The 71,905-nt window shown below is 42.7% G+C and overlaps 1 protein-coding gene across 5 annotated transcripts; it reads left to right on the forward strand.

Annotated features, from left to right (window-relative positions):
* Positions 1–999: 999 nt before the first annotated feature.
* Positions 1,000–37,870, forward strand: PDGFA (platelet derived growth factor subunit A). 5 transcript variants are annotated; one of them, XR_006165860.1, is made up of 8 exons: positions 1,000–2,110; positions 3,245–3,341; positions 10,677–10,781; positions 12,886–13,073; positions 20,823–20,949; positions 22,567–22,649; positions 23,634–23,747; positions 23,853–27,056. XR_006165860.1 is itself a non-coding variant. In XM_032983657.2 (7 exons), the coding sequence occupies exons 1-6, from the start codon at positions 2,048–2,050 to the stop codon at positions 28,951–28,953; spliced, it is 714 nt and encodes a 237-aa protein (XP_032839548.2). In that variant the 5' UTR covers positions 1,000–2,047; the 3' UTR covers positions 28,954–28,993; positions 35,129–37,870. The 5 variants fall into 5 exon arrangements, 3 of the variants coding, with proteins under 3 accessions (XP_032839548.2, XP_042654595.1, XP_042654596.1); XR_006165861.1 differs by lacking the exon at positions 22,567–22,649; XM_032983657.2 differs by lacking the exons at positions 22,567–22,649; positions 23,634–23,747; positions 23,853–27,056 and adding exons at positions 28,820–28,993; positions 35,129–37,870.
* The last annotated feature ends 34,035 nt before the right edge of the window (positions 37,871–71,905 follow it).

The raw sequence follows: 71,905 nt of genomic DNA on the forward strand, positions 1-71,905 counted from the left end.
GAAAGCATTCGCTTTTGAAATGCTGAAGGAAATTCAGAGATGAAAGGATAAGTCTCCCTGGCTGTGCATTTACAGTCTATTGTCTTCCATGAAGGATAGTATCACTCCTCAGTTGTGTTATTGCAGTTAATCCACTTAAATGCTATTGGATTTTCAGATGAGCTGAATTCTTTGCATCTGCTATTAAGATGCTTTGTTTAGATGAGAAAAGGGCTGTTATTTAAATCACAATGAGTTCAGGGAGATGTCAGGGTGCAGCAGGCACCTTGTGCCAATCTGCGCCGGGGAAAAGGGGCATTTTCTCGCCGGGGCGCCGGGGCGGGAGGATGCGAAATGCGAGCGAGCTGCCCCCGCCCGGGCCCGGCCCCGCCGCTCCGCTGCCGCGGAGGGGGGGTCGCGGCCGGCTGCGGAGGAGCCGCGGAGGAGCCCCGGGGAGCCGCGGGTCCGCGGCCGCGGTGGGGAGCCCCGCGCCCGCGTATGCCGCAGCCAGGTGCCGCAGGGCGGAGGGCGCCCCCACCCCCTCCAAACTGCTTTTTATTTTGGGGGGTTGCTTTAGTATTTCTTAAGGGGAGGGGGGGTGTTCTGCTTTGCAGTGAATGCTGCGCTGCAAGAGCAGCGAAGCTACGTTAAGGAAAAATAAACCACCGCCACAACACAACCCACCGCCGCTCTGCCCCTCCCCTTCTGTAAAAAGCACCCCCCCCCCCCAAAAAAAAAAAAAAAAAAAAAAACAACGATAAAAAACCCACCCAAACCCTCCGTGGTCATGGCGATCTGATCCGCCTTACATAAAAGGCAGGGGCACAAGGTGGATCCCGTAAGGTTACGCGGCGGCTGTTGCGCAGCAGCTCCCAGCCCTCCCCCGCCCCAGTGCCGCAGAGGGCCGGGGTGGCGGCCCCGCTCCCCCCGGCTCCTCCGGCCCCTCCTCCGACTCCTTTTTGCCTTTTTTTTTTTTTTTTTTTTTCTTTTCTTTTTCTTCCTTCCATGTGGGCAGAGCCCCTCTCGCAGGAGCAGGGGCTGCAGCTGGCGGCTCCCCCACTACTTGTTGTTTGGGGGTTTGGTGCCGGGAGTGCCGGGAGGAGGGACGGGGGCGGCGCACGGCGGGCGGGGAGCGGTATATGCTGCTCCTCGCCCCGGCCACGCTCCAGACAGGCCACCGCTTCGGAGCGAGCCCGGAGTCTTCCCTCCCTCCAGCCAGGAGTTTCAGTCCGTCTCCGATCCCCTTGGGATTTAAACCTTCTTGCATACATATATATATATTTTTTTTTCCCCTTCCTCCTCCTACTGCTCTCTTTTTTTCCTCCCGTGCAAAGTGGAGAAGGAACTGCACCAAGGCAGCCCGCGAGATCTTGCAATATTGCTCCGATTTATCACTGCTATTAATTATTATTTTTAGCCTCACCCCAGCCGGGGAGGCAAGCGGGACCATTCTCAGCAAGAGAAACATTTCGATCCATATCAATAAAGATTTTTTTTTTTAAACACCCCTCCCGCTCCCCCCTACCCCCCCCCCCCGCCTCTTTTTGCGAAAGGGGGAGAGGGTGGAGGGCAAGCACAGCGGGGTGGCGGAGAAGCCGGCAAATAGCGAAATCCCCGAGTCCCGGCGCGGAGCGGGAGGCCGCGGCGGCGGGGGGAGGCGGCCCCAGCGCCGCCCGCTGCGAGGGGGGCCCGCCGCCCCAGACAGGTGATGGGCGTTTCGGCTGCGCTCCGGATCGACTCCTTGGGTTTCACTTTGGTCTGATCTAAGCAAATATGCAGAACTACCGGCTGGTCTAGTCCTAAGAGCCAAGAGGAGCGAGCGAGAGCAGCAGAAAGGAGAACAGCCGCGCTCCCGTAGCGAGGGGAACGTACAAACAGCGGCAGCGCCGGAATTCAAGCGCCGCCGCCCCGGGCGGCCCCGACCCACCCTGGATGCGGAGGACCCCCGAGCCACCCCGCTGCCTTTCCCCTGAGGGATGGTACTGAATTTCTGCGCGGCAGGAGCCGGCCTGCAGCTCCTCTCCATCAGCGTTGCCTTCCCTCGGTGTCTAAAGTGCACTAGCCCGCGATGAGGACCTGGGCTTGCGTTTTGCTGATAGGTTTTGGCTACCTGTCCTTTACCTTCTCCGAGGTAGGTGCGAGCGGGTTCCCGCGCCCTCGGGCCCCGGGGGTCGGGGCGAGCCGGTGGCGGAGGGCACGGGGGAGCGGGCTGCCCACCTGGGCTCCGCGGGCATCTCCGCGCCCTGGAGCGCTCGCCCTGCCCCAGCCCCTGCGCGGCCGAGGCACAGAGCAAGTTGCCATTTCGTGCACGCCAGAAACGAAGGGGAATGACCATGCATTCCGCTCTGGGGCTGCGGGCTGCCTTTCAAAATTATATATGTACTCTATATAGTATATATTATATATATATTCAGGCCCCGCGGGTGCAAACGGGCTGTGGCTGTTTGCAGTCAGAGCGGTGTGCGGAGCCGCCGGGCAGCGGCCGCCCCCGCGGTGCACGGCGCTGCACACACCGCGGGCCCCGTTAGTGCCGCGGGCAGAAGTTGGTTGAATACCCTCCCCACCCCCCACCCCTCCCCCCCCCCCAAAAAAAAAAAAAGCCAACCAAACCCAACCCAACACCGCCCGGCGGTTTTTGACGATCACCCGGCTCGGAGCGGGCGGGGAGCCCCCCCCCGCATCCCCCCACCCGCACACGGTCGCTCGGGGACGGAGCGGGGCGCGGACCCGCGTCGTGGGGTTGCTACAGGTGGCCCTGGTCGGGGCGAGCGCGGTGCTCGGCGCTGCACGGCCACGGTAACTTTTTCCCGGGACCGGGTCTGCTCGGCACTGGGAGCCGCGCCGTGGGCGCTGGGAGGGTGGCGGGGAGGGAGCTGGGGAGCCGCGGACTTCCCGCCCGCTCGGGCGAAGTTCGTGGTGGGTTTCCAGCCACCGAGGGGGTTTCGGAGCCCCGCGGCGCTGCCCGACCGCCCGAGCCGTGGCGCAGTTCGGCGCGCAACCTCCGCGGGCGCGCAGGCGGGGGCGGCGGGGAGGGCTCCAGCGCCCGGTGGAGCTGGGGGCGGTGGGGTTGCGTGTGGATTTTCCCCCTGCTTAGTCCAAACACATCCACCTGCCCCCTCCCTAAAAGCCCCCGACCCCCTCCGCGCCCCCAGCCCCGAAGAGCTAAATCCCCGCTGCCGGGGGTGGGGGTGTGAGGAGGGGTGGGGGGAGCGCTGCGCGGGGCTGCGCGGTGACCCGCGGTGTGGTGTGTGTGTCTCTTTGAAAGGAGGCCGAGATCCCGCAGGAGCTGATCGAGCGGCTGGCGCACAGCGAGATCCACAGCATCCGCGACTTGCAGCGCCTCCTGGAGATTGACTCCGTAGGTAAATTAGTCCCGTCCTCCTTCCTTCCGCGCCGCCGCTCCGGGGGGAGGCACCGCGGGGGCCCCCCCGCTCCGCCCCGCTCGCCCCTCGCCGCTCCGGCCCCCGGTTGCCTCGCCCCGAGGGACGAGAGCCCTGCAGGCACCCGGCTTCAAGAGCCTGGGCGGGGGAGCTTCATTTCAAAGGGAGGCGACAGCCGAGGGGCCGATGGGGAGTTAAAACTTCGGGGTTGGGGGGGGGGGGCGGTTCAGGGCGGAGAGGGACCCGGTGACCCTCTGTGTTTTGAGACTTCTCCGTCTCTCAGCGGAGAAGAATTTCCATCAGGTTGGTTGTTGGTCTTGCATTGCTCTGTTATCTTTAAACTACTGTCCTAGAGGTATTTAAAATATTTGAAACAATATTTATGAATGAAGTCATGTCTCTTCAAGCGCTGGGCTTTATTAAAAGGAAAATAAACCATCCGCGCTGATTTTAAACAGGAACCTGCATACGAAGCTTACCCTTAAAATTACACTTTTTTTCCGAAAGAAAATAGTGCAGGGTTATTTTCTGCATCATTAGGCATGCAAATGGGTGTAGTGAGAACGTGCAGTTCAAACAGATCATTGCAGCAGTAAATCAGACCTGGAAGCACTGCATTACTGGGTTTCTTATCATTTGGTTTCACTTGATGCACTTTGTTCCTGGTGATTTCTTCCCTTAGCTGAGAGAGAATAAACCCGGCACCTTTGATGTGCCCAAGGGAAACGTGCATCTTTCTGAAGAGCAAACATGGAGAAAAATGAATGAGTTCTTGCTTGCATTGGTACTGGGCCATCTCCTTTTAAACCATATGCTGTGTATTTTTGTAAAGTCTGTGCCAGGTTCAATCACCTTCATTCAGTGTTGCAGGATCCTTCTAGGGTTTAACTCGCTGCTTTTTGTGTAGTGCTGTATTAATGAGCAGGAATGCACTAGGAACGTGGTTTACAGACATAGCTTTCAATTTTCATGTGATTAGGGAGCAAACGGTTTCCCATTACACTGAAAATGGGAATATTTCTCTCTTGCAAAACACTTTACCATAGGGGCTAATTACTAATTACCAGATTTGTTGGCATCGGTGTAATATTTTTGGAGAGCAGTGCTTCATCGTTACTGCTTATCACTGCAATTAAAGAAGCTTTCACAACAGGGAGGGGGTATGCAATACATATTTCCCCACTGAAGACTGTTTTGGATCAGACAAGTGCACTACTGCTAAAATCTTTTTCCCAGTGAACTCAGTGGAAGGCTTGGCTGCTGTTGCAGAAGGACTGGATCTGAGCGTTAGCATTTTAAAATGCTGCATGCTGCTTCTGCATTTGAGTCAGGATTCTGTAGCTACCAGTATACATTATTTTTTCCAGATACCCCAGCATAACAAGCATATGCTTCATTTTTAAATACCACTTACAAGGAGAGCAAAAGTTCACGTGGCTCCATTGCAGGAGAATCAAGCAGACAAGGGGAGCAATGGTGAGAGCTGAATAAATTAGTAGATGCAGGAGAGAAATTTATTTCAGAAAATAATTATTTACCTTGTGGCAAAAATTAACCAGAGGATGCATGACCGAAAATTGAAGAGGTCAGCCAGTAGTTTACCATGTCTTTGCATTTTTGTGCAGTTTGTCAGTTTAGAAACCATTAGAGAAACAAGACACATAAATATTTTACTATTTCAACATGAAGTAGTAATGCCTTAAGACATGAACTCAGCATTAAAAAATAAAAACAAAATATTCAGCCTTTCACTCTGTTCTTGCTTATGTGAGTGCTCCTTTTGCACGTGTGCTAAGCGTTATTCTGAGCTACACGGGCAGGACTGGATCTTCGCAGAGAGTAACTGGTCTTTACTACACACATTTATGTTTTCTGGGCAGTCCTGCAGTCTTTACTGTCGTGAGTAATTCTTATTACGGGTTTATTGAAATTACCATTGTTTTCTTCAATAAACAGGACCGGGCCTGTTTACTATATTTAGTATTAGTTTGGATTAGCAAATCAAATGTTTTCTCATTGTCACTGGTAGGATGAGATTTCTGAAATGTATTTCCTTAGGGCTGTAATTGCATTTAGGGAAAGGCTAGTTCAGTGAGGGCTTGTACAGTAGATATATTTCTGTTTTATAGCATAAACTGACTTAAAGTGAGACTCAGAATAAAAACACTCTAGTGATTATTTTCTCCCTCCTCTTAGTGCATGGTATTGCCAGTCCTTCTGCATGTGAGTAGCCCTGTTTAAACTCAGTGGGTGGACTCGAGAATTAAGAATGATCTTGTAGGGGAAGAGTTTGCAGGATCAGGCATGCAAGCAAAAAATATCTGATATTCCTGAGTAACAAGAACAGAATCTGTGGGAAACGAAGGAAGAACAGTCATTTTTCTCTTCTGCAATGAAAAGCATACATTTTTAATTGGAAAAGTAAGTTTTGTAAGTCAGAGTGGGCAGGTTTTTCTTCTATTCTGACAGATTTGGTCTCTATATTGTAGCGCAGAGATGACTGATAACCCCCTTCATAAAATTAGAAACCACACCCCCAGACCATCTGGCGTATTACTTAAAGAAAAACACTACCCAACATGGAGCTTATCATTGTATTCAAGAAAGAAAATCCAGGCCAATTTGTCAGAGCCCAGCGCTGCGTGTCCGATTCAAAGAGAAATCCCTGTAAAGGCAATATGAAAATTCTCTGTTTATATCAGAAAACAGGGTCTTACATTAATTTGCTGTGACTGGGATCCATCGTCAGCGATGGAGTTTCACTGCCGTGACGGAGAGAAGAGTCTGACCCTATTTAAAACAGAAAGCATGCACGATCCCAGGAAGTAGGCAGCTGTAGCATGCAGAGTACCGTTTTACTACTAACAGACTAAATCACTGAAACGGGGGCATTTCCTATATTCTGCCTGTGAAGTTCTCTTTGGCTTAGCAGTGTGGTTTTTCTCCTCGCGCTTCACCTCTCCCATCTGTCCTGTGGGAGGTAGAGTTCATTTCATCACCTATTATGTTTGCCTCCCGCTGGGAGCAGATTTTCCCCCAGTCATCTCTTGGCGTGGGGAAATGCAGGGCTGAGCGTGCTTCTTTGCCTGGTTTAAGGGCATCCACGACAGGGTCACCTTAGGCCATGTGAATTTAACGGCCTGTGATTAAGAACCAGCAGAGCAGCTTTTGTTAGGTGGAGAAGTGTTCTAAATTAACAGTATACTTTCATGGAAAAGTGTTGGATTGCTGCAGAGCTCAATGTATTAGAAAATCTTCTGTTGACTTTGTGGCTTTTGGTGTGGCACTCAAATGAAGGGTGTTGCAATGCATTAGCTTTTCTTGCACCTCTTAAACATCATGAGAGGTGGGCATCTGCCATGTGTGTCCTGTGTTTTTCCTGAGACAGAGGGAATACTCCTCTTCCTTTACAGTTGGTTGATCACATCTAGGTAAAGGGGGAAAAAAAAACTTAAACAAAACAGGATCTTGCAGGCTGCTACTTTTATTTCCTTTAATAGATCAAAGTTGAAAACTTAATGACATCTATCTCTGCAGTTGGATGTCAGAAGGGCATATTTTGCATCAGCCAGAAAGAAGATCAAACAGACAGATTGACATTGCCTTGGGCTTTCTGGCTCTAGGACCGATTTGTAAGACAGACCATTTCAGTTTATTGTACCTTACATTGAATTCCTGAAAAAAAGAGATAACAAGAATTTCCTAAACTGCTGCTGTTGGTACGAGAAGTCTTGGACCTACACTTTTTCATACACGTCAAAGCAACATCTAGAAGGGTTTGTGTTAAGACTGGATATAGTGGGGATTTTATCTCACATAAAATTGTTTAGGAAGGAGATGGCAATGCAAAACTTTAATTTGATACATATAAAATAACAGTAGTCTTAAGATGCTTTCCACATGCTTATTGAGTGAGAAGAGTAATCACATATTGGCAGAATGTCACAGGAACTCTGTGATTTATACTCTATGACCCAGTGGAAAAGTGCCAATCTGACAAAAAAGAACAATTTCAGCTACACTAATGGATCGACCAAGGCTAATTGCAAGAGTTTTTATACCCATCATTGATATGTTGTCAGTACATAAAAGATTACAGAGAAATTTCTTGATCAGCTGCCATGAAAACATTTTTTTATTATCAAAATGTTAAAAGAGAGCTGCATTAATCTGGCTCCATGCAGCATCCTCCATCTTCACTTAGTGACAAGCAGTGTTTAATTGGTAAACTAAGAACCACCTTACTAAGCTTTCTGATCTAAGCCTCATTTTGTGAGGCGCTAAGCACCCACAAACTCCCATTTCCTAAGAGATCCTTACCCTGCAACTTTATGCTCCTAAATCAGTACATTAGGGGGAAAAACTGATGCAAATTAGGTATCGGGCATCTTTAAAGTCAAACTAGAGACTGTTATTTGTAATTACTGTAGCATTGTTGTTTTAACAAAGTAAAGTCTTCTGGCCACACATCCAGAGTCAAGTGTGGGTTTCAAAGCTGACTTTCTGATTTTTCAGTCCTGCTTGGGCAAGAGTCCTGTTGACTTAAAGATTGCTTGAAATGCAGTGATTTTCCCATTGACTTTACTGGGAGATGGAATTCCTTCCAAATGCCTGTGGGGATCAGGCAGACACCAAGTACCTTTAGCATTATAGTGTCTTCTGGCTGCAGCCATGTGCTCCGTAATTCTGTTTATTAAAAAAAAAAAGTAAAATGGATGCTGCGTAAATAGAAATAATACAATTGGTGTTGCATAATGCATTGAGGTTTGACTGGAACTTGTTTTGCAGTCTGCTGTGCTAGATTTGTAGATCTCTTTTTTTAACCTCCACAACGAGACATGAACTTATGAAATGATATACATGCCTAAGATATGTAGTGAGACAGTGAGATACAGTATGAGCCAGAGGCCTTCTTCACCTTAGAAATCATCTTATAAGCAACACATGCTCCTCGACATGTCATTTTGCTTTATAAACATGATGATAGAATATGGCTAATTGCAGCTGAGTTGAGCAGTTATATATAAGCACATGGCTTAACATATTGGTTAGCTGATCATACTATTTCTTTAGTCTTACCAGTTTCTTTAAACAAGACAGCAAGAAATCAGTCATGTTAGAAGGGAGCTATGCCAGCGTGTTGAATGTGGGATTAGGGCCTGTGGCTCCGGCCTGCCGTACAGCTGGCATCATCGATGGTTTCTTTTTTCAGCAAGGTGTCTGTGCCCACCAAGCAGTTCGGATTAGAGGCATTAGTTCTGTGTTTAATCTTTTTTAAACACTGTTTGCATGCGGACAGAGATGCTTCTTGCTCTGAGCCTAGCTTGGATCTTACACTGAGAAAAATTCATGCTGCTTTCTTTTGAGTATCACTTCATTGCCTGAAATTGAGGGAGAGATTGTGACAACTCGAAGCTGCCAAAAAGGAGGTCAGTGCTAAGGTGTTGGGCGGCTGAGTGCTAGGAAGCAGAAGAGGGCTGGAGGAACATCAGAACGGATCCTCATTTTGCATAACGTCATTTGGGGTCAGGTGGATGGCCTGGTGCCATCACAATGGGATGCAGGAGACCTGGCTCTGCTCCCCAGCTCAGTTGCAAACTTCCTGTGGGGTCTCAGGCAAGCCATTTCAATTACCCCACTGATGAGTTTTCTGGAATGTGAGGTACAGTAAAAGCAGAAATAAAATCCATTAGTCATTGCTGTGTTACATTACAGGACTGGGACTGCAAATAAGGCCCACTGTCAGCTATTCAGTTAGGTTCCAAACTTTCCCATCCGAATCAATGGGAGGACACAAGCACTCTACATGGGAAGTAGGAGTCAACTTATTTGGGTAAATTGAGAGTGTGGGTTTCACACTGACTTATTTCAGACAAGGATCTGTTCAGATGCTAAGGAAAAGACAGGACCAGTGAGTGATCCTGGCACTACCACGATCCTGGACCTCCCATTTCATCTTCTCTTAGCTACCTATGATAGCATTTTCCAAGAAGTAAAGATAAAACTTGGGGCACAGAGCTCTTTCTGAGGTGCTGAAGATTCCTCTGTCTTCATGTCTTACCAAGCTCTGCAGGTGGTTGCACAAGCTGTGTGCTCTTTAGGGCAGGATTTCTTGGAGGGAGGAGAAAAGGAGTTGGTTTGTTTGTAGAGCAGACCCTTACAATGTGTATCACTAATAAAGCTGAGAATAAAACAAGTTCCAGAGTCGCAGTCAACTGTGCATACAAAACGAACCCAAAACAGGGAGGGTGACAGTGCAGAAGACAGGTGTGTAGGATGTTGGTAGCTTGCAGAGGGGGTAATTTAGTACTGTGTAATAGCCATTTACATTTTTTAGTGCACGTCACAGTTTTCTTTGGAGCCAGCAGTGAAACCTCAAAACTATCCAGTGATGTTACAAAGGGCACTCCAAGCAGCAGAGCGCTAAAATTCTTAGTTTTGGTGTATTGGAATCTGTATGCAGTCCTCAGTGTGCTTACATCTTCCTGATCTCCTGTTCGCAGATTGTGCTTGTTGTTTTCAGAACCCCACTGCATGGGACACGACCTGGACTGCTTCACTTAACAAAACCAAATAGTTGGAGCAGTTATTTTGTTATTTTTTATGATAAATGAAATGCCAAGTTTTCCATCTTTGCTTTTTCTCATGGCCCTTTAACCCATGTGGTAGGCTTATTTAGGGAACAAGACAGCCTGGATGCAGTCCCAGAGTTTGCAGTAGCTTCAGATGCCCCTCCAAAGGTTAGGATACTTCACAGGGGATTTGTTCTGCAACAGAGAGGCTAAAAGGAAACCCACGCTAGTTACTTTTTGCTTTTGATTCTGTCCCAATACTGCCCAAGCGAGAGAAAATTTACAGAGGCAGCATTGTTACTGTTGGGTGTGTAATACCATATTTTCTACTGTAGCCTCACACCAGAACTTCAAAAAACTTACAAGAAATGTTTCACGTGAAGTATTATTGTTCCTATTTCTACACCTTTCCAGTAAGAAACGTTGTATTATGCCTTTCACATAAAAATGCAACTGTTTTACTTTAGGTGTGGTTCTGTGTCACAGAGTGTGAACTGTTTCTGGGTCCTTTCATTAATATGGATATTAGAGTTAAATTATGTATGCTTATACATGACATTTATCATCCTTGTCTTCCTTGCCTTATGCCCCTCTGGTTGCACTGACAGGAGTTACATTAGACTAATTGCAGCAGGATTTGGTCTCGTGCATATGAACAGCACAGATTTATATGTGTGGAACAGCACTGTAGCAACCCTGCTGTAAATAACTTAGCTGAGATTTAATATTTTGTTTCTTGTTCTAGGATATGATGATGTTTCAGAAACAAACTTGAGATCTTACAGTGTACATTCTGCTAAACATGTGCAAGAGAATCGTCCTGTGCCCATTCGCAGAAAAAGAAGCATTGGTAAGAAACAAGCTATTTGTACTTAGGGAATAAAAACAGAGGGGGTGCTTTTGGTCAGCCAAGCAGGACATTTCACTGGAAAAATGTGACATGCACAGAGGAAAAAGGCCATTTCTAGTTTCTGCCTTTCTTTTTGCACAAAATGAGCCGTTGCCGGAGAAGCTGTCTTCTGGAGGGTGTCCATAGGAGACAGACAAGCACAAATTCTTTACATTCACTTTCTTGTTGCAGCATGTTAGAAAGCTAGACCTTGGTTAGAAAATGCTGTGATTTTCGATGTATAATTCATAGTGTGGGGAACAGCTACAGCAGTGTGCTTTAAAAAACATCAACAGTTGGTAGAGTTTTCAGTACAGAAGCTCCACAAAAGGAAACAGCTTGACTCTTTATTCACAAGAAAAAAACAGTTTATCCAAAAATTTAAAAGCCATTGATGGAAACGCTGGGGCATTGATTTCCATCATTATATGGGGTAGTAGGCATGTTTACAGGGGATTTTGTTCTTTATTAAACAATAATGATGGTGACCCAATAAAGCCCAAATATAAATTGAAAGAGATGCTAATGATTTTTTGAATAGGATTTCTACGCAGCGCTTGTTCATCTGATCAGATCTGACTGTTTTACCATTCCATTTGACTGTGGAAAACATCCATGATCTTATCTATTATAGGTTATTCAGAGTCAATATATTTGTACTTTAAGCTATGGTGGCACGCAGTAGATAGCACAGCATGCTGTCAGCATGGATTTGCAGTGTGAATTGGCAAGCGCACTCGGCACATTGAATGCCTCTAGAGAACAGCGGTTCTGAAACAGTCTGCTACACTTGGCACCTTACTCTGCAAGGTGTTGAATGCCTCCCCATAAAAGTCAGTGGGAACTGGATATGCTCAATAACTTGTAGGAGTTGTTAGCTATCTTGCAGTGTTGGATCCATTAATTTTCTGCATTGGGGATTGAGAAGAATTTTCACTCTAGCCAACCAAAATGCATCTTTTTCAAAACTAAGCCTAGATTTTCATGTTACAGGCACAGGTCAGGCCTGAACTTCTTGTACTTAAGAAGTAACTGAAGAAGTGCAGGCAGTATTCCAGTTCCCTGACACATCTAACCCAAAGCTATCACTGCTTCCACTGTGAGGCAAAAAAATCCAAGCTGCCTTTGGAGAACTTAGAATCAAACATGTTGCCCCTGCAATTGCTATTATCTTCTGGACTGTTTGAATTGCCAGCTTGACTTCTTAGGCAATCCCTAGGTTGAGAATGCTACATGGTTTGGATTTTTCACGGCGGCAGCAGCATGCAGCACTACAGAGCTACTTTTATGATCTTGTGGCTGAACCTGTTGCCTACAAGCTCACCTTACTTGAGCCCAGCAGGATATTGGTCATGCTACTCTTGTGGTTTTGCGTCCTTCAAGAAATAACAAATTAAATAAAACCTACCATGTACAAAGCTTTGATTAACTTCATTTGGAAAAAGTAGCAGTTGCCCTTTGGGATGGCAGATGGACCAGACTCCCTGATGTGGGGATGTTAAGGTTTTAGAAGTGGAAACCTAAGACTTGAAAGCGTCAAGCTGGTGCATGTTGTTTCCCAGCTTAGCCACTTTGGGTGTGATATTAGTATCCTCAATGCAACTTCTGTGGTGCTATTTGCCAGGTATTGCGTGTTTGCGTGATAATGTGTGTGTGCAATAATCTCCCCAGTGTTGTAAAATAACAGCTGCTGTTACGCAGTCACTAGGAGGCTGTATTACAGGATCATCTAATCTGGAGAAGCCCCTGGGTTGCTGTCACTTCTAAAGAGCCAGGATTGTCTTATCTAATGGTACGTGCTCCGAGCTATGTTGGGAGCCATTGTAAGCCCTCATTTTAGGGCTGGGCTTTTGGGAGTGAGTCAAGCTTCTCCCTAGGGTAGCACACACAGTTTAGTAGGCAAGAAGTACTCACCACCGACTAGTCAGTAAGCAGTGGGAACTGAGAACACCATCTCAACTCACCGGCTAAGGATGTCACTCGTGAATTGGTGCTGTAAAGTATCTGGGTGCTCTGAGCTGAGAGAAGCAGCTCACCTGGAAGTGTGAATTTCTTGTGCTTGCAGAGGAAGCCATCCCAGCTGTCTGCAAAACACGGACGGTTATATATGAGATACCTCGGAGTCAGATTGATCCCACCTCTGCCAACTTCCTGATATGGCCACCCTGCGTGGAGGTGAAACGTTGCACTGGCTGTTGCAACACCAGCAGCGTGAAATGCCAGCCGTCGCGGATACATCACAGAAGTGTCAAGGTGAGTGAATCGTGGCTGCAGAGCCCTGAGAGGCTCCTCTTAAGTCTGAAAACTCCAGGTATTCTTGTGGCTGTTCTGTATGACCTGGATCTTTATTATCCATCCTCACAGCCGCAGGACCAGATCCAATGCTCCTCTGCATTTTGAGTGAGCAGATGGCCTTCTCAAGTTACTCGGTCATTAGAAACTCTTGGGTTTGGATTTGATTTTCACAGGATTCCCTTTAGGTTTTTCTTCTTTTGTAATGAAAATAACGTTGATTGTGTCTTTCCCATGATCTTGCACAGCACAAATCTTGAAGTTAAGAAGATAAAATGACTCAAGGGGCATTGGACTTAAAAAAATAAATAAATCACAGTATGGAATGCTGTTTTCTTAATTAAATATTATGCCGGCTAAATTGGGCTTTTATATTTGACAACATAACACTTTTGATCTGAAAAAATGTGTTTCAAATTACCTTACCCCAGGGATAGAAGACTCAACGGCTTCATGCTGTATTTACTCATTAGACAAAATCCCTGTTGCAATTTTCCAGTAAATATTACGTGAAATATTTCTCATGTTCATTCGGCTTCACTGTGTTCTAATTTTTATCAGTATTTAAACAAGTAATGTTGATCTACATCTGCTTGTAGATTAGACTTACACTTAGCATTTATATTGTTAAGACTCTAAGTTCTTGTTGCCCTGAGTATTTTAAGAGCAGAATTTTTTAAAAAATAAACCACATTCTTGAACGTAAAATTGCCCAGCACAACACACTTATCACTGTATGTGCAATAGATTTCTTATTGAGAAGGGTGCTGTTAATGTAGCACTCTATGTCCTAAACACAAAATAAGGCACCTTAGCCATTTGATTGTTTTTCATATACACAGACATGCATCTGAGCAGGATTTATTTTTCTTTTCCGTTTCTGAACATCTGAAAAATGTTTTCACACCCAAATAAGCTGAAGAAACATCTGAACAGATTCCCTCAGTCTTTCCAAAAATAATTGTGCTTTACAATTGCTTGCTGCCCTTCCTTTGTGGGATATGCTTTGCAGAAACAATTAAAAATGAGGAAAGATTTGGGATCAATAATTATTTGAAGCCTGAGAACAAATGGGGGAGGTTGAAGCACTACAATTATAAGCCAGTCAGTATAAGAGCTAAACAGCAAAGTGCCTCAGGGTTATAATATCTAGTGCTGTTGCTTTTGTATTTGATACAGCTTCCAGTTAATTCTGTGTTGCAACTAATACATACAAAGCAGTTGGAGATGCCCAAGAAAGAGTTGAGCCGTGTATTGTGACTTGCTGTTGGTACTTGTGTGTGACATTGCAACCTTGTGCTTGTTTCCTACCCCTGCACTGATGGGGAAGATTACAGATAGAGAAAGATTTGGCTGTTGAGGTCCCCTGCTGCCGGGGACACCGAGGTTCCCTAGAAGCTGCAAACTCCGCAACTGGCAGCAGCTTTGCAGGATGTCATTGCTGGGGCTGCTTCCCCAGTGTATCGTCACATTAATAAAATCTTAGTTTCTCATCCAGTCCACTGATAAGTTTCAGTGCTTTTAGATTTGCATTCATTTTAGTAGGGTGCAAGCTAAAAGTAGGCTCAGCTGAGCAGCTGCTTTTTGTGGCTGTGTAAATATATTGCCACCAGCAATATCAATATATGTCAGCCAGCTTTGGAGGACTTTTTTTTTTTTTTTTTTTCCCCAAGCTCCAAGACTGCTCCAAACAGTCATTAAGTAGAAGGGAAAAAAAAAGGACAAGAGGTCAGGCAGGAACAGGATGTTCATTGTAAAGGTTGTAGACTGACCCCACTGTCACACCAGAAATCTCTGAACAGAATCCATATTTATGCCCTCCAGAGTCAGATCCTCTTGTAGCTTTGATATAATTGATGGTTTTATGAGCCTTTTGACAATCCTATGTTCAGTCGAGTGTCTGCTCATGCCATTAAGTAGCTGGCCCAGAGTGAGGGTCGCTGGAAAGGTAGGGGGAGTGGTTTTGGAGAGCCTTCTCAGCTGTTCCTGCAGTGCGGTTGGAAAGCAGTCTTGTATTTTCCCCTGATGTCAGACTGCATAAAAGCCCTCTTTTGATTGAACATTGAAAAGGCTTTCCCCACTTCCTCTTCATTGACAAGGTAGTGAGATCATAGCTGGCCCATTCACACTAGAAAAATGTTCATCCAGAAAGGTCAGCAAGTGGGTTTGCATCATCCAACACGCGAAAGCAAAGGGTGTTTTCTTTGTCTTACTGAGGGCTACTGTAGTCAAGGTTAAGAGACGGCTGTGGCAGTGTGGGAGGAGCAGCGGAGGTGCTTGTATTGGGGCATTCCGTTCTTGAGACGTGATTCAAAGGCTGTAGTGCTCGGGGATGTCCTTACTTCGCCTTCACTGACCTTTGGTCAGTGAAGTACCATTAATGGGCTTGTGGAATAGGAGCTGTAGAGGCTCCAAGTCAGGGGTCTTGGCGGAACAGCTTCCCCAAAAAGGGTCCTCTAAGGTTTTCCTTTCATGGGGTGGGTTAGTGAAAGGTAAGTTTGCCCTGCACCATGACAGAGAGCTCATGAGAGCATAGCCTAAATGTCCTAAAGACATCTCTGTTTAGCCAGCTGTACCTGTACAGCACTGTGGAAACTGGACTGAAATGAAGAGACTGGTTGGGAGTTAGTCTTTGATAGGAAGGAAAACATTGCATTTCTCCCCTGATAGAGTAATGGTGACAAAGATTGGTGAGTTAGGGGTGTTGGTGTCTGTTCCAGATATATTTCCTCCCCTGTCTGCAAAAGCATTTCAGTACCATCTGCAGATTCTGTTGCTTCTGCATAGAGAGACTGAGTATTTGCCAAGTACCAGACCGTAATTTATTTTGGGGGGGGGTTTCTGAACTGAGTATTCCCAGGAGGTTTTTTGTAATGTTGAGCATGTTGTTCTCAGTGCTTTTGGTCACAGCAGCAAAAACCGGTTAGTACTATATAGCAAATCCTGCCTATACTGCTGATTTTTAATAGCCAAGATGAACATCATGGTTGTTTGCAGCAAGGCTGATTTCTGAACTAAGAAAAAAAAGAGCTAAATCACTCCATCTACTTCAGCTTTGCCTTCTGCTTGGCCTTGAGATATAGCCATACCAGCTTTAGTCATTTCTGAATATTCAGTGTTGAGATCATTTGGGAGAACTGAACCTAGTGCATGACAGTAAATTAATATGAGCAGAAGATGCAGAGAAAAGGAGTGGGAGAGAATGCAGGAGCAGCTCCTCAGGTGTTGCCTGGGAGTTGTTCAGCGAGGTTTTGGAGATAGATGTTAAAAAACCACAGGAACTCAGAACGAGTTGTTCAGCTGAGCTACCCGGTCCCTGAAGAGGTTAAAAAGGCCTTGCAGCACAAATTGCACGTGTAGGTAAAATGACTATACGTAATGTTGGCAGGTTTAAGAACATTTTTCTTCAGTGACTGTTTCTAGGATAAACAGCACTTTGATTTTAGCTGTGGCTTCACTGGGACCTGCAGTCAGGACCAGCTGACAGGTATCAAAGGTCAATTTAAGAACAGGAGAAACTAGGGAACCCCGGCAGAGGTGAAGGCGGAAAACCAGAGAGGTGCCCTCAGGGCGCGAGAGGAGCCCTGCCATGGTCCGTCACCTGGCAGAGGGCGAGGTCTGGCAGCCGCCGCTCGGGGAGGGAGGGCAGAGACCCGGCACCAGCCGCTCCCCCCGCGCCCCCGAGGCGGGTAGCGAGTTGGCTGCAGCACCCCCCGGCTGTGCCCGCCGGCCGTTCCGCCGGCCGCGGCCCCGCCGCCGCGCCCGGGCGGGCTGCACCCCGCCGCCCCTCCCCGCCGCCTTCCCAGCGTGCCCCGCGGCCGCCTCGGCCTCCCGCGCCGCGGGGACTGCGTTTCCCAGCGTGCCCCGCTGCCGTGACAAGGCTCCCCGGCGCCCCCCGTCCCCACCCGGGACCGCGGCGGGGCTGTGGCGGCCGCACGTTGCCCTGGGGCCTGGTGGGGCCACAGCCCCCGCGCTCAGGGCATTGACGAGGCTTCTCCCTGCCCTGGGGGGCTGGTAGAGCCGCCGCCCATCCCCGGAGCTGATAAGACAGTGCACCCCAGGGCCTCGCTTCCCTCAGGGAAAACTCTCCCTACCCTAAATAACTGTGCGCGAGGAATTTCTGAGGTAGGGATTTTGCCAGAGGATCGCCCGGTGATGTCTTTAATGGGTATTTTCAGATGGGTGGCTGCCAGGCTCTTTCCATCCTGCCTGAATTGGGGAGGCACGAACAGCTGGCGTGGTGTGTCCCGGAGGGCACCGTGCCAGCCCGGCCATCCTGTCCCTGCCGCGGTGGCTCTGGTCCTGCAAAACGCTCGCTGACTTGCCAGGCCCCACGGGAGCCCTGATCCTACCTCAGTCCTTCTGGTGCCCTTATGCCCTGTTGACTTATGTCTTCCTCACCGACCTGGGGGCTGTAAGGATCACAGCTGCAAGGTGGAGATAGGCTTTCCCTCCATTGTGTCGCACAAATTTATTGTAATACGGAAGAAGTAGATGCTTCCAAAAAGCATCCTCATTCAGTTGCTTTTTGGTTTTATTTCTGTATTTAGCTATCAGCCACGTGAATTTTTCTGTTATGAGGAATTATCTGCGCTGAGCCTTCTTTTGTAAGTTCCTGCCTATGATAAATTTTGGCTTTGTGCTAGAGGTGTTTTGGACACTTCTGCTTACAGTCTTGTTTTTTTCCTACTATTACTCCCTGATTTAATCTCTCTTGGAGAAGCTCTGGAATAGGCGTTCCCATGATGTTTCCGTTAGGCCACAAACTTTTATCAGATTTTATTTTCATTTTTACTTAGCTTCCATACCATACCACAGGATAGTGCAGTGATAGTATACAGCGATGCAAGTATGGTGCCACTGATTATACACCATTTAATTAAGCTAGTAGTCAGTTATTTTACTGTTTTAGAGAATTTTTATATAGTGGTGTTTTGTGGTTTTGGAGGATTTGAGGATTTTTAGTTTTGTTGCATTAGAGACAAGTAAAAGAAGCTGGTGTGGGTTTGTTGAGGACTGACCATCTCAAAGCCTTTGGTGATACACTTGAGAGTAACTGTACATTATAAACACCAGGGAGAAAAATACAAAGCAGAAAAAAGATGCTAACACAAGGCCAAATCCCATGCTGTTAGCATAGCTATCCCTGTTTATACCCACTGAAAATCTGACCTGAACCTTCATCGTTTTAGATCAGCATCCTGTGTGGCAGCAGGTGTTAACAGATGACACAAGCACAGCAATTTATCTGGTTTGTGCTGCTTCAGTTCGAATATTTGCAACATCTTACAAAACAACATTCCTTTTAACTTGTGTAGCATGAAGTAGGGAAGTGGAATGTATGCTGGATTGTATTTTAACTACAATACAGTAAAAAACAGCTTTAAATTGCTGCATAAATTCATTATGTTCCTATTCTTCAGTGTTCTACTTTTTTTTTTTTTTTTTAACTGTTGTTTAATACCAGATAGTCACAGAAACTGCATATATCTTTCAGTTTGGAAAACCAAACAAAACATGGACAGACTTTAAAAAGCTTGATTACAGTTTATTTTTGTTGCGTGTAATTTTCAATAAGAGTGGTTTATTCTAACAGCTGTAATAAGCATGGCAGATCTGAAAGCTGTTTCATGATTGCTGGGTCTCTTTCTTTGTCTCTGATGATTGAGGTGTCTTAATTATTGTTTGTTTTTGTAAATTTTAAGGATTAGTCATACTTTGATGCCAGATGACTCAGTTGTACCATACATTTTCAAATCTTTGCATTCAAAGGCTTGGTGGAGTTGGGTTCTGATAGGCGATTTTGAGACATACTGCTTCGACCCATAGGTAATCTTTCAGCAAAAGTGTTCTTGTATGTCATGGCCAGATCTTGATCTATTTATATGGAAATCTGACAGTTTTGGAAGATACCATTTCATGTGGACACTTCAGTTATTGTGTCTGTCTTTCTGCAACTTTTGTTTGCCGGGTAAATGAAAATCATCTCCAGATCCTGTTGACACAAGAGGTGGTAACTAAAATATAGATCTGAACTTCTTGCTCCATTAAAGCAATGGTAGATCTCCCACTGACTTTAATAAGGCCAGGATTTTGCTCTAGCTTCTGTTACTGTCATTCAGAGGGCTTTGGTAGTTTGTGTCCACAGAGCCAGAAGTGTTTCTGGGAACTGGGAATGTGGTATTTTTTTTTCCAGCCACCACTCTCATTTTGTGACACTGTTGTTCCAGTTTTGGGAGGGACAGGGAATGGTTTTCATAGTGTGAATATTGATTTGGAGCATTAAATCCACACTAAACACACAAGTAAACCATTACCGGGAGAGTCTGGTGTAATTGTGGATGCTTTATTTGGTAGTGACGGGAGCTTTTGGAGGGATCAGACTTTATGGCTTTGTTATGTAACTTCTGTAGAGACAACTGGACCCTCTTGTCCTGCTCCCTCATTGATCTTATTTATAATGCATACCTGTACTATGTAGTCTTCTTTGTTGCTGGGACAGTCACATTGCAGTCTCCCTTCTGTCAAACGGTAGATAAATCATTAGTAGGACTGAAGAGCCATGATTTCTATTTCAAGCAAATGATTATCGCCTATTCATGCAGTGTTTAACACAAGTGTAAACTAAACATTGGACCCCTTACACACTGTCTAGCACTCTCTGGGCCCACATTATGCTGTTTTCCTTTGCACAGCTATGACCATCATGCCCATTACACTTGGCACAAGACAGTGCCTGGCATCTCACAACCCATTTCAGCACCCCAGCACAGCAGTGTGCCTGCCTCCTGCGCCGTTCCTCTTCTCCTGGCTGCTGGCACCAAGTTGGTTAGGATGTCCCCGTGTTCAGTATCCTCCCACCCCAACGTCCTTCTCTTCTGCATTGGTTTCCTTCAGATGAGAGACCTGCATGTAGCCAGAGCTTCTCCAGCACACTTCTTCCTCCAACCTTTCCTTGCCCTCTAGACTTTTTTTTTAAGGATGCCAGTGCTTTGGCCCAAAGTGGAATAGTGCAGTTGGAAGCAGTTGGATGGACTGGAGAGAAGTAGCATACCTGCCAGCTATCAACAGAAAAGCCAGAGGCTGGATCCAGTTTGCGAGTGGTAGTTCCCTCGGACCTAAAAACTGTGCATGGGAGCTCTTGTGAACAAGTCCCAGGTGATTGCAAGAAGTGAGTAGGATTGAGGTTGCTGCACTCTAAGCTGATACTCAGATTCTTGTTTTATAGAGTTGAGCACTTTACATTCAGAGGGCTCTGAAGACACCAATTTGTAAATTATAAAATGTATTACAAACCAACCTAATGCATTCACTGTTAACCTTCAGCTTGAGAACAGTGGTCAACATGTACAGAAGAGCATGCTAAAAGTGGCAGTCTACAAGAACAACCATTGATTTGAATCTGTATAGAAGTTTATTGTGATATATGTGAAAACTGAGTTGCTTAAAACTTCAAACCGAAATGAGTGGGAAATTGTTTTATCTCTCGGGGGAAAAGAAAGTTGTTTCAAACTACTGAACTTGAATAAACAAATAGTCTGTGCAATAAATAGTTACATGATGCACAATTAAGATAAAAGATGATTAGTATGCTAACATTTGATATGGGTTTGGCTACATTAAAAAGTAGAGGTATATAGTTATCTGTCTTCAGTTCCGAACAATAACTATGTTAATGTGTCTCAGTGCATACCTCATCGTATTTTATAGGTGGCAAAAGTGGAATATGTTAGAAAAAAGCCAAAATTAAAAGAAGTTCTGGTGAGATTAGAAGAGCATATGGAATGCACCTGTACATCATCAAATACTAATTCAGATTATAGAGAAGAAGAAACTGGTATGTTTTCCTTTTATTTTTGCATTAATTCTGATTTAATATGGACCTTACTTTCATATTAGTAAAGCAAACTTTGCTTCCAGTGAACTCATCAGAGAAGCTCCCAGCTACTTCTCTGTGTGTCAAAGATGCAAAATTAGGGACGGTTTGTGCTGCATAACGAGTTTGGATTTGAAGTTTAAAGTGTATCAATTCTCATTAGGTTTGCCTGTAAATAAATGTAAATGCCCAATAGTATTCAGGTCTTGCTTAACCAAGTTAAAGGTTGCCATGTTGCAGCTTATTGGTGAACTCTGTTGCCTAATTTCTTTAGACTTTGTGGAGACAAAGCTAAGGCTGAGATTTACTTGACCTTGGGGAAAATATTAATGAAATGAATATAAAGTACTTAGGAATGAATTCAATATTCAAGAGTAAGGAGTTTTGAAACAACATTGCCTGTTCCTGTTCTTTTCTTACTTAAATATAGTCAAGAATTTATTGTCAGTCGTCACATTAAACCTAAGTTTGCCTTACCAAGACAACATTTAAATTACCATAGGGAAAGATTTATGGGGCAAAATATTTATTTTTCAGTATGACTTTCATAAAACCACCTAAACCGATTAGCTCAGGTCTTCCTACTAGGGTGCAATCAATGCAGAACTTGACACATATTCAGGAATCCCACTACCGTAGAACGACATCTCCCTTTCTCCTGATTTCAGTTGAAGGCAGCCTTAAAAGTTTGTTTTGCACCTCTGCTGGAATTTAGGGGTGCAGTAGACCCAGCCCAAAATTGGAGCCAGTGAAGGGCAGGTAAATACAGGAGGAAGGCTGCCCAAAGGTGATGGATTTCTTAGGTGGCTGGGTAAGGAAGGGTTTTCTGTACTCTCTCCACCCAGTGTGGAGGCATAAATCTGGTTTAAGCAAATGTAAACTTCAGTTGCTATGTACAGAGCAGAAGAATTAGAATTTGTATAAAAGCAAAGTTAGGCCTCTGCTGTGATTTTATTGGACATCAATTTATAATCTGAGCTAAGTGTTTTAGCTGAAACTAGGTTGAGTTATGAGTAGACAAAAACACATTTAAAATGTTTATTTTTATGTGCGTATGGTTTGATATTTTTTCTATGTCTTCTATTTGGAAAGAAGTTTCCTTAGATCAATTTCAGTTTTCCAAAATGTCTTTAATCACCAAAGACTAAGCAGTTAAGATTTTAAGATGAAAACTTTTATTTTCGATGTATGTGAAAAATGGGGTAAAATTGTCATGGAAAAATATAGATTTCAAGGATTAATTACTGATAGGAACAAAACTTGCACCAGCAAGTGTATGGTGAGCTGAAAATAGCTTAACTACAGAGCTGAAAGCAAATGTTAAGTACCGCATGGTATCTAATTATAGGTGGCTCTTGGAAATGACGTATGCAATGCCAACTTCGTTTATTATTTCTTTACTTTTGTATAATTACTTTGTAAACGGAATGTCAAATCAGACATTATAAAGTTATTACTTTAACGCAAAGGATAATGAAACTTCTTTGAAATGTAAATGGTTTGAGTATTTATTACTTCAGTGTTCAACAAAATGCATTACCTTAGGGCTTTTTACCAGCCCTGCCCTTATGTTAACAGGAAGGCCTAGGGAATCAGGTAAAAAACGGAAACGAAAAAAGTTAAAACCAACATAAAACCTACTGGAACTATTTGATATTCAGGTAGGACCTATATGCTGAACACCCTAATAGCACAAGTACTGGAAAACTTAATCAAATATCATCACTTCAACTTAATCACTGTTCAAAATCTTGACACTTGCTACCTTAAGGCTGCAAAGAGATTAGATTTGATTGGCTTTGATAATTCTACCTGCTGGTATTTTTCCTTTAAGCTCCACATCACCATCAGCATCTTACATTCTTAAGCTACTTCCTTTTCTTGCCTTTTTTAATTTCTTTTTTTTGGAGGGTGCTAATACTTCAGCTTCTGAAATCTCAAGTTCCATTGCCTCTGCTTTTGTTTCATTATTATTGATTTCTGAGGTCAAAGCATCACATAATAATGCATGAATGAATTGCCAGGTTACAAATTGTGTTCCCAGTCATTGGCTGTAAAACATTGAGTGTACATACAGCAAAAATTATCATATACATGACCATCAAACCCATGTTTTAGCATGAACTGGGACTGTTTGTACATGCACCCGAGATGGTCTGATGATCTGCCTACCTGACAAGGAGACACTTAGAAATACCATTTTTTGTGTTGCAGGGCCCTGTGTTACACCAGAAAATTCAGATCTTTTTTTTTGGTCTCTTCAGCCTCAGTAGGATGATGATAGTAGTCATTAAAATTCATGAGGTTTTCAGTGTAGTGAAAAGCATACACACTCTCAATGCAAAAATGACTGAAATCCTTTGGCCAACATATTAGCAGTGTATGATGATGGCGATATACATTCCAAATTAAAGATGGAATTTCCATTTCTTAATGACTTGAAATTATGTAAACTGCAGCACTTGCAACTGATTCCAGTATTTGTAGTGGGAATGATTTGGATTTTGCAGTGTATGTGCCTAACGCCTGGATGATGGTGAATTTCATTTCACACACCTATTTTTGCACATAAACTCCCAGTGGCAGTTTTCACTTATAATGATGTATCATTTCTAAAGAATGCTAAACTTGATATCCTGTTTCAGATTAACAGGTATTTATTGGGAGTAGTATGATAGAAGCAAAGATTTTCTAAAATTCAACTTTAAAAGTGAGCATGTAAACTCAATCAAAGCAGCATTTAGAACTTCTTGTCCCAGGTTAGTGACTCTTCATGCAGAACAGTTTTTTTTAAGACATCTACTTAGAGAATAGGACCTTTGATTCTAATCATAGAGTTATTGTATCTTTTTTCTCTCCTGCAGATGTAAGGTGAAAATAAGCTAGAAAAAAAACTTCTCTCTGGGACATGGATGTACATGGTTTGTTACATTCCTGAACCTACTATGTATGGTGCTTATTGACTGTATACTTTATTTGTTCTCCTATGTGAAAAAACTGGCTCAAAAGAACACTTAATGAGAACAAAGAGACAATGTACATTTGTTTAATGTGACATCAAAGCAAGTATTGTAGCACTCTGTGAAACAATAGGAAGCTTCCCTGTCCAAAAAAGAAAAAAATGAAAGAAAGAAAAACAGAAAAGAAAAAAAGACAGTTGAATGAATGGAGGATACCAAAAGTACTCAAAAACATGACAAAAATCTAAGTGAATAGTGGATTTCTGTCAGAGCAGTCAACGGTGCTTTACGTCAAGAAATGTGCCTGCGTTCTTGATGAAGATGGATGGACACTGGTGGACTTCAGGCACAAAAAAAGCAGGAATGTATGAAATGATCAAATGCCACGCAAACACTATAGAACAATACATCCTTGCTTGGTGGTGTTTTAAAAGTCTATACAAAAAACCTTCTGGGGAGCCTTAAGTGGATTTTTTTTTTTTTTTTTTACACCATAAAGTGATTATTAAGTTTTCTTTTTACTCTTTGCCTAGCTTTTTATTATCTCTTGGACTACATTTGCCAATAACACATATAAAAGACTGGTATAACAATAAGCAGAACACAAAACATTATGGTATTTCTCCTAGTGGGATGCAAACTAATGAGATGTATTAAAATAAAAATGGTATACCTATGCATAATTTTCTAGACGTTTCTTGGTTTATGTTCCCCAACCTCCCCCGTAATTTAAAGCATTACATAAAAAGAAAAAAAGAGAATAAGAGATGTGCGTAAACAAATCATAGGATATCCATGCAAAAATCCTTTTTTTTTTTTCCTTCCTTTAGACTTATGCCAGTTGCCTACTAGTGATATTGTGTTAGCAATTGTCATTCTTACCAGTATACAGATACTTTTATTTCACATGTTGGAGCTGTGTGAAATGTACAAATTCTTGTATCTGCATTGTACAATGTCATGGTGGCATGGGAACTACCTTGCTGCAAATATTTGAACAAAACCTAAAATTCTTTATTTTTGGTAAAATGTTATGCTTTATGTGTATTCAACAGAAATATGTGTTTTTGTAAAGGTGAAGTTTGTATTTTTATCTAAAAATTAACAGTTTTATATACCTGAGAAAGCCTGCTATGTTTTCTTGAACCAAAAAAAAAAAAAAAAAAGAAGAAAAAAAAAGCATTTTGTGGTCATATTTTTGTAGTAGAATAGCCCAAATAACATCAAAATCTATTTTAACTATAGCAGGGCAGATAAAATACTCTGGCACCAGTTCCTATGTTTTCAAAGTGCCAAAGGATTACATGTTCAGTTCCCCACAGATTGTAGTGGGAACCGCATGGCTAAATCCTTCTGTACTGCTTTGGAAATTTAGGGCTGTGCCAGATACGGCATGGCTACTCACTTGGCCAAAATCACTGCCCCACCCCAGTAGTTTTGATTATGTGCCCTTTGTTTCATTTGGATTATCACATTGGGCATGTAAAATGAACTATTGGATTCTTTTATTTGCGAAACATCTACAAAGAGATGAAAGAGTTTTCTTAGTTTGGAACGACAAAAAAAGTTTGTCTTGAAGACAGTGTTTCCACTCAAAATATCTTCAAATATGAATGAACTGCAGAACCTTAAAACAACAGAAGAGAGATTTTAAACTTTCCATTTCTTTAAATATAGTTCAAACATTCCCCTCCTGTTCCTGTAGCTATGTCCAATTTCAACCAAACAAAGCTATGTTAGCTAACAGGCATTATTTGCTTCAGACGCTAATGCAGAGATAGAGTTAGTCACCGTTCTATTTTGTGATCATTTTCCCAGTGTATTTGTTGAGCACCAAAACTGGAAATACATTTAATAAGATTGTCTGTGCTTGTTTTCCACTAAGTGTACTGTTCACAATGTTATGCACATGAATGTATGTGTCTGCGTTTAAAAAAGTGTATAAAATGTAATTTATATATTTATGTTTCAGTGGGATACCAATAATGTTGCTCCGTTCCTTTTTTGTCTAAAAGATATCTAATGAAAAAAGAAAAAAAAACATATATCCATTAAAATCATGTAGATGAAAAGCATTATGTGACCCACTCAGACACTGTGCAGGTATGAAAGGATGTCAAAGTCACTTAAGTGGAATAGTTTGCAAAACAACTTTTTGAGAGTCCTATGGTTGCACTGGCATAAGAAGGTTGCATCCAGATCTGTGGGCCAGCTTCCCTGGAGTAACTCCATTGAGTAAAATGGAGTTCTGCTGATTTACATCATGAGTGAGTCTGGCCATATAGTAAAGTCTTAGAAAAAAAAAGCAAACTGAGAGGCATGCATTTTATTGGTGCCAGCAAATAAATGTTATGCCAAATTCAGAAAACCAGGAGAGACTGAAGACTGAATGGAGTCTTTTCCAGTAGTCGTTTGTTTGAGACTTGTAGTCTCGAGTTAATTTTGTTACCAGGAATGAAATGCACATGTGTGTTTGTTCTCAAGCACAGTGTTTATATAGCATGCAGCAGAAAACACAAAAATCTCAGGGCTATATTCTCAGCTAGTACAAATTGGCAAATGTTTCTGACTTCAGCCGCCCCTAAGCTAATTTACATCAGATGAGGATCCAGTCCACAGTTTTTAAAACAGAAGGTGTAGTGTCATGACGTGAGCATCACTTACTGTTGTCCAGCTGAGATACTACCTGCCAGCCTTTCGAACGTTACAGGCTATGGTATTAGTCCTTCTTCAGAGTGGCAGATACAACCAGAAGGAACAGTAACATTAAAGGTTGTGACACAGGAGATATTAATTCAAAGTTAAGTTGGACATTTCAAGGGCCATATCCTCAGCTGGTGTAAATCACCATCTCTCCATTGCCTGCAATGGAGCTGTACCAGCTTACACCACTTGAGGGGCTGGTCCCTCATTCTTGCTCATCCCTTTCACTACTTGGTCCTACAGGGATCTCAGATTGTTGTGTACGGTTAATGTAATCTTGTGTTCTCTAATACTTAAGCACAATAAGTGAATATAAGAATGAGTGTCAGACTTAACTTTGAATGTCCAAGCTCTGAAATGGTTTGTTTCACCATTGTGGCTGTAAATTAAACAGTTCTCTGTGCATTTGTGAATGCCGTGTCATATCTTCTTCCGCTGTCTACTGGAGGTGGACTCCATCTGGACTTTTAAAGTGCTGCATTTGGAGTGTTACAGGGAAGGGTGTGAGCAATTGGAGCCTCAAGATATGATTGACAGCTCTGTTATTTGTGGGGTGGGGGGCTACCAGGGGGCTTAGTGAAGGAGTTGAAGATGGTAGTTGTTGTAAGTCATGTTTCCATGCAATCCTTTAACACCGTGTCATTTTTGTCCTTGCACATTCTAGGTAGAGATTTGGGCATAAAACGTTTTTCTGTTTTACATTCTGCAGTCACTTCCTCTGTCTAGAGATTCAGAAGTTGTTGGTCTGATCTCATTTTTTTTGAGGTCTCTTCTTGTCAGAAAGTATATGTGTAGGGGACTGCCTGAAGACAATTTCAGTGTTACAATATGGTACATGATCACTGATTCTCTGGTCAATTCATTACATTTAATTCTGTGCTTCATCTTTCCAGAGCTGCCCTTCAGTTGCTTTTGTTGAATGAAATCAAGGACTACATGCCAGTTTGCTTTCCTTTTCTCCTGTCCTCCGTCCTGCTGAGCATCTGCTTTATTAGACAGTGCGCGGTGACTCCAGGCATTTGCTCCTCTCCAGCCCTGGAGGTTCCTAGGCAGCTCCAGAACTTCTGTGTCTTTGAGCTTAGGCTTTTTACTCTGCTTGGAACAGCATCTCATGGGTCTCCTCCCTCCAACGGGCTTCAACATTACAGCTGTGAGGTTCTCTGGGCTGTCCTCAGGTCCATGTTACCTTTCTGTGGTCTACTTTCCAGCTATTCTCTGCCTGACTTTCCCATTCCTCTGTTTCTGTCTCTCAAAAATGATTTTCCCTTCCTAGGATCTGTCTCATCATATATCTCTTCTCTCTCCTCCTGCCTGACAGAATAGCCTTTGATCTGTTTATCTCCATATCAATTGCTTTATCTAGGCATGTGCCCTGAGATCCTGTCGTTCAGGCCTACAGCCCATAACTACCCCTCACGTGAAAGAAAAAATGCTGTTATGGGCACATGTTTGTAGAGAGAAAAAGATTCATCTTCGCATTTGGAAAAATACTCATTACTCAAGGCTCCCTGCTAATGCTCTGTCCAATTCCAGTGACAACTCTGGAATAGTGGCATTGAAGCTATTCCAGACATCTGACAGTTCAATTAAGATCAGTGGCCGCATTTATAATTTAATTTGAAAGTGTACCCAAAAGCAAAGATGAAGATTCAAAGCTACCTCAGATTTGCATGCTCATATTTCACTGTAAATTGAAGGGAATCATGATTGTAGGTCCCTTCCATGACTTTGAAAATCTTACTCTGAATATTTATCTGACCCTCTCATGGTCTGGAAATTATGGTTGCTTTAAAACAGAAATAATATGGAGGTTTTCAGTTAAGTAATTTTATTGGTGTTTCTAATACACAGCTTCTAGTACTAGCAGATCTCAGAAACAGTCAGGTAAAAATCATTTAAACCTATAGAAATCCCACTTAAGTTTGATTTAGTTTCTGGTTAACAGAGAAAAACCTACCAGCGTTGCATTCCTCAAAAATTAGCCTATCTTTTGTCTTTATTATTCCATTTAATTACCATGTGTTTTCCCACATTTTAATAGCAAAGTAGTATTCTGTGCCTGAGCTTTTCTATGCTGCTTTTTGCTGTAGCATCTCTGTGGCACAGCCTTGAACTGGTTTGTACTCATATCTCCTCTGAAATAAAGAACTATTGTTATCCCATTTTAGGCGAGACCGAAGCATGGAGAAATGACTGTGCAAGGTCACACAACAAGGCTATGGCAGAACCAGGGATAGGACTCAGATCTGAGTGCTCATCCAGTGCCCTAAATCACACGACCATCTTCCCTTTCCAAGAATGAATCCTTGCACCCTTAGAGCTAGATACTGAAAAGATTGAGGGTAAGTCATTTTGCCTAATTATTGTTCATCAGATACATGATCAAAAAACAGTGCCATGTTGTGAGAGAATATAGTGACTGATGAAAATCCAGCTTTCTGCCCATGCAATTATGCAGCCTTTTATGCTATCATGAACTAGTCATTTCCTGCATCTCTAAGGAGTCAACCTTTTGTGACTTACAGTGAAAATTATGCACATAGAACAAATCAAGACTCAGATTTTATGGGAATTGACAAAAATTCAGTAGATAATTTTCATTGTACTTCCCTTCAGTGTCATTCATGCCTTTTATGGTGTGGGTAACATTTCCTAAGGGAACTGTCCCATCATGGGCCCAATCCTGATTTTTTTTCCCAGGCCCTAACATGGAAAAGCACTTTAAGAGGTGCATGTGTTTGCCCTTCTTCAAACTAGTGCCTAAGCATGCTCGTAACTTTGGACAAACATCCCATTGACCTCAGGAAAATGGAGCAGAGTTGATGCTTTATTACTCTTTTTAAGTAGGGCGTGCCTTCCTAACACAGGATCCCAGCTGTGGGATGGGGGTCTTTGTGGTCTTAGAGTGTTGAAGTTTGTTGTAAGGAGTGCCAAAGGTTAAGTAACAAGACCAAAATATACAACTAGAAAAACACCTGGGAGAGTTCCATTCTCTTCTACTCCTGTGGAGGTTACCATTTTGAAATATTTGTTATTTTTGGGAAAGGACTTAACTGGCATAGGTGGACTCAGGACTGTAATTACTAATGCTGGTGAGCCCACTTAAGATTGTCTGTTTGGGTACCTCAGAGAATAGAATTTGAAAACTCACAGTCGTACCCATAACAGACAAATCTGAGGTGGGAAAAAATAATGAGAGCAAATTTCATGTGAAATTTGGCAACCTTTAGTTTAGGGGAACAAAAAAAAAATAATTAGAAAATAAAATGAACAAGATCAAAAGCTTGATCGTTCATTTTTAAGTTGTGGAATGTTACTTGTTCCTTTAGTCATTCTAACTTTTTGCTGCATCAGGCTAAATTACGTGCTGAAGTAGCTCAGGATCACTACAACACATAAAAAGTTATGGCTGGTTCTCGTTGAACTGCTACCTATTATGGTATATGACTGTGAGGTGGGGCCTGCAATCACAGTTGTAAATCAAAGAACAAGTCATAGGTTAGGTACTGTTTTCCTTAGATACTGTCTCTAAGTTTATTTTCTGTATGCTAGTCTCTTGAGTGATGTTTGGTGAACTTTTCAGTTATGTGTAAAGTCAAGAAAATATAGTTCGCACCCTGAATCTAAGGAAGTGCTAACTCAAGTCTTGTTCCTAATCAATAGATGAAATTCTGGCAACATCCCGGTGATAGAATTTCTGTCACTGAAGATTTCAGTGTCACATTCTTCCAGTGTTACTTCTTCCCTTAGAGGGGAATCCAATCATTATTATGTTTGATTCATTAGCAGGCCATCAAATCTGATGCAGTTTAAGTTTTTAGCATCTAAAAATTTCTCTTTGGACTGATACTTGTGCATTCCAAATGTCTTCAAGGATCTTAGATAAAAATACACAAGGAAAGGCTGCCATGTGTGCTTCAACAGGAAAGAAATCCACATGTGAAGGCTGGAGTAGTCCCTCAAACAGGGAAATAAGGACCCAAGTTTGTAACAAGTGTTGCACACTCATCTTCCCAAGATCAGACCCAGTGTTTTGTCCTCTACATACTATCTTTGATCTTGCATAATGAAGGCAATTGTTTTTGCTGTCCATCTTTGAAATTGAGAGTAGCTGTTAAGATCAGGCATGCAAAAATGAGAAGCACCCAGAGATGCAGTTGAGCCCATAGCACTTGAAATCCCCTGGGGATTTCAAAAATATCTTTATTCTTGACAGCAATCACAAATAAGTAGAAGAAGAGCATTTTAAACACTTCTGAAAATCCCACCCTGGTTTATTTGGCAGGTGAAAAAAGAATCCAGGAAATATACTATGTATAATGATCATTCAGTGACAAAGTAGGTGTTCATAGAAAATGCTTATGCTTAAATCTTTCAGCAGTTAATGATCATCTTTACAGACAATAATACTTGAATACTTCACTTATCAATACATCAGGGCTTGGATGAACTTTGAGACATATGAAAATGGGACACTCCTTAGGCCAGTGGTAGCTCTATGTTCTAGTAACTGATCAACCAATTACATAATTGGCCAGATCACTAACTTGCATAAATAGATACAGCTCCATTGACTTCACTGGAGATGACAGTTACCTGAGAATTGCCCCGAAACTCTTGCCATTAAGCAGATAATGGTTTCATATTTTGCTGTTTAGTGTTGTTGTAAAAATAGACTCATTTCCCAGAGCAGTTAAAAGAAGAAAATCTGGAAAAAACAATTTCCCACAGAGACTCATCTACACTGGAATTTGTCGAGGTCCCCGGATGTGAACATGTGCTGTTAGAAAACATAAAACAGCAACTTTGTTTAGGGAAGCCTCTGACCTGTCAAAAATGCAAAGCATTTGTTACCAGAGTTTTCTTTGGCAATTAGCGGGTAGAATTACTCATAGAAATTGTTTTGTTTGCTCACAAGGGGAGAAGCAAGACATAAATTCAAGATATCCCCTGTTTGACCACAAGAAAGAAGACTCTGTTCACAGAGGGCCTGTGGGTGAAGTGCTGAGCGGCCTCAGCTCCCTTTGGGGATGAACTCAAACTTGTAAACCTCAGTGAAGCATCAAGAACCCTCCAGAATTGCTGGACATCCCTAGCTGTGATTTTTTTCACCAGACTAAGGGATTTGGGCATCCAATTTTAATTCATTTTTACAAGACTTTCAAGAAACCTCAGTTGGCTTCAGAATGCCTCTAAGTTTCTTCTGCAGAGAGACTAATTTTGACCCAGCGATGGCACCATGAGTGTTTCTTTCCTTCTCTAGGTAGTGACACTCAAACCTTAGGTTTGTTTTCTGCTGCTTGGTGTAGGTGTTTCCCAGCAGTGATTTTTCAAGTGCCTGTTGCATGCCCCATTCACTGCTGGGACAGCCTGACATTCCAGGTGGGGAGTCCTCTTTACTCCAGACATGCTTCACCTTTTCCTTAGCACTTTGACTTTACATGTCTTTCCTATATAAAGGTGATGCTGATTTAAGCTGAAGACCAGGGAAGTTTCAAGAGGCCAGATTTACTGCTATGGGCCCTGTTCTGCTGGAGCCTGTTGCCCAGCTGTGTCAGCTGTGTGGGGCCAGAGAGGAAGGGAGGGATGCTGCAGCACTTCAGCGAAGCCAAGATATGCCTCCTCGTGCTCAAAATGGTCCTGCCTGAAGACACATCCTCCCTGGCTGCCATCAAGCACTGCAGTTTCCCCCTTCCCTCCTTGCCTTGAGGACTGATGTTTCTCTGATGCCAACATATCCCTCATATGGAGGAAGGTCTCATGCTGCATTGTGTGGTTGAGGAGATGTGGTGTCTACTTGACAGCAAGATTCCCATGTGCACTGAGGGCTCTGTGCTCATGGACTTGTAATTGAAGACATTTCTTGGTCCAGCCTCACCCACAGTAAAGTAAGCTGCTCAGAGGTCTCTGTGGAGCCAGGAAGCTACTCAAAAATGTGTTCAGGATCTAAATTCCCCTTGACTGCAGTGGATTTCCACAGCAAAAATGACAGAAGCAATTTATCCCAGATAGTTTCTTCAATAGGCCATGTATGAGTCCTGCAGGTTAATGCTCAGCTTGCGTGCTTTACCGATTGCCACAAATACTGCTTTTAAATCAAATTGTCACTATTTATTCAGGGATATGTTTCTCTTACATGTGCTTCAGAAGAGCTTGCCTAACAGTTTGTATCCATTTGTTGTGAAGAGCCTGCTGGCCGATCCAAAATGGTTAGGCTATATCTGCATATCTAATAGGGGGTTTGGGACCTTGCAGCTGGGGTTAGCAAGTGCAAGTGTTTCCCATTATCTCCCTGCCTTCCTCTAAGTTGTGATTCAGCAAGAGAGTTGATGAAAAGCTGAACTTGAGGCATGTGAGATGTTTCTTTGAAGTTACTCCTGCTTAAAGTTAGGCATGATCTAAGTTGGCTTGCTAAGGTGAGGCTCTGAAGAGCCTACTGTGCTAACACAGTGTAAGCTTAGTCTTTTCCTCTTATGCACTGTCTGGAATGATGTTAGTTTCAGAAGTGGTCTGCAGCCTTTCAGTTAACTATTCCATAGTACTGAAGGAAAGTTTTAACTATTCAGTGATTTCTACCAGCAAGCTCAGCTACACTAGAAAGCCCATAGCAATGCTTGACCTCTCTGGGCCTCTAAGGTCTCTTCCTTCTCTGTTTTCTTCAGCGTGTTTCTTTTCTAAGGCAAGTGAAAAAAAATCTTAAAATAGTGCCTTAAAAAGGTGGGAAATTAAGTAGATAATATCATCTTGATCCCTTCATCTCGCTTAATTAAGGAGAAGTTTGCCAATAGTGATCTGGTGTTTCCTAAAACAAGCATACATGAAGAACACTTTGAGCAGCTTCAAAAGAATTTTCAGGCTAGATCAGGAAAAGATAAAACCAGAAGTGGAAACTTCTAATACACTTTATAGCTCATTACTTACAGGAAGTACATTGTTGCATAGGATACTAATGAATTCTGCAGGATGAGGTTTCCAAAAGAAAAAAAAATGGCACCTTCTGTATCTTAGAGGAAAGGTCTCAGGGATTTTGCAGTAGATGTGCATGGTTGTATCACCCAGAAGGAGTCTACCTCTGGGAAAAGGCTTTTTAAAGTTTCAAGCGTGTACACTACCGGATTTCTGTAGCAACTTCCTGGTCTATCTGGAAAAAGTGATAAAAGGAATGGTGAAAGTCTTTCTTGTTTTCAGTTGCCCTATTCTGCACCCTTGAAGACAGAAATACTGCACTGCATATATCAAGCTGCAGGAAGGACAGCAGGAACACATCTGACTGACTAAGGATGATACAATAAAGTTGGTGCTGATGTTCTCAACCAGGTAGTGAGGCCAGCAAAGAGAGAATAGCAAAATGAGTACTCAGATTTAGAACTGACACTTGCCTGGAAAATTAATATTTGACAGACTCTTAATTAACTCAACTGAAGTAATCCTAAAATCCTTGTTTTGGACAAGCGCCTGAATCTCAAGCTACTGGATTTACTGCTAGGGAGTTGATGCTCTCAGAAGTGTTGTGAAACAGCAATATTTCATATTTGTAAAGCACCCAGGGATCCTACGAATGACAAGTAACAGTTTTCTACTGTTTAAAAAGTTCCCTAATGTAAGCTGGCCCCTCGATAGTGACTAGAGAGCTGAGGGGTTGTGCCCCAGGCTCATGGTTTCAAGTCCAGACGTGCTGTCCCCAAGTTAGCACCCGCCGGTGTTGGGCGTGCCTCTGCCACGTGCAGAGTATTGCACACATGCCGGTTACCTTGCTGTTCTCCGCCATGGGGGATATGTCCACCTGCCAGCTCTTGTATTTCACTCAGATTGTAAGGATAGCTTTGCTGTATGTATGAACATATTTTAGGTAGCAAGGCATTTCCATCAGGACTGTAGCACATGGGTAGTGAGGCTTGAACATTTTTCTCTTATGTACAGACAAGATATTTAAATATCAGGTTAGTTGCGCTTTGTATTTTAGGCACCCAGATACTTCTAAACTTGTGGTCACTGGAAGGCTGTCTTACTGAAAATCAAGAGGCGTTTGCCCTTGTGAAAGTTTCTACTCATGCTTGAAAGTGAGGTTTGGACTCCTAAGTCACAAAGATGCTTTTGCAAATGTTGTATCTGTCTTTCTGCTTCTCTATAAATCAACCTGCTTGGCCTGAACTGAATGTTTAAATAATAAACAGCTGAAGGACAGTCTGATTGCTTCTTTCTGAGTGTTTCCCTTATGGAGCGCTTGGGGACACATGGCATCTGCTCTGACCTTAAGGACCTGTTTTCTGGAGGCTTTTTTATGATGCTGACAAACCCCAGAATTTAACTAGCCGTTAAATAAGCCAGTCAGTGGTAACTGTTCAGGACAGGGATTAGAAGAGTATTCTTACTGGGATACAAGATAGCTCTGTCCGTGTGCTGGCCAGGGATGAAGGGCTGGAAAACTGTGTGGTGGAAGAGACTATTAATGTGATTTTCCACAACTTTCCTTGCAGCTGCATTTTTGAGGAGAGAGAAAGAGAGATGGCTAGGCTTGCAGTAACATGTTGTGCCGTCATAAATGCTACAGCCACCATCTGTTTCCAGCCCACGACTTGAAAGAAAACTGAGCAGTAATCTCATAATTCACATGAGCATTTTACACTTGTGAACCCTTCCCAACCTTTGTCTAATAATGAGGGGAGTGCATGGTGCTAAGGTTTGTATTTTTTCCTGCACGTATTAGTGTTTATTTGTATGTCTCTTTCTGTTTTGTTGTGGTTTTTTTTTTTTCATGGGCCCATAAAAAAAATTTCTCTGGGAGGAAAATCAGACCAGTTCCACCGTCAAAAGAAACACAATAAAGGCAAAATCCCAATTTCATTGACCTTGCTGGCAAAATTCTCCAGGAGGAGGTTCATTTAACATTCCTTGCTGTGTCTGTCTTGGTTACTTGTTGATTAAAAGAAATAAAGACATTAGAAAGTGAAGAGGCAGTTTGCTGAACTGCCCTTTCCCTGCAGAAACAGAGCTGCTAGAATAGCTGGACATGCGCATTTTAAACCCACACCATCAGATAGGATGGTAATGGTAGGTTGGATTTTAATGAAAACAAATTCTTCTGTTAATCTTCGCTTCGGGCTGGCCCTCCGTGGGATTAAGGATACCACCTGCTGTGCCAAAGACATGCTCAGGTTCGAGGCTGCTGGTGGGTGGGAAGAACACAAACATCTGAGTGACTCTGGTGAGCGATGGATCGCAGTCTGTCCTGTTACAGTGCCCTCAGGGAAGACAAAGAGTTGAGATCATTTAGCTGATGGAAATAGTGCTCCCCTCCAGCCTGCAAAGCAAGGCTAACATCATTAAGGATTTATTTTTGACTGTTCCGCAAAACCAAGGGCTGCTGTTTCTCTGGGCCTCCTCTCGGCTTTGGACCCAAATTGCACGCCTCCTCCTAGCACAGCCGAACTGGCTGAATGAACTCCTGCGCTCCTCTGGCCTTAGAAACAATGACTTTCATCATCTCAACCAGACTGCAGAGCAGTTTAAGGATGAAAGGGCTTCTCATTTCATATATGCCACTGCTGCTAAAACTATAAATCCTTGATGGACTGAATTTATAGCAAACTGCTACTGCAAGCAAGTGAAATTTATTTTATGTTATCATATATATGGTCAAACTGTCCAAGAATTTACTGAACAAAGAACTGAGCTGCTGATGGGCAACCCATTTGATCTCTTCTCATTTTATTTAAAAATAATAAAGAACTATCAATCAAAGGAACTTGTTTTGACATGTGCTACCTGTTGGGTGATCCTCAGTATCTCCAAGATGTGTTTGTAAGTACAAGAAAGCTGCCAGCTGTTGCCAGGTCCAGCCAACGTGACGTGAAGTTCCACCAAGAAAAGGTTTGTGGGCTCACTAGGGGGGAGGTTAAGGGCCACCTCCTTTTTTAGCACTGCTTGCTGTCCTGAATGTGCTTGGTCAGGTAGCAAGCGCGCACAGAGGCCACATCCAGCCACGTAGACCTCTGTTTGAATTGGTGACGGAACTTCATTGACCTGTGGTCCTTCTGTCTTGCAGTTTGATCAAAGATGTATTGTTGGTGGATCTCTGGGGTCTAGAAAGCTGGCCCGTGTCTATTTCGGTGCCTTGTGATGGTAGATGAGCTAAAAGGAGAGAGTAGAAACTCTTCAAGTTGCCGAGGTCTGAATCACCTATATTTGTATATCATTTTCTTACAGAGTGAACAAGCCTGAAAAGTTACCTTATTTTTACTTTTTGTCCAGCCTAATTAAGTATAGCTGGGGGTGTTGGGAGCTGTCATATTAAATAGCCTTTCCCCGCTTACTCTTGTTGTCCTGGTTGATTCAATATCTGCAGCCTCTCACCCTCTTGTCTGTAGTTTATGGCCACATCTGGAGCGTCTGCCCTGCACACATGCTGGCAGGAGCCTTCTCCCTGCTGGCGCACACATCGTGGCCTTTGGTGTCTGTGGAGTTATAAGCATCTTTCCTGATCCTTGTTTTTGCGTGAGAGGGAGAGGCAGAGGGGGCATGGGAAGGGCAATGGCAGGGAAGGCCTCTGACGTGAAATTCCCAGGAACAGGATTTGCACATTTTATGACCGTTCAGATGGAAATGCAACGGAGCTGAATTATTACTCCTTAATCCTGCTTTCTCACTTTCCTCTCAGTAGCCTCCTCCCCTTGAGTTTAGGTAATACAGAAGCTTATAAACAAATCCCACCACATGAAAAATAGCAAAGGGGGGAAAAAAAAAAAGACCTGGGTTAGGGCTGTGATGGATAGACAGGTGGAAGGCAGGCACCAGAAGGGAGAATGAATGGTAAAAGCCTTTGATGGAAACACTAAAGAGCTATTGAAAATCCAAGGGGTGGGGGGAGGGAGGAGAAAGAATAGCAGGAGGAGGGAAAGCAAGGGAGCCGTGCCCCCCTTCCCCCCCGCCCTCTTTCTCAGGATGTTGAAAGTATTTGTCCTTCGTTACAAAATGATTGAACTGCCGCCAGGCCAGGCCACCCTTCCAGCCATTGCACTGGGAAACTGGCACTTCTGAAAGCCTCGTTGCCTCTCAAATTTTATAGCTTTCCCTTTTTGTGGGAGTTTTTGTGTTGTGCTACTTGCAGGGTTGTTTTCAGATTTGCTGCATATCAAAGAAACTATATTTTGTTGCTCTGATAAACAGAATCCAGGTAATGAAAGGAAGAATTAAAAAATAAAGGCCCATTTTTATCAGAATACCCAGCTGTCTGCCTTTTATTGAGTCAGAATTTCATGCATTTGATATTCACTATGTTGCGTTAATATTCCTTTGGTTTATCTCTAGCGCTTTTTGGAGGAATTTCATCCTGTAAATAAAGCTTCTAGTCTATTGATGTCTCTGTGTGCACAAAAGCAGTGCCTGTTCTTCACAGTCAGAGTAGTGAGGATGATCCTGTTATAATTAAAATGTTTTTTGCATCAGGCAAATGCGGACAACAGTGGGAAAAGAGAGTCTTTCTCCTTTTCAGAATAGTCCCTGAAGTTCTGCAATGTCTTTGTCCTGCACGGTCTACAGATGGAGAAAACTACTGAAGATCTGCATACGAGATGTATTGCTGCCAGAGATATCATGTGTTTGTATGTGTATGTGTTTATATAAGCCTGATGCTTGGGAAGGACTGAAGCCGTGCGTATTCTCAAGAATTAGATCTGGGTGTCTGTAGAGGCGTCCTCCGCCCAGGCCCTTGTTCACCAGGGGAGGACCCAGGGCCATGGTGTCTACCCAATGCCACTCATGAGTCAGAGGCTGATGAGCTTGAGGTGCCCTGGCCAGGCGGGGTGAGCGGGGTCCTGGCTGTCCCCTGGGCAGGGACCTGCTCTGTGTGCCGGGCGGGTGCGTGTCCTCCCTTCCCACCAGCTGCATCGCCCTCAGCGCAGCCCCAAGGGCGCTCCTCTGAGTAAACAGCGCGGACAGTCAGCTGTCCATTGCCTCCAAGATTAGATCCTGGGATTAGGTCTCTGGCAGGCTGGCTGTGCCATATAATTAAAATAGGCCTAGTAGAGCAGAGAGGCAATATGCATACACAGCTGAATAACTGGGGGGGGGCTGTGCTTGCTCACAGACTGCAGCTGAAAGCGAATCTCTCCACTAACACGACTTTGCAATATCACTCTCCACCTAAACATCTCCGGTGCTTGGTTACATTCATTAATGTTTGCAATGCCCCGAGAGAGGTAACACTGCCTTTATCCCCACTCCAAAAGATGAGAAAGGGTAAGTGATTTGCTGAGGTTTAGATGGGGAGTCGCTGGAGATGGTGCTTCAGTCTCCTGCCTTCAAAGGAATTTGCTGCAGTGACCAAAACAAACAGCCCCTGCTGTTACAAAGCCAGACCGTGGCGTGTCATTCGCACTTTGTATCTGAGATGCTGTGTCTGGGAAGGTATCGCTGTCCTTGCAAACTAACTTTTAGTTCTTGAGTGTGGGTGAACACTTGTCATCGTGCCAGGATGACACAAAGTCTAGAAATTATGATGGCAATTCAGGTCATGGTATAGTGGGGGAAAAATGCTGCCTCAGAAGTGTCCCTGTCTAGTGTCACTGCTAGTGATTATTTAAGCTGCAGGACATGGCAGTGGCAAAGATCAGGTTGTATCTGATATGAATCATGCCTTCAAATAACACTTTCCTTCTTACATTGTGAAAATTGCAGAGGTATGGGAAGTGAGGGAAAATGGGATTTCCCTGGAGGTTAAAGATTTTCCTTTAATCAGCTTTCATAATGTTAATTAAATGTTTGGAACAATGGCTCGGTCCCGGGATCCGCCTGCTCTTGCATAACTATCTCACAATACCGTTTTCACTTTCATGTTTATTTGCCAGCATGATTCAAAGCCAGAGCTGAGTGAGACTCCTGCACCAAGGAGCTACTTGGGTTTTGGGAAAAACTCAATTCCCTCTCTTACCTCTCCCAGAGAGAGAAGACTCAAACTCTCCCCTCCCGAGAAGGAGCAGCCTAGAGGGATCACAGCGCTCTGTCTGTCATCATTTCCCCATCTGCAAATGGGGCTAATAAAAACTTACTGGTATTTTGAGACTGGTACATATAAATATATACGCACCCATATGGAGAAATGGGTGTGTTTATAGAGATCAGTACATAGATATATTCTGGGTAGGTAAGATATATTACAGTGCAACTTGTTCTCTGAATTTTTTACTCTTTTTGTAGTGTAGTTGCTATGTGCCCATGGGAGCCATCCTTTCTGGTCTTTTGAGCAATGGGCTTAATATAACCCAGGCTTGTATCACACATATGTGGAGTGCTCAGGGGAAAAGAAAATTTGGGGAATGGTTCACAGGCAGGGGATGACACTGATTACTGCTGGGACCGCATACCATGGGAGCAGGAGCTGCACTGGGAGTATTTCCACAGCCCAGGAGAACCTCTTGATGCCGGACTGGGATGTCTTTGCAGATGGTCTGAGCTGTGTCCGCATGTCCCAGGGATGGTCTAGCGATGTGCTCAGAGCACCCACCAGGCACACGTGTGCAGGGGGGTGCACACGCGCACAGAGCTGCAGCCTGGCTGCCTTTGTTCTTCAAGTTAGAAAAGACTTTTTTTCAAAAATAAGGGATGAAAACTTACAAATGTCAGACACTATCAGAAAAAAAAAAAAAATCTATTATATTTTAGGTCAAAGTGTTATCTAGCCCAAGATTTTTAAATACGCACAAAATGCGGTTTCTGCAGTAGGACCATTAATCAGCCACTGGAAGAATTGTCTTTTTTAAGCTGCAAAGATGAAAACAAAAAGCTGCGAATGCTGGGGCAGCTCCATTTTCCCATTGTACAGACGGTGGGTCTCGGTGCAGGAGGGCACCTATATCCATGCAGGCTCTTGCTTCCCTAGCAACATGTTAACCTCTTTGCAAAAGCTGTTTAAATACGCCAAGCCGCTTGCCACGCAAGCACTACATGGCAGTCTCCCTGTTGACACATGCTTTTGTCTGCTTAGAGGAGGTGCTCTGTAAACATAAGTGTTAGACAGTTTTTATGTTACTTATTTCTAATTCATTGGTTCTAAATTAGTAGCTCAGAGGCACATACCTTTCATACAGGCAGGGAAGGGATTGCCTCTCTTCTCCCCACCTTTGGAAACTTTGACCTGCTAAGATCACAAATTGTAGGAAATATTGGAGGCGAAGTCCCAGGTACCACCAGCAGTAAAAGCCTGGAGTAAACAGATTAATTGTGTTTGAAAGATGTTTTAAGGGAGCTTGGGCTGTCTGGCTCAGTGTCCATATACCACAGGCGAGATTAATTTCAAGATTGATTTTGATAGCATGAAGGTTTCTTGGTTTCTTCCTTAATATAGGAATTGGCTGTGTAATTGATATATAGATTTTTTTTTTTTTTTTTTTTTTTTTTTTTTTTCTGTTTAGCAGCGTGGAACATGAGGAATCAAAACTAGTTATCCACACCCCTTTGATTAGCACAGGAGTGGCAGGAGGAGTTTTTTCTCTCTTGGTCATTCTGGGCAACCTTTGAGCCCAGCTTTCCCACCCTGTTCCCATTAAGAAGGTGCAGAGGCCACGCGAGTGAGCCTCCAGCCAGCTGGGAGCCGTCAGCTGCCTTCAAAGCCTTGGCCAGCCCTTCTGTGATAAATCTGTGGTGAGGTGTGTAAGGCGTGTGGTATCAGCACTGTATCCCACACAGTTCCTGTCCCAGCAGGGATGAAATTTTTTTAAAAACTGAAGTACAAAAGGGAAAACCCTTTTCTTGAACTTTTAAGTCACTCCATGGAGCAGTCAAGGCTATTGGTTTTGGGTCTCAGTCATGTTTAACTGAGGGCTGCTGCCTGTAGGTTTTACCACCTTTTAGCAGGAGTGGGGTGGCAAAGCCCTGAAAGCTGAGCTGTTCCCTCCCAGAACCTCCCTTGCAGATGGCAAAGGACTTCGTTAATTCACACACGAAAGAAATACAGAATCCTGTCTGCACATTTTGGGCTGAGACAAATGAAAATTTTGTTGTCAGTCTGGCTTGGCATCACCTTTCCAATTCTCTTTTGTTTTCTCTCCCCTGAATCATCTCTCCATTTAGCTTCTTTTTTGTTTGCTCCGTAATTGCTGGCTTAACCTGGAGGCACGAGGTTTCCTTGTGGAAACATCACCACTCTGTCAGTCAGCAAAGGAGAGGTGGTACAGCTGGTACAGTCCTTCCTCCCTCTCAGGAGTGAATGATTCATCCCTTGAATATGCAATATCATCCAGGACAGGAGCCAGGATCCTCAACAGGCACATGAATTCCAGCATCTCTGGAAACATTATTTCCACATTTTGGGCAGACTAAGAGACAGTAAGTAAATAAGCAAGCTGTGGCATTTGCAATCTCTGTAGTTTTATTTAAAGTGACTGCCTGTGCTCTAAATGCTTCTGTGGGTGTTAAAAATACAAAGAGAAAAGCATGTATCCTTGATCTGATACTGCCCAAGGCAGCTTCATGGTATGGCCCATTTAATGCCATTGAGCAGTCCACTGAACAATTAAGAACCCACCAGAAACAGTAACTGCCTGCTTTCCTCCTGAAAATTCACAGGAAGCAGCGCATCCCAAACCCTCTCCGCTGCTGGCCTCTGTGTTTCTCCTTTGAAAGAGTCAGTGCTGTGCCTTGGTCCCGTGTGGAGGTGTTTCACCTCACTCTCGCACTGGGAGCAGCGAAAGGCACATGGGCACCTTCTCTCAGCTGGGTTCTTGTTCAAAAGTGTTTCCCCTTCAAGGAAAGGACAGTTTCCCATGGTTGCTCCTGGGCTGTGGGTGGGATGTAGCTGGGGAATCAGGGAAGATTCACTGCACGGTCAGGTAGTCCATAACACAGCATTTTATAGCATCAACTGGTTTTCCTAAGCTCTTGTGTGCTGTCCTCATGAATTCAACAAAACTTCCCCTGAATGAATATACAATTAGATTTCGCTATTGAGTGTGTGAGAAATACAATGGGAGAGTAACACTGATCCAATCGAGCAGAGAAATACTGATCAGGAGGGCTATGGCATTGTTTTCTCTACTCTGTTATTTATACCAATAGCTAAGACTTTTTCTGCCTTGTTTTTGTGTCAAGGTTATAGCTACATGTTAACCTTCATCAGTCCTTCTGATAATAACGGTGAAAGTGAAATACCATTAAGATTATCTTCCTATATATTTAAACCACTCTGGCCCTTTTCCAGGCAGGATTTGTGCCCCTGTTTATGCCGCAGACCCTGGTGACCCTAGAATACTTTTATTTACAGCAGCATAAGCATCATTTCCATGGCAACATGCTTTTCAGACTGCAGATTGAGGATTGCAATTTCCTAAGCAATAGAAGAAGCAATGGTGGATTTTTCTTTCCTAATCAGCTAGTAGCAACTTTCATGTGCAAAATGATCGGCCACAACAAATCATTTGAAAGCCACATGATAATCAAGGCAATTTTAAAGCTCAGCATGGTTAGTCTAAAAATAAAAGACAGTTAGATCCAGTTGTTTAATGGAAATGAAGATCATGCAATGATATCCTCACTGGTACTCTAGTAAATTGGCTTCAACTTGCTCTGCGATGCAGTCTAATGAGGAGCAGAGCAGTTTACTTCACTAAAACAACACATTTTTTACAGGAAGACTACATAATTATAAACCTATATGGTTTTGGACAATGCTTTCCCATATTGGGGGAGAGGGCAAAGCCTCTTTGAAAACAGTCCAAGATATCAACAAAGGAGTGTTATTAACAGGTATGTTGGTTAGCGGCTCTTGTGAAATTGCACTTAGTGCTTTATGCCTTCAGAGAGCACCAGGGTGGAGGTGATCCCCAAGACAGAAAAGCCTCCTGTGCACACACATATGCCAGTGGAGCCCTTCCCATTGTTGCAGACAGAAATTCAGGGCCGAGTCTGTGGGGAAACATTGCTCAGCAGCACCACAGCATTGCTTCCCTCCCCAGAATCAATTTTCAAAAGAGGTAAGTGTTGTCACTCCACAAACAGGGCAGCTGAGCTGTAGAAAGATTCAATGATGTGTCCGAGGTTACCCTGGTTGACAGTCAGAGGTGCTTCCTGGAGTCCCAGGACACCAGCCTGTCTACCAGGGGCCACGACCCATTTATCAGTGAGGTGTTTTAAGGCTGAAGCCATCCTCTGCTCAGCCAGCACAGTGCCCAGGACTGCTGGGACCATTGCTACTCACTGGAAAACAGCACTTCTCACAGCTGCTCTTCTCACCATCTCTTACTGATAGAAAATTTGCATTCAAAATACTTCTTTAAGGAATTCAGAAGAAGGTGAGGATTTTCTTTCCTGTTGGATTGTCCCTGAGAGCTATGAAATCTCACTTCACATCCAGGCAGGATTTGATGCTGACCTGGCCAAGCCCAGGAAACTGCTATGTACCCAAATGGGTGGGCTTAGCAGAACTGACTCAAATCTCTCTATATTACCAGTTACTCATGTATCTGACTTCCAAGTTAGACCTTAATGGTGAGGGTGTCACTACAGAATTATCAGAGATAAATTATCTAAGTCATGCTAGAAATTATTTCAAAGAAAATAAGACTTGCTGTTGTTTCTTTCCCCCCAGAATTATTTGGGGTGACAGGTAAAGAAATATTAAACTATCTTCTGTAACAGTAGGGGTACATTCCTACTTGATAAAAAGCATGTTCATACTGATGTGCTTTGGGCCTCCCATATCTTTTTGGGCAAAGCTTCCACTGGTTTTGAAAGCATCAGGATGGCAGAGGGGGCCCCCAGGTTTAGGGGACCCCCATGTCTTGTAAGGTATGGATAGTCACTGATTCTCCTGGGGGAAGCTGAGTAAAGCCTACTTTTAAACACCAGATATTCCATAGCAGAGACCGGTTGAGTTAGCATTCTAGGGTGTTAGATATTGGACCAAACTGCCACAGAGCTCAACATCAAAAGCTTTCAGGACATCAAGAACTGCAAGAAGCCCTGGACTACATGACCTTTAAAGGTCCCTTCCAACCCAAACCATTCTATGACTAAAGCCACTGTATACTAATGTGTAAGGCCAGCCTTAGCACACCAGCATCCTCCTCCCTTTGAAGTCGGTTGTCAGACTTGATTTGAAGTCTGAGCACCTGGGTTAAGAAATCAGGGAGCCACTGAATATGTTCTGCCCTACGGAAAGCGCTCACCCTCATACTGGCTGGCGATGGAAGAGGAGGAAGGTTTTTCAGCCTGCTCTTATGCTTTCAGACTTGAACTTGGAACTGTTTGTTTTTGCTACGCCACCCCTTCCGCCCTAGTTAATAGTCAACTTTGAAACCCAGCTTTATGTCCCATGTGTTTGATTTACATTTCAAATGCAGGGCCAGCGGGGCAGACTGTCTAAATCACTTGTCAGCACAAGGGAAGGAGGTGACACAGTGGGAGGAAAAAGTGAGACGGGGCTATGGCCCAGTATAAACGCTCAGGCAGCTGGGCAATGCTGTTACTGGGAGAGTCCCCAGCAAGCGACAACTCACCTTGCTCAAAGGTTGAGGTCTAACCCAGGCAACACACAGGGACCAGCTTGTCTCCTTTGATTTACACTAGATTCCTCCAACTCTACAACCCTGCATCCTGTTTTCCTTATCCACTGCAGCTGTATGTGGAGGTGAGGGCTTGAAAAGACCTAGCGAGAGGAATTTCTTTTGAAACCAAAAATAGCCTGTCATGATTTTTTGGTCAGCATGTTGCAATTTTAAATTTATCACTGATCTGTAGCTGAATTGACATACAGGAAACCTATCTAACCGTGAGTCGGAGGGCACAGAGCAGAGCAAGTTCACCGGCCACTCTTGAAAACCGTCTGGCTGGAAATATAATTTTCAGCTGCTCTTTGATGAGGTAACATCAAGGAGCAAAGCAACTGCACACACCACACAGGCCAATGCCAAATGGTTTGCAGGGCCAGTCAATGCGGCATTGAGGAAAGGGGAAACATTTGCAAAATCGGTCAAAAATGAATTAGATGTGTTTTAAAGCAATTACTTTCCAGACTGTTTACTCAGAATGACACAAATATGATTGGCCTGTCCTTAGAGACCTTCATGGGCTTGACCTGATGGATGTGGTGATGCCTAATCCTGCCCTCACTGATGCTGCCTGGAGTTGCTTGTGTGTGTGTTTCAACAGTTCATGAGCAAAGTCTTGTTGGCTGCCATGCGCAGCCCTGATGCATTTATACAACAGGATGACCTCTTCCTTTCATCTTTTTAAATTAAACACAAGATCCTGCTGCAGAGGAAACAACCCCTCGTGGAAATGGCAGTTGGAGGAGCCGATGTGGAGCTGTAAGTCCACTACCATCAGAGGCTAGTGTGAGCATTGTGCCCCTCCAGCGAGCCCACACCCACCACAGCTTTCCAGATTTTACTGGAAATAGCTATGTCTGCTTCTTGTGAGTGCATTAAAAGCTACCTGCCAGGTTCAGCTGATGTAAATCCCCATAAATTTGTTCACCAGCCTTATTCCCGGAGAACTGCTGCTTAATGTCCTCTTTCTTCGTAGCTGCAGTTTCTCTCAGTTTATTTTAATGATGGTGCCTTACTCTCAGTTTCACCACACACGTCTTCTATATTGCTAAAAAGGCACTGATGAACATGAGCTGTATTACCAGAAATCACATTCCTGTTCCTGTTCCTTGGCTCATTTCTTCCTCATTTCCCATTACCTTCCTATTTTAAGACTGCATGCATGACATACCTGTCAACTAGATCCACTCAAATATTTATCCAGTAATTTAATCAGTGAATTTCATGGTAGGTTGCTAACTAAATTGATGATTTTTTCCTCATTCACATAGCTTGGGTTGTGGTATGTTAGGGAGCTGGAAGGCTGCAGGTTCATGGGGATGTATGGACTCAATGAAGTTTATAAACTGTAAAGGATTTCTCCTTTTTCTTGCAGCCCTGAGGCCTGTGAGGTGCCATGGCTGTGTGCTACACTGAAGGGGAAGGAGATTACCAACATTTGGGCATTGATGTGACCCTGCATCAGCTGCAGCTGTGGACCAACCTCTGGCACATGCCGAGGGAAAAGCAAACAGAAGAGAGGCAAAATCCACTAAAACAGAGAGTAATGTATTTTAGCTTAAATTTAAGAGGACACCCCCTTTTTTTCCCACTCTCTTAATCCCCAACGTGTCTAAAGACGGTCATTCAGGAGAGAGAAACTACAGTCTTTCATAGGAGACTATTCACCCCAAAGAAACCTTTTTCTTAAGACAATCTCAGCTCCTAGGCTAGAATAACTTTAGGAGACACACCAAACCTCCAGACTATGCTCTTGAAGCCCACCATGATCCCAGGCTTGAGTACTCCCAGCCAGAATGAGCCCCCCCAAGCCATCCTGCTGTGTGCCCCAGGGTTGACAAGTCCTAGGGTCTGGTGGTTTGGCTGGTTAGCCCTTTCCTCACCTCAAGACGGGGCCTCAAAGAAAGGGAGGAGTGAGAAGTGGCACCCTTTTATAGTGTGAGTAACAGCTCAGTAATATGTTCCCCTGGGGCAAGGTATGCTCCACATTCAGTGATTTCAAAAGAAGGTTAAAAAGAAAAAAAAAAAAAAAAAAACAGAAGGAATGAGGAATGAACACAACACACCCCGTAGGTCGGTTCTGGCTTCTCCGCAGAGAATTATAGCATAAACTTCCAAATAGTATCTGCTTAATGTGTTATAAACAGTTTTTCATTTTTCTTATTCCTCTTCCTCAAACCTGAAACCACTGCTTCTTTACCAGATAATGCTCTGTCTTGACAGGATGGGAGAGATGTTGTGTATATATAGATATAGATACTCTATCATCTATTTCCATTAATAGGTATTAAGAATAAGGATAGAAATGATAATCTCACTCTGTTGCATCCTGTGCCCAGTCTCCAAGAATCCTTTTACTTAATGTTTGAAACATCCTTCGGAGGTAGATGAATATAATCACCCCCCACTCATTCCTGGCTCTGGAAACAGCAGTGCACTTAGAGACACCCTTACCTCAAGCACTGGCTTTGGCTACAACCGTTCTGCACTTAATGTTCATATGCTTAAGGGCTTTGTTGGACTGGCTAAGCTAGTGTGCTTGATATCTTGCAGGATAGGGTAGGAAGGCAGAGAGAGATTAAGGATTTTATCATGTTCCCAGGAAAGTTCAGCACAGAGTTTCATTGATTTCTGTGGAAGAGAAGCCGTCCCTGAATAGCTTGCACAGCTTGGAAAGAAGCCCGGGAGATCCTAGCGTCCTGTCCTCTCCTCTGTCCATTAGGCTACACTTCTCGGAGAAATTTGGGATGTGGGGGAATTGACACTCTCTTACAAACATGCACGTTGCTCCAAAAAGAAGCAATAGTCTTTTGTAATAGCTAATATAAATCTATAATAATTGCATAATGTTATAACTAATCCTGCAGCAAGCCCTGCAGAGTGCCTGCAGTGAGTTTAAGTGCAAGGCTGGAGACCATGCCTTTCAGAATACCTTGGCAATTTTACCAAAACAGCAGATAAGTGAAGATTGATATAACCTTGTCAGAAGTGTGGATTTTCTTTTTTTTTCCGTGTAGTATCTGTACTTAGCTAAAATTCCAGAAGTGACTGCATTTTACTTGGGTAGATCTTCTGCAGAAGTGGCATGAGTTGTATTAGGAAATAAATTCAAAGCATTTTAAATATATCAGTAACCTCAAACCATTCTTGTTAATTGCTGAAGTAATACTGCCTTCACTTCTCAAACAGAATTAGCTGATTTTAGCCAAGCTAGGAATATGAAAAAAAATCTAGGCTGCAACATCTCTTCTTAAGGCTTTTGTAGATGCAGTTAGACTAGGTAGCTCAGTATGCCCTGGTTTTCTCAAAGCTCTCTGAAAAAATTACAATAATAATTGCAGTATATTAGTTAGTCCTCAGGGATAGCTCCATTTTCCATGCATGTAACCTTTACTGCTTTGGGATGCAAGCTATTTGTTTTGGCAGCCTGAAACAGTCCATAACTTCACCATGATAACCATTTTTAGTTTGGCCTGTAGATAATATTTTGTTCCTTTTTCAAATCTGTCTGTCCTGAGAAGTCAAATTCTTGATTTTATCTTGCACCACCCACCCTCTTCACTTACAAAGGGGACCTCAGAACAATTTCTCGTCCTCTTGCCTTTCTCTCTGGTTTTCCCTTGCCTCATACTCAGTGAGATTCATGTCTCTGTTTCACTATGTCTGTGTTAAATATTTCTGTCCCTGAAATTTCTGGACTCTGAGGTAGGGAGGTTCCATATTTATTACCTTACAACAACATACTTTTGTTGAATTTACAAGTTTTAGGAACAAGAAAAACAACTCAGAAATCATTTTTCTGCCTGCCAGCTCTGAGTATTACATGTAGGATTTGGATTGTTAGTTATTGCATCATTACTGGGAAGAGATATTCTGTTCTTTGGACTTAACAAAGCTGTTGATGATGGGTGCATGCATGAGAAAAGAAACCAGCTATTTCCTCCATCATTTTCTATTGCTTTCAGAGGACAAAATAACAAAAAAATCTCTGCAAGAAAAATCATTCAGTCTAGCTGGCAGTGATTCGTCTTTCAGCAGGTTCATTCAGGCTATTTTCATGGGTGATTCTTTTTTTCAGATGTCCAGCATCTAAATATAGCAGATGTGGGTGTTTTCTGTCTTTGAAAAGAGAAAAATAGCCATTTTGAGGAGGACAGTGAGACTGATGCATAGCGTATACGAAATGCAGTGGTGCTCAGCGAAATGCCTCAGTAGATTTTGATCTTCACATCATCCTGGAGACAGCTGTGGGGAGGCTGTAATTAAATTATAGCAGAACATGGAGCTATTCATGTTGCCCCAGGACCAAGTTCAGGCCAGAATTTGCATAAGGTAGAAGGGACATAGGTCTGTTTTAGCCCTGTTCCTTTGGAGCATGGCCCTCATGAGCTACATAGCCTCAGCAGCTGCCCAACTGCAATTAGATCTGAGCAAACCTAGTGATGGGGGGAAGGATTATGTTGAAGAATTAATTGTCTTAGGAGTGTTGGGAAAGTGGCAGAGATTTGAGAAACACTGGAAAAAATGCCTCTAGTGAAACATGTATTTCTCCACCAGTATTTTAGGTGTAGGAACAAAATGATGTTGAACATTTCTTGCTTCCCACGGTGTGAAAAGCTGTTCCTTCAGGTTTATCCCAAATCATCTGTGTGACTAATTCCCTCTTGGAGTTAGCAGGGAGAGACGCTTTGGCCAGTTACACAGAGAGTTAGCAGAGATTATTTGGTTTAACAGAGTCAGCTTTCCTAGACTCCATATCTACTCTTACTCCCAGCCAGATGTTCAGAGGTGGGCCTGGCATCGGAGCGGGGCTTCACCAGACCCTCTGAGTCCTCGCTGACAAATACCTGCAAAAATACTTTTTATCTGCTTGGCTTTTCATGGGGGCCATACAAAGAAAGCTGCCTTGCAGGCTGGATTCAGCTATTTGGACACTCACTTGGCCATCCCTGATGGATCATCAGGAACTTTTCTGGGTTTTGAACCTTCAGTCTCCTGGAGGGACTCACACAGTTGCCCATTTCACTGAAAATCAGGGTTGCTCAAAAGCTCTGCTGCTTTTTGGAAACCAACGTATGGATATTCTTCAGTAACATTAATGGGTTTACTCCCATGATTAGGAACAGATGAACTTTAAAATAATGAATATTAATATATTAGTACTAATATATTTCATACTTTAATATTGCAAAATACAGACATTAATGACTTAATGTTAATTTCTAGTTAATTAGCATCAGGTTTCTTTGGTTATGGGCTTTGCTCAGTTGAAAAGTCTACTGCTTCTGTCAGTTATGTTTGAAATAAACTTTCAGGATCAAAACTTCTACTATTGTTTTCAACATTCCGGTGTGAGGAAGTGTTGGAGCAATCCCTCCTAACCATAGCTGGAAGGCATCCTGTGTCATTTGAGGGAGGGTTACTGGGTGAGTGCAAACACGCCAAATCTCAGGCTTCCCTGTATGTCAAGGGAGTGGTTTCCACCACACGCATCATGGCAGAGAGGCAATTAGCCCAAGAAGAGTGGGTGAAACCACTCGATCCTTGTCCTGGCCGCAGGGACACCCAGTGTCAGAGGCGACTGGGGGCTGGTTTCTGCACAGTGGAGCGGCTGGCTTAGGGTCTGCCCTCCCATTTCCTCAGTTTCCTACCACCTGCTTTAGTGCCTGCTCCTCCACTCCTCCCTTGACTGTTATTTTCTCTTAGGGAAAAGTATATTTTGCCCCTAATATTTAGAAATAACCCCATTTTTATTTAAATCTGTCATTTTCTATTCCTGTGGTTACTCCCAATTCAACACCACAAAGAATTTGCCTCCTTAATGATGTCTAGGAAATTTCTTTGTTTAAACCTGCTCTGCCAACCCGGTGACATAACTTAAGCTCTCAAATATCTGTTTCTTCACACACAGGTGTCATTCCTCTGGATCTTTTCAGTTCTACTGCTAAACTGTATCCCATTTATTCTGGTTATCTAGAAATCCTCCCTTCCCCTCCAGCCCAGTCCACCTTTCATCCTAAGCATCTGGAAGACTGCTGTTAGGCAATTCTATCTTGGTCTAATTTGTAAGAAATAATTGATTTATTACTGCTACATACCTTTCCTGATTTTCTTGGGCATGGCAGAAATAACAGGCTGTTCTAGTCTTAAAGAACTTCATATAAATTGCATTCACATACAACATATCTCAGCGATAAGGGGACCTGAGCTCAAAGGAAGCCGCATCATATCTTAACTCTCTGGAGTTTTGAGGGGTTTATTTTAATAATATCCTGGCTTTAGCATATACAATCCATGGTATTTGCCAAACTTAAAACAACGGCCACAGGAGGATCCTGTCGTACGTTTTGCAAGCAGTTCTCACATCAACAGAGTGCTGATCCTGCATGGAATTCATTCCACATTTTATTCATTATCTGAATGAGTTATCAAGACAGCTCTGCCTGGCTGGAGGTACCAACATAGTGCAGACAGATTTTTTCCCACAGAACTCTCCGAAGCGATACTGTCAGCATAGCTATATTTAATGGGCTCTACCCATGCAGTCAATCTCTCAGTGCAGAAGAAATAGTTTACAATCTCTGAAACCCTACACTCCTCTCTGCCACAGAGCAGGAAAAAGTGACATCTACCGTCATTCCTTTTGCATGTCGCTGGATCCAGGGGGAAGGGAAAGCTAATAAGACAATGAGGACATTGAAAACAATGTTCTAAGAGGCAGAGCAAGGCAAAAAAATTAAAAATCAGTAGTCAACATCTGCAAGCAATCTTTAAAAGCTAAAGGCTGCCTTTACATTCACATGTCATGCCCTACTTGCCTTTGCTTTAGACTTAGTATTAGTTTAAAAATAACCTGTGATCTTCCGTATATCATTGCTATTGCTGAGTAAAATGTTAGGACAACGACTTGTATGCAAAGAAGTTTCCCCCCAAGTTAAATGCTGTTAGGCCGAAAATAACTGACATTTTGGGAAGATAACATAGGGCAGCTTTATGTACCCTCTGAGATTTCTGTGACGTAGCCCTACAGCATGCCTGAAAGAGCTTTGTGCCACACGCATTAAGGTAAAGGTCATCTGTCCTAAAGTGATTGCTATGAAATAAAATCGCCTGTTTTCCAATTTTGAAAAAAGATCTAGTTTATGAATATGGCTGAGAAATGCCATTACATGCTGATCAGGAGACTGAGGTAAGCAGCAGGGTAATGGTGTGACCTTCACTTCACATCTGAAATAAAAGCCTCTCAGGGTGTGGAAGAGGGGTCAATGAGTGATATCTGTGAAACCTGGGGTCGGGCTATGGGTCTGGTTCCATACTATGCATGGCATAAGTATCATGGGGGAAAAGAGTAATTTTAATGTGGTTTGGCAGGATTTAGCATCAAAACAATGACACTGGTAAAAAAGAAAACGACTAGTTGACACAACACAGCATGGGCAGCAGCAACAGGAGGCGGGGAGAGCATCTTACCTGGCAATGAGCAGTAGCACAACCATGTCAGGCAGCTCAGCATGATGGAAAATGCAACATGGTCATGGCAGAGAGAAAGCTGGGAGCTCATATGAAACATCTTCCATCTCTGTAAGTCCAAAAACCTATTTCCAGTGTCTTATTGTTAGAAGTGTTACTGAGTTGGGAAATATGGGGGTCTTGAAATACAAACATTTAAAGACTACCTTATAGCTCAAAGCTTTACACTCCACGTTCATTACCTCTTACCATGCTGTATGTGGTATGCATGTAAGTCCCTTGTTTAAAGTCATAAACCATATCAATTTAAATTGCCCAGCTCAAGATTTGCCTGTCTACAAAGCATAGGTATAAAGTTGACTGCTCTTGTGATACAGTTTAATTCTTAATTCTTCAGTTAGACTGGAAAAAATCCAGTCTTCTTGCCCACTATGTCCTCCTCCTCCCCCCATTATAAAAAAAATACCAAATGTGCAGGTTATAAATAACGCAAGTTATCTAACATTTCACCATAAAAGGAATGAGCAGAACTGAAAATGCTGATTTATTTTTTGCCTTTAACATTCAAATTAAATGGACAACATAGCAAATTGAATATTCCCAGCAAAAATGGTTTGTGTGTAGTTCTGGTGTTTGTGTGTCTTGCTCTGAGCTTTGTTGGCCCATTTGCTGGTACTTCAACAGCCAAGAACCATAAGTTTGACATTATATTGCTAAAACATATCAATCTGACCAATATGAAAGCAAGGGAAACAGGACTCCTCCACTCTTGTGTTACATCCCATTTAAGGGTAGGAAGCACATAGGAAGGACCTGTTTGTTAAAGCTTATGGGACATGTATCTACTTGCCAAAGACTATCATGAGCTCCGTAATACAATCTTTGTTGCTGTCTTTAGCCAGAAAACAGGTATTTTGAGGGCAAGCACAGGCAGTTAGATCTGTTGTCATATAGATTAATCTTGGGGGTAAGGACTGAAGCTAATCTAGGGCCAAAATTTGAGTCTGAAGTAATTGGTTGGTTTACACCATTCTTTTTCTTATTAAACAATAGGTATTCTTCCAGACCCCTTTTCCCCATGAACAGGAGCTGATTGAGTTCTGGCAAGCAGTTGTCTTCCCTCTGCGCTTCTCCTCTGAAGCCTGAAGTGGCCTCTAGTTAATTCATATGGAATTAAAGCAGGGGGTGAAGATATGAAGCTGTTCTGAGCCTCTCTCTCTCTCATACAGAGCGATATCAGCTACTGAAAGGCAGTTTTGTATCCCCTGGTAACACCAGACTGAAGAAACATTTTGCAAATAAAGAATCTGTCTACCTGGTTATTAACAGCCTAGCATTCACTTCCAGTTATCTCCTACCCTATTTGCTCACAACCAGGTATGAAAGCATTTCTGCAAGTAACTGAAAATAATGGAAAAAAATCACTGATTCTGGAAGCAAAGTGAGTTAAAGCAATGAACTGCAGTACATGTTCTTTATGCATGTACAGCAGCATAAGGAAACTGTGGGAAGCTAATTTGCAAGCCTGTTTACTGAATACCTGGAACAACTCCCATTTCCCATTTAAATTAGCTACAGGAAGCCGAGTGTCTAATTTGCTTCTCCAGTACCTGCTTGTTCCACTCATTTATATCCTTGCCCTCATGCATTTTAGTAGACCATCTCTCCTGTTATTTCAGATGTTTATTGCTGCATGTATAGTCTGTAGTAACCTCTCCTGGGAAAAATAAATGCAGAGTGCTAGCACACTGGGCTGGCTGGCTTTGTACCTGCTTTACACTTCATGGCACAAACAGTTATTTGGAGTTCAGGAGAACAGCAGGTCAATTTTACAACATCCAACAAATCCCTGGGCCAAGACCAGTATGCTGCTTTTGCAAAAGCAGAGACTTTGAGGAACAATCTAATTTTTGCGGTCAATGCTAAACCTGTTCTATATACGGAGACGTCTGGCTATTCAGTGTTAAAGCAAACAACACCTAAGCAGTGTAATAGTAGTATTTAAAGTAATCTCTTCCACACACAAAAGCATCTCAAAGCTTCATCCAACTTCATCTGCTCAGGGCTAATCCAAGCTGTGAAGAAAGCCTCCTGTCACTAATTTTGTTGTCTCCTTGGAAAAGGAGGGGACATGGCTCTGAATGTGAGAATTGGTCATGGAAAATGTCCTGTTTTTAGTCCCTGTGCACTGGTCTTCAGAGCCTGTGAGCTTGAAAGCTCAGCTGTGTGCCTCTAACCAATTATGGGCTATGTTAACATTACTGCTTGCTTTTCCAGGGGTAGATTTCTCAATGGAAAATTGTAAGAAATGTCAATAAATAATCACAGTTTTGGGAGCACTAGGCCAAGGTTTTGTCTTGCCTATGGACATAGTTATATAGTGGTTCATCATCTGTGGCCTTTTCTTAACCAGAAGTCAACTTGGAATATGCTGGTAATATAGGCAGTGGAAGGTAAATGCGTCTTGCTTAGCAGTTGAAAACTTCTTTACTTGGAGTAAGATTTATAATGGCACAAAGCATGTGGAGCAGTATTTTAAATGTCTTTTCCAAGCACTGCTGGTAAGATACTTTCACCAGGCAGCCTACCCATCCAACTAGAGGTTGACTTTTCAATATAACAATAAATGCCATTTCACCTTCATACATTTTCTGCATTTGTTTGTATGCGATTGACAAGAGAATTCCTGTATTATTTTCTCTCTTCCCTCTCTATAGAGATCAGGATTTATCCCTGAATGATTACATGATCTGTTTCATGCTAATTAAATAGAAAGCAAGTAACAGCTATCGTTTATGGAGTCCTTAATCCCGGAGGTCTTATTTTACATTTCAGAAGGAAATTGAAAACATTATTCCTTAGAGAACTGAGATATAAAAACACTGGGAAATATTCATGTAAGCAGAGCACACAGAAATATCTTTCATTTATGTTCCCATTTGTTAAAACAAAACGGTACTTTTTTAAGCAAATGATGAAAATTGAATACTTTCCTCACAGTAGGAATATCACTGGTATCAATCCTATAGCCAGTATGACCATCTCCCCCCTGGCCCTGTAAAACATCCTCTACAATACAGTGAAGTCAGAATTTGTCCCAGTAGGTGACCTGTCTTCTTAAATCCATTGTAATTTGCTCAGCATTCTTCTTTAAAATAATTATTTAAAGTAGGGTTGGAAAAAAGAACTGTCATTCTTTGAGTATCAATGTTTGATCCACTGTTTTGACTCTTTTAAGCATGTATCATTATGTCTTCCTCAAATATCATACATAGTGAATGAAATGCCTAACCAGTAGTTAAGAATGGCATATTTTTAAATCAATGCTGAACACTAAGTACTTCAATGGAGTTCTAATAAAAAAACCCCAACAGCTAGCAACCTGGAACCTGCAGCTGCTTCTTTTGCTTCCTCAATGATTTAGGATTAATTTTACAGGCTTTATTACATTACATGATCTCACCCTCTCTGTTCTCCAGGTGGATGGAAACATGTTCATTGAAATGATCTTCCCGTAAAGCTGCAGAACTCAATTTTGTGAATGAGGAATGGGGCATAGGTGGTAAATGTTTCTAGGACTGAATCACCTAACTCTTTATACTACTGCTAAATCAAATTATATTTCCTGTGGAACCTGCCTGGAGAGAAAAATTTTGAAGCAAGGATCATAGTAAGACAGGTCATCAGTGGAAGGAAACCTTGTGATCAATCAAAATACTGCTGGAGAAGATGAATTATGGAGAAACTTTTTCTTTAATTGGCTTTGGATACAGTTATAGGTAAAATCCCCCACTTACATAAGGTCTTAGCTGACATATACGACCAAATGATTCAGTGGAAGGTGTATGGGGAAGGCAGCAACAACCCATGAATACTACATGGAATAGCCAAAGCCATTTGTCTTGAAAGCAGTCATTAAAGGAAGACTGGAAAGTTCCTTTCTCCAATGGATGGTCTCAGTAAACTCTGGGATATCAGAGTAGTCACCCATATCATCTCTGTGGAGTAAACCGAGGGTGCTTTCAACAATAACACAGAGTAGAATGAAGCCACTACTACAAAATTCCACAGAGTTTGGAAAACTAGACCGCGTGAATGTCCTTCCTCCAAATGTGGGAAACACTAGCTCAGCCATACTATCCTCCATGGCACCTTCTTGGAGCATTGTGAATGTACCTATCAAAATCCCTCCAATTTCATGGTTTTTCACTGGCTACTGATACCAATGAAGTGCCTCAGGAATCCTTCCATGCCCAAAGCAGCTGTTTTGCACCTGGTTTTATGGGAAACTGTGAAATGAGATTTTCTCAAGATTTTTGGAGGTTGAGGGTGGGGCGAGACCTGATGAATTTAAAACAACTATATGAAGCTTTTTTACTCAAGGAAAATCATACATTCTGGAAGAATTAATTACTAGAAATCTAATGAACTACCAGCACCTCACATTTCATGTTTTGATCTTTACTGATTTCCAATAAATATTTTTAATCAGGAAGGCTGACTACCGTGACTAATCTTGGAAAAATCTTTCATACCAAGAATAAGCCACAAATATTTGATTTTCTGTACATAAATAACTCGCAGAGAATAAACATAATACTATAAACTGATTTTTGGATATATAAAATACTGTGTTAAGGCTGCTGGAAATTTTTGCATCAAGATGGAAACTGGATTGTCAGTTGAACATTTTTATTAGTATCTGCTTTAGTTACATTTCCATTTTCTGTTAGAAAACTGATATTTTTTTGGCTGAAATTTCTTCCCTCCTCCAGTTCCCAGTGCAAAAATGTCCAACCACTTTCTACTAAACAGGTTTTTGGCTTTCAGGTTTCCAGGAAACAAGGCAAATATATCCACTGTATTTCTTGTCTAAGCCACTTGATTTTACTACAGCACTGGGTAGCTTCACAGCTCAATAGAACAATAGTGTGCAATGCATGCTGGCAGATATGTGGGAAAAATCATGTCTCTGCCCCCACGGCTTGCAGTGTGCAGAAGAGAAAGGGAGAGGAAGGATAAAGAGGAAAGATGTGAATAAGCAGACCCTTAGTTGTATTTTATGTGCCTAGTTGTTTTTTCCTGCATGAGAGCTCCAATGAGAATATATGCTTTGGGGTAAAGTTTGGAAGAGGATATGAGTGATGTAGGAGGGAAGAATGGTGGAAAAATCATGATGGAAAGGAGAGAAGGAAATACGTGAAGGGGGAGAAAACTAATAGAGAGAGGGGAAGAGATCATTAGAGGGCAAAAAATCCCCATAAGTGAGGAGAGCGATGGTAGGTTGTAGGGGACCTGAACAAATAGGAAGGAGCAGGACAGAGGGGGACCCCACAGTCAGTCACTGTAAACAAAGAGAGCAAAGCCTGGAGTGTCAGAACTGAGGAGGTGGCAGGAGGAGCCATGACTCTCCCCGTGGCTGCTGCTTTTCTGTGTGTGGGATCACCCAGTTTCGTGTCCCGGCCAGGTTTCTGTAGGACTGGAAGGTAGGAGCTAGAAGGATGTGACTTTACACCCTACCCACCTGCTGCTGGGACAGCAGCGTTGATCCGGGGCTTCTGCTCCTGTGGCTGATCAGCAAAGGGGTGGCTGGGAGCTCTTGGTGGGCTCCCTGTGGGGAGCAGAGTACAGTGTACGATGTGATTAAACTGGTAGCTGCAGATAAAATATTTACTCCAGTAGAAAAAGATACACAGATGTATTTCATTCTTCTACTATTAAATTGGTAACAGGCAGCACGGCTGAGTGAGCGAGGCGATCCTATTACATTTCAAAAGGTAGCTCTACGGATTCATCTTCCCCACACTCTGCACTCCCATATGTTGTGTGAATGAGATGGCTTTACTGAAGCTACAATCTCCTATTAGCAAGATGGGTATATTCCAAGAAAGCTATTAAGTGAAACATCTAAGTCTGATGCTGATGGTATTTTTCCTCTCTCCCCGCTCCCCAAAAGCAAACTTACTTTCTTCTCTCTGGCTGTCTCGTGTATTAGCACACATGAAAATTTTACTGATATGAATTATATAAATCCACTAGAGAGGCTGCTCTGCAGTAGCACAGAACGGGGAGGCTCTATTGTAACACAAAAGCACATCATGGATGAATGAATATAACAGAACAACAGAAAATCATTAACAGTCCATAGGCCAGCTAAGTGTGCTGACCATAATTTATTCATAATTGCTTAGGTTTCTCTTCTGATTCTGACTAGACATAAATTAGAAAACCTGTTCAGCAATATCATGGATCCCAGGGAGAAACACACCTTAAAAATTTATGACAGAAGTGCCTTCTCTTTGGCAATCCCCACTGACTTCAGGAGTGTGACAGACGCTATTTGATGAATCACATCCAAGTGGTGTAAGATGTCGCCACCTCTCTGGTAGCAGAAGGTAGCACTGTTGTTCAGGTAGTCCCCAAACCTCCAGTGGCCACCTTCATTGCCTGTTCCTACGGATACAGCTCAGACACAGGGGAGCAATGGAGCGAGGAAGAAAGGCTGAGGGGGAGACCCTTACCTTGCAGGTCCTGGGGTGCATGACATCTAGAAGTCGGGTCCCAGATCTACAACATCCCCTGGCAGAGCACAGGCAGCCTGAGAAGACTTTCACAAGCAACAGTGGAGAAAAGCCCCATCCTAGGTGGATGTTGAGGCAGGGTGCTCTGGTGTTCCCAGCATACCCAGCCTGCAGGAGGAAACAGAATGTTCCCCTGATCAATGATGAGCCAAGTAACAGAAACACCTGGCTTTAAGGCACCTCCCTGAAACAGCTGATGAGGAAAGGAGCAGCCCTGGCTCTCACTAACACTCCCTGATAAGTCATTGAATTGTTCCCCAGCTGTTTTCAAGTCACATTCATTCAAACACCACTTAGACACACCATTAAGGCCTGTTCCTCAATAAATATTTCCCTCCTCAGAAGGAGGCAGAGCCCACCCAAGTCTGGCCAGACGGTGAAAATTTGCTTTGTGCTTGGCTGTCTCAGTCAGATACAAGAAAAAATTCACTGTGTGCATGAAAGTCCTTTTTGTGTTGTGTGTGGGGGTGGGGGCTCTGCTGGCATTTTGTTGAGCTTTTTTGTTTTCTTGCTGAAGTTCTCATTTATGTGCCATGCTCTGTTGATAAGCTGGGGACACTTCTGAGAAGCCTCGTATGGAGACAGTCCCATTCATTTCCTGCAGCATGACTAGACACAAGTAGAGGGCTGCATCATCAGTCTTTGCAGAAGATCTCTTGCTTGCAAAGGATTTGGGATTTGGTTCCCAACCTGTCTAAAACAACCAACCCCTTTTTCCCCCAAAAGGAGAGATCAACATAGATCACTGGGAAAAGGTGGCACTGGATCACAGAGCTTCGTAGGGGAAGGAGGTGCATTTCATATTCCTGGTCTTTCCCCCATATAGGAGGACAGCTGTGAGATTTGAGTGATAAATGTGTTATTTGATCTGGGTCATGAACATCAAAATGCAAATCTACTTTTTCTGACTGTAGAGTGCCTTCCCAGGGGCTTTTTATATTCACTGGACACTATAGTTATTTGGGTAAGACTGCTGAGGAGAACCTAGCTTATATTTTAGGTGAGCATGATGCCACAAAATCCTTAAGTTAACCAGCCTATGGCATCTTCATCTTTCTAACTGAAAATTCTCTATGTCTGCTGAAAGAATCAAGGGGAGCATATGTGAGGGAGGAACTGAAATGAAATTTGAGCTGTTACCAAGGGGTTTCATGGTCATCTTCCCCTCTGCTGAGGTGGTCAGAGAAGGGTGTTAGTGTCAGTGACACTCTCCAGCTAAACCTCTGCTCCTTTCCCTGGGTCAAAGCAGGGCAGAAAGGGAAAACCAAGAAGCCATCAACGCTACAGCCCTGCAAATAGGTATGTAGCTGCTCAGACAGGAGACCAGGAGACGTGATGGACATAGAATGCGTGTTGGCAAGGAGTGCTCAATTCACATTTTAAACAAAATGCAGCAGGCAAGTTTCCCAATGAGTTCAACATTTGGTCAGGGAACTGTGAGTTCCTATAAACATATTTGTAGTTATACTAGTGACTAAATCAACCTCCTCCTCTATCAGCAGGCTAATAACAGCAGAGGAACAGCCAGCTTGAGCTGCTTTCAGAGACACTTTCCCAAATGGAAGGAGACGATCCCCCAGAGGGTGCAGGTCAACAGCTGCCTCTGTCATTGAGGCCAGGATGAGGCCAAGGCCTCAAGAGATGCCACTGAGATAAAACTTGGATGACTAGGTTGCTTTGGTGATAACTTGTGTGTAGGGTCCTAATTGCGTTAGGTGACTGATGACATTATTTGGAGTGGCACAGGTAGTCAGCAGCCTTGTTCTCACGGACTTTGAAATTTGAGCCATGGCACAAAGAGTTGGGTTGTTCTCAGCTGCTGATCATCTATTCAGCAAGGCAATTCTGATTTCCAGGCCTCTTTTGAAAACAGGTCTTGTGATCAGAGATGAATATTTCCCAAGATATCTAAAAAACTTGGGGGCCTATTTTACGGTAGTAACATTTTTTAGCAACACTAGTTGTAGCTTGGATGATAGATTATTGCTAATGATTAAGCAACTACATAGGTAAGTCCTCCAAAAAGCTGTACTGCTGTTGCTCAAAATTACTTCTGTATTTCCAAGGGGTTCTGCTTCAGTAGCCTCTGTGTGGGATCTGTGGTTCTCCTTCTCCAGGGAGCAAGTGACCACCCCTCCTTTCTTGATGGCTACTTGGATATGGTCCCAGATTTTTCTCTCCTGAAGTATGGGGTCATGGTACAGAAGAGGCTGAGAACCACTGGTCTATATTTATAATTTCCTATTTTGTGCCAATCCTGTTATCATTCTCCTAATATACAACACTTTTATCTTCCCAGGGGTCTACTTCCTTTCAAATATTTTCTTGGTCTTTTTTTTCTTCTTTGCATTTTTATACTGACATCATCTGATTGAAAATAAACTTTTTTTATTTTGTTTTGTATAAAACTTGCATTTCTGAATCAAGATATTGCTACATTCCCTAGGACTTAATCGTATTTAGGTCTAATTTTTCTTTATTCTTTTTTTAAAATCCATGGCTAAATTCCTGTTGACCCAATAAGAGCAAGTTCTATAGAGAGAAAAAATAAGATTTATAGGATTATGAAAAGAATGGATTATTACATAAGTTTTTTATAAAATGGAAAGAGGTAATTAACCAATTGGATTGGGTTTGCATGGCCTATTTATCTATCAGTTATTGTGAACATTTCAATAGGTTTCCCTTATTAATTTCTAATTCCCTGCTGAGCCAATATTTCCAAAAATACTCAGCCAGAGGGTGAATTCATTGGTGTCCTACTAAATGATAGCTTGCCTATATTTTTATTATATGGTCACAGTAGGAAAGTTAGCGTCATTAAAAAAAAAAAAAAAAGCTGAAATATATGTAATTGTTCTCCTGCAATATCTAGGCCAGAGAGTGTAAATCACATGATATAGAAACCTCCTGGGAGAGTCAGGTGAAGGAGCAGGAAACCAAAGAGCAGCAATGTTGTGCTGTGCCCAGCAGTGGTGCTGATAATGACAGTCGCTGTGAGGACCTCTGACATCACCAGACACTCCCAAAAATTCAGTTAATAAATATCTATAATGAAACTATTGCTGAGTCACTGTATAAATATGTCCCCTTTGGCCTCATCAGAGCAAATAGGAGCTGACCTCTGTTATGCAGGTTTTGGTCTAAACCAGTTTGCCATTAAGCAGGTTGTCATAAATGAATTCTCTGTGAAAGGGTACTCAGAGACAAATTTTGGCTTCAGTGACTGCATCAGACATTAACTGTATGGCTCTAGGTGCAGTTGGATGGTTTGTTACCTAATAATCAGAGCAGGATTAGAGGTAGTTAAAGAAAAAAAATCTTTGGAAAATGCCTAGATGGGGAGTAAGTATCAATTTTCTATTACAGAGGAATTAATTAGGAGACCTTGAGAAACTCTCTCTTTCCCACTTGTCATTTGAGCTTGTTCTTTGGGTGAAGAGCTCTCACTTCCAAGGCACTACTAGTCCCTGCCTTTGTGCCTGGTCTCCACGTGCTGCCCTAACATGAGTGGTTAATAGTGAGAGAAGCGAGTAGACTTAAAATGGTTGCAGCCCAAAATACATCCCTTGCATCAGAGACCCTATGTTGCAAAGGAGATACCATGTTGCTCAATGTCCTTAGTGACTGTGGACTTTTAGAAAGTTGTAGCAATAATCAGTGTTTGGAGGTCTGGGCTGGCAGCTGGACCGAGTGCTGATTTACCCTTCCCATGTGTGGGGATAGGTCTGCCTGTGTCTTTTGTGCTAAATTTCCATTTTTCTCCAGTAGTGTCAGCCACATTTGGATTACCAGGACACAGCGTGACAGTGTAGCCCTAAGGATAGAGCTGCTTCTGACACAGGGTTGAGCATATCTGCTTTTATTTTATTTTATTTTATTTTATTTTATTTTATTTTATTTTATTTTATTTTATTTTATTTTATTTTATTTTATTTTATTTTATTTTATTTTATTTTATTTTATTTTATCCAGGAGTGATGCTGTAGGAAGTTAGTATTAAAACAAAGTCATGTCACTGGTTCACCACATTCCCCAGTAAGTCCTTCAAGCAGGCTTTGTTTATTCCTCATGGAGGTGCTCACACACACAAGACCATTAAGTTTCGAGATGCCAACACTGAAATGACCTTTCCAAAGCATCTATAGATAGGCCATCCTTTTGTCCTCTTCCCTTCTCTCGCCCTTTGCCATTCCTTAAGCCTCCAGAGAAAGGACACTGTGAAAGATTGTGTGGAAAACAAGGAGCTGTAGACACTGCTTTAACCTGCTGTGAGGTGCACAATAGCTGGAGTCTGAAGAGACTTTCTTGATTCTTCTAGGAGGAGAGTCTCATGTGAGTTCTCAAAATAGGACTTTAGCAAGCCAGACCTGAATTTCATCCCAGTCCCACTCTCTACTGGAGAAGGAAAAAACTTGGTATTATTAACATAAGAGGTGAGGTTAGCTCAGGAATTTTTGCCAGAAGAGGCTGAACTCCCTGCTATACAGTTTGGAGAGCTGGAGCATGGTGGTTACAGGACAGGCTAGGTGCCCTGTTCTGTGGAGTTTCAGCTGGAACCAAATGGCTAATGTGCCCTTGAAAATCCCAGCCTGCAATTCCTCCCTGCTGCAGTTACAACAGCACAAAGACAATGTGGTAATGTCTGCTGTGTTACAGAATCTCTTTATCAAAAAAAAAAAAAAAAAAAAAAAAAAAAAAAAGAGTCCTGTCAGACTAATCAGGGAATTAGCAGTATTACAAAAATGCTCCTCACAAATGCTAAAATGCAGACATGACTCAGATTAATTTTCAGATCAGGAAACTTATCTTTCTAGTGTGCAGCACTAGAGAGGTTTCTGTCTTTAATATGGATTTGTTTGGTGGCACTTGGCAAAGAAACAGAAGGCTTTTTTTTTTTTTTTAAAATTATTATTTCAAAATCTACTGGAAAGGACTTAGCAGCCTTTTGGAAACATTACATTTTCTCTATTTCGGGGAGATTTCTGACCTTTCTTAAAGACCTTAATAGTCCAGGGTTGTCACATCTGATTTCTTTAAATACCCATAAGAGGAAAAACTCACAAAGCAAATGAAAGGTTAGTGAACTTTGCTTTATTTTGCTCACAATGTGAACTTTCAAACGATTGGAAAATAATTTCCTTCTATTTTGAATGATAGACGTTAAAGATAGGAATGACCTATTAGATCACTCTGAGCATTTCCTTGACAATGTGGTTCTGTTTCAATAATCGGAAGAAAGGAACACAAATTTCAGTGGCTGAGCAGTTCCAAGGGCCAATAGTGGTGTATGGAGACCCTCATCGCGAGGAAGACCTGAGCCAACTCAGCAGGGACCGGATGCATTCACCGCCCGGCTTCTGTTTGGTGGCCTTATGAAATGAATGAGATACGTCTGTCCGATGTAGAGTGACCGGGGATGAATAGCACAAAAAGCACGACTATGACTGCTCCATTTATTGGCTCTTTTGGCAGCATGGCTGAATAGCAAATGGATGTGGAAACTGCTCAGAAACTCCCAAACAGGGACCTAGCTATGTGGAGGAACCTACACTTCCTTCACCCTTTGACATTTTATTATTAACTACTAATTTTGAAATACATAGTCCATTTGATGAGCACAAAGAGAGCTAGCTTAGCACAACAATCATCTTGTTGGTTAAAAACACCCATCTATGTTCCATTGCTCACATGACAAGATTTGTTTTCCATAATGTTTCCTGGGCAAGGCTTAACTGCAGGATAATTTTTTAATAGTTCTTTTTTTTTTTTTTTTTTTTTTTCCTTCCCCTAAACCAGTATTACACTAGTAGAATGTGTTTCAGATGGCAGGAAAAGACTTGTTCTTGTCCCGTTTGGAAGTAATCATGGAAAAGTCTCTTTGCATATCTCAAAACTGGAACAAATCATTGCTCTGCGGTGTGCAGTTCCTACCCACTGGCTCTCCAGCATCTCCTTGGGACAATCTCATTCAGTTTGAGGATTTTCCATGGCCAATCTGCCCTAAAGTTTAAAGGTCCTTAAACAGTATCAGAGGGTTTTGCTTTCTCTACATCTCCAGAGGGTGACAGACACGATTACTACTATTCTGGTTTAAATTTATCCTGAACCTTCATGGCACTTTATTGACTTTGGCTGAGGCTGGCTCAGTGCTACCGTGTAACAGGGGTGATGTATAAGGAATATATTGCAGGCTGTCAGTCCAATGCACTCAAGAAGCTCTGATGGCACCTCCTCAGTAAGCTGAGTGAGTGTTAGGTCTTCAAACACTATTAAAGTTAATCTTCATAAAGCTGAGCTGTAAACCATAGACACCAGCAGAGACCTATCTCTTCTTTTCATGGATCCAGAATAAAATCCTCCTTTAGGAGGTGGGAGAGGAGTCGGATACCGTCCCAAGTGTGCCAAGGGTAGGGGAAATTTAGTGGGAGCCAAACTGTCATAATGTACTGGTTACAGCCAAATACAAGACTTGCAGAAACAGCTGTTTCCTTATCAGAGACTTGAGTGTGATATGCAGAGCTTGGATATGTAATACAGCTGTAGAGGATCACATCTGAAATGTAACAAGATCTAAAGAGGTTGAAGTTTTTTGGGCATCATTTTGTCACTGGGAATGTCCTGTTGGGTTAAATCCAGGCCTGTGGGCCATGCTGCATCTGTGAGCACCGAGGAGTGAAATGGAAAAGAGGAAGAAGTCTGCTGAGGGGTGGGCAAGGAGGAGGGTGGTGTCCAACTGCAGTGCAGTGTCCTCGCTCAAGTGACCTGCTGTATGGGACATGGGCACGCTGACTCCACACATCCCTCAGACGGTTTTCACCACGGGGCTTTCTCTTTTTTAAAAGTGGTCTTTCCTTGGTGGCTATCACTTTGGTATCACTGATTGCTCTAAGTGGGGCAGTTCCCTGTGCCATGGAAGACACAGCTAATGCAGAGCTTTTCCCAGCAGCTTGAAAAGCAAGCTGATTTCAATACGTGTTCCAGGTTCTCCTCCTTGGTGACCAAGTCCAGGCCATGGTTGAAAGAAGAAGTGGCTCCACATGTGCTGAACCCTGTGAGAACTGCAAGGCTGCAGGAATTGAGAAACACAGGGCTGGAAAGTCCAACCTCCTGCTGTCTCAGGTATTATGCCCAGTAGTCCCCCACTGATTTTAGAAATGAGTTTATCTCTGTCCCCTCTCCCTATGCCTCTCTTGAGTGTGGCACCAGGGAAATACAGCAAGATGCTGTTATAAGACAGTTTGCCGAGCTCCTCTGAAGCTGTATATGTTGTGGTGTGTCAGTCCAGATTTGACCTGAGGCTGGGAAGGCATTTCCACATGTTATCTGGTACATCTGACTGTCTTTGGTGGTAGTTCTCCATGTTACGGGGTAAATGCTACACAGATAAAGATTTATTTCCCTGTGTATAATGACTCCTTTAAAGACTCAGATGGTAGAAACAAACACAAAGACAGAAAAAACTCTTTTAGACTGTGCATGCCCATTTATATGCCTGAATAGAAGTGCCCAGTGACTTCTAAGATGCCTTTGGAAACTTTGGCCAAACTATTTCTTAAAAGGCCTTATAAAGAATTCAGTTTGACTTGGAGTTTTCCCAGCATGGTCTTAGCTGCAGAGCATTTATTTCTCTTGAAACAGGTAGAACTCGCATAGTGCTTCTGTATTTGTGGATTTTTGCATGTCCTGGAGAAACCCCTCTATTTCCTAGATTTTGAGAGTCCTGTTCTCTAATAAATTGCTGCTATATTTATCTCATCATTCGTATTTTCTCCTTGCTATGCTTTGCTCTGACACAAGCTGCTTTTGGATAGGTCAGCCCTTTGAGCTCTCTTGCTTTCTCTCTGTTTCCCAGTGTTTCTTTTGAAATGATATGCAAGAGCACTCATTTCACCTTGGCATTCGGCAGCCCCTTCCCCTCTTGTCTTGTGTTCATGAGCTTTTAGAAATGTCCTGCAGTAGCCTTGCCTGACTGCTGGGTGTCTAAATCTTTTGATAGTTCTGCTAAGTTTAATTATACTTGATTTTGCTACTTCTTTTTTATATGCATGCCTGACAGCTCATCCCCTCAAGAATGTCCTGAAGGCATCCTCTGCCATAATAAATAACAGAAGTGATAGTTGAAGTATACATATATAAATAATGTTTGCTCTAGTGTGTAAGTTTGCCTTGCAAACATGAAAATGTGACTGAAGGCCTGCACCTCTGCATTCAAATCCTTGCTGTACAGTGAAATGAACTGGAATGTGCTACAGCGATTTTCTTTGATAATGTCTGGTTTATAATTTACTTTTGGCTGAAGCAATCAGTGAGGGAAATCCATTTGAATAGCTTTGTAAGAACGCTTTATTTTTCTGGTGCTGCAGGCTGCAAGTTTCACACTCTGAGACTAAATCCCTTTCGTATCGTCCAGGTCCTGGGGAGAGACATTTATTTAAAAGTAGTTGAAATGAAGCACAGAAACAAACTGTAAGTGATTTTTGGCATTAGAAGTGCAGTGACTGTAAAGCAGTGGCTCAGCTCCATATTTTAATAGGCTTTAACGTATCAATTATAGTGCTGAGTAGTAATTAGGGCTATACAGCAAAATGTAGAGTGACCTCTTAAACTGTTCCAAAATTGTGGGAGCTTGTGGGAAGGGGGATTTGGGAGCAGACTGACTTCTGGTAATCATACCACAGGGTACAAAAGAGAAAATATGACTATTGAAAGTTGAATTTTGTTTCAGCATTTCAGGGAAGCCTTGCTTACCCTCTGAAGGTGAATTCTCCCTTTAGCATGAAGCTAAATAAATGGGCTGAGTGGTGGATAACTCTTCTGGGACCACAAGCAACAGTGTGCTCATCCTACCAGCCTGCACAGCAATGCCTGCTCCATTAAATGAAATGCCTCTGAAAGCCCTGCACCACTCGACTGTGCTCAGCTGCTCAGGAAGCCTCTAGGGAGGGAGGGTGAAAGTTGAGAGCTGGAGAATGCTGTTTCTCATTTCAGCATGGCCTAAAGACACCCCTAAAATTCCATGGTACAAAGGGATACCCAGCCTCCAGATACGCCCCTTCCACCCTGCCCTCATCTGGTGAAACTGCACTGATTCTGGCTCAGAAAGGGCACTCCAAAATTTTGGAAGACAGAGGCACTGCAGTCCCTTAACGATAATTATGTTAGAAGCAATGCAAACCACAAAATTACAAGTTTTCTTCCCTTGCTGGTTGTTTTCTGCTCAAATTGCCCTGGAGACGGAGTGAAATGTCCAGTGGTATCGTGGATGTTTGGTCATAGGGATGGCAACCTACATCTACATGAGTCTGCCTGGTCAGTCCCATAATCCTGAATGAGCCAAGCCCCAACCCTCTCTTGTTTTCAAGGTAGAGTCAAAGCCACAAAACACTTCTCCAACATTTGTAGCCAGTGATCAGTTGTAAGCTAAAGAAATATTTGTTTTAAAGCGTAAGCTGAGCAGTGTAAAATTTTGCCGAGGATATTCCTCTTGGTGTTACTATTTTGATATGCCTAAGTTCATTGGTATAAATAGGGTGCAGTTGTCATCACATTTAACTAAAAAAAGCCCTCCTCAGTTGACAGCATAGGTATCATAAAGTCATGTCACCCCCTACTAAGTAATTTTCACTTGAGCCATATGCAAGCCTCTGAATGACAATTCTGCTTTTCTGGCCTTGGCTGGCATATAATTTAAGAGCAAGGGAAGGCTTTCAGAAGCAAAGATTTGTAGGCTTGACATAGATCACCGATGAATCATATACTTGAAAACTTTATTCACCATAGTTGAATACAAAAATCACATACAAGCCAAAAATGCAAAGTGGGCCCCCTGGATGTGACATGGCTTGGCTCGCCTCCAGGAAGCTTCAGCAATCTTCTAGCAGGGTTGGAAACACGCCAATGAGTGTCCTTCATGAGGGTGGGGGAAATGAAACATTCACAAGAACTAATTTCTTCATGTAAGATCCTATAGAGAGAAATGGCTATACTATCCTTATGAAGAGTGAGATGAAAGTTTATCCCATTTTAGGACTTGGTCTTGTCTATCCAACAAAGTACTTATATGGGCTCCATTACTGTCTTGCCTGAGAGAGTCATAGTCTTTAACACATTTATTTTTGTGGGTAGGAAGGATTGATATTTGTGCTTCAGACAGTGAAGACATGGATGGGAATGTGGTATTACACCCCACACTGAGAGAATGGATATTAGCATTGCTAGTCTCATCAGCAGAATAAGTCAGGAGAAGTTTTACTTGAGTGTATCTGAGCATAAAAAACTAAAGGAGAGGAGACTTAGTCTGTATGAGGGTAGGGAGAACTGCCAAGACTCAACTGGATAAGTAACACGTAGTAAATGCTTAGAGTCACCTTGCCAGACAAATATTTGCCTTTCACTTTGAATGAAGACCAAATCATGTTCTAACTAGTAGGACCAAGAAATTCCACACATTTTAGTATGTTGAGTGTCCTACAGAAAATCCCATGGTAAGTGTATGAGGGCAGACTTTGGGGGTTTGCTGGACAGACAGAAGAAAAAAAAAACTGAGGAAGATATTTTCAGTGGAGGAAAGAATTCAGAAGGAACAGGGTTAAAAACAGCTTTGTAAATGAGTGTGGCTAAATACACAACTATACTTGGTGGATAGTCTTCATATATACAGATGGTCAGAGGGGTGGAATCTAGGAGCTGAAGAGGTTGAAGTCTCTGGGGGAAGCACTGGAGAGGAACTGTCTCCTTCTAAATCAGATTAGCTCTGAAAAATATGGATGGGAAGAATTAAAATCTAGAGTAAAGACCACAGTCCCATGGCATTTTCAGTCATTTCTAACAACCATATAAACTTCCTTCTCTTGTTCAGTGAACCAAATGCAGAAGACCATGGTAAGCAAAGGACAGCAGTAGATTTGTTCTTTATGTGACAGATGTGTCCTTGGTGTCATTATTTAAGGTCTACACTTAAGGGCAATACTCATTGTTCTTGGGTCATTTGCTCTGTCTGCTGTAATAGCCCTTTATGACCAATTTTTGGAGATAACTGATTTTATCAGTTGTTACTAAGTTGTTACTAGGGGTGAGTAGCTCTGGTTGAACTTCAATGCAACTAACTCAGTTTTAATGAAAATATAAAAAGTAAAGGAGGAAGGCTGAGACAGGGCAGCTACTTGATCACTGGACTAAGCAAAAGCAGAATGCAGACGCTGGTTGTGACCCCTGTTCAGTTCAGACTTCTCCTCTACAGTTTTTTGTTGCTTTAAAATGAGCCAGAAATGACGCCTTTACAATTTCCCTTGGGAAATCTGAGATCCAGAGCTCTCTGCATTCAGTAGGAATATTTCCATTGACTTTGATGGCCTTTGGACTAGACCCTATATTTCCATGGCATTTCTGGGACCTGGGTCTGAAATTCAATTGCTTTCCTTGAGCTTTCTCATGCATCATTCTGGCTAATACATTTAGTGTCATAAATATAGCATGGTGCAAAGTTAAGAAGTTGTCCAGTTTTTAGTCAGTAGGAAACACTGTCTGATAGTCTGCTTAATTTGCCTTTCCAGTTTGATCCTGTTACACCTTTCTATACCCACTTGGGCCCCCATGATTCCTCTTCTTTCTAGCACCTGTACAATCATGTTTTGTTACCTTGTATTACGTATGTAAACATGGAAAAACTTAATTAAACTGAACAAATATATCAAATTGTTTCACAATATACAATCTAAGTACTTATGTACTCTTCAAAGGCATATCTGAACCACCTGAATAAAGCACTCTTTAGCAACTATTAATTAATTGATGTTTATACAATGCTTTGAACATGTAAAATGGTGAGCGTTTCCAAGCGTATCGCGAACATTGTTATCACTGTTATACAAAAATCAGGAATGTACTGAAGTTCTGTGAATCCCTCCCAATTACTGAAGACTTTGTGAGTTGAAAAGAATCAGCCACGACAAACTAACAGATAATCTTTCTTCCAGCCGGGTTGTCCTTTTGTCTTCAGAAAATGGTATAAAGTGTAATTTTTTGGGGCCATCTTGTTTATTTAAGCACTTTTGTCAAAGCCTATCACAGAATGGTTATTCTAGCTTGAAGAAATCCTTCCGGGTCAGAAAGTCCTTTGGATGGCTCAGATCCAACCGCTCTCCCTTCTCATTCCTCTCTTTTAAGTCCTGAAAGTCTGTTAAAGTCTGGGCTGAATTCCTGAAACCAGTTGGAGTGTAGCTCTTCTTTTGTTCCCCGCTGCCAACTGCAGAAACCTACGTTCACGGGTTTTTGTAGTCACCAGCTTTAAAATCCCTAAGTCCCATCGCTTCCTTTGAATGGCCAGATGCAAAGCAATGCTTAAAACCTAGGAATGACTTTATAGAGCTTTTCACTTGTGGTGTTGGATGGACTGCTGTGCTGTCTCTGGTTTCAAGGAAGAATGCCTTAAGCAGCCTGTCTGTTTAAGACTATCAGAGGTAAGGCAAAAACTTGCAAAATAACATCTGGGAAGCCCAGATCATTCTCTAATATAGAAATACTATTTTCATCCTTGAGGTTTAAAGGCTATAAATATAGTTCTATCAGTGTAATTAATTCAGCTTAAAGGGATGTCTTCCGTTTTTAAGGTATATACATTTCTTACAGAACATGGTTTAAATGGAGAACTGATTCAAGTGCT

This window comes from Tyto alba, unplaced genomic scaffold (assembly GCF_018691265.1).
Source record: "Tyto alba isolate M040663 unplaced genomic scaffold, T.alba_DEE_v4.0 Super-Scaffold_28, whole genome shotgun sequence".
NCBI classification, from domain to species: Eukaryota; Metazoa; Chordata; class Aves; order Strigiformes; family Tytonidae; genus Tyto; species Tyto alba.

Coding starts and splice junctions, on each gene's coding strand:
- PDGFA (XM_032983657.2), top strand. CDS start 2,048: ATGAGGACCTGGGCTTGCGTTTTGCTGATAGGTTTTGGCTACCTGTCC. Junction 2,111..3,244: donor TGTCCTTTACCTTCTCCGAG/GTAGGTGCGAGC, acceptor TCTCTTTGAAAG/GAGGCCGAGATCCCGCAGGA. Junction 10,782..12,885: donor TCGCAGAAAAAGAAGCATTG/GTAAGAAACAAG, acceptor TTGTGCTTGCAG/AGGAAGCCATCCCAGCTGTC.